The 72089-nt window shown below is 44.9% G+C and overlaps 1 long non-coding RNA gene across 1 annotated transcript; it reads right to left on the bottom strand.

Moving 5' to 3' along the window:
- Window positions 1-31714: 31714 nt before the first annotated feature.
- On the bottom strand, window positions 31715-33263 carry LOC111590177 (uncharacterized). Its single transcript, XR_002749280.2, has 2 exons — window positions 33127-33263; window positions 31715-31967 (listed from the first exon to the last, which is right to left on the bottom strand). It is a non-coding gene; the product is annotated as an uncharacterized lncRNA (long non-coding RNA).
- Between the last annotated feature and the right edge of the window lie 38826 nt (window positions 33264-72089).

The raw sequence follows: 72089 nt of genomic DNA, 5'->3' as shown, positions 1-72089 counted from the left end.
GCAGGGTAGCACTACGATGCATTTACAAAGTTCCACTAGCTACACAAAAACCTGCTACGGTTTCTGAGAAGGGCAATATAGGGATCCCTCGTTCGAAAAGCCATCATAGCATGATCGACCTGAGAACCTCCCTATACCACAACTCCTCTACCGTCCTTGCCCTTTTGGGTATGGTAGTCCACCACTAGCTTTCCTAATTAGTCATCAAGGGCGTCCCATACCACCCTTGTGGTAGCACTATTTTCATGGGTGGTTGCTCCATGTTCCATTTAACATAATGATCTTATCATGAACAATAATTAAAACAATAGCAAAATTGGAACATGATCATAATATAACATTAATTTCCCAAAACCAGGTAGAGCAATAACAAATCTACCTAATAGTTCTTTTGTTTGCAAGGTGTGGGATAAACAATACTAGGGAAACCTATTAGGTCCCATCAAATTAACTTGAGCATGTCATAGTGATTAACAGGAACATTATTAGGTAAAGAAGAGTGATTAAGGGCACAACTTGCCTTAGACTTGAGATCCTAGGTACATCACCAAATTAGCCTTCGGGTTTCTAGTGACCTCACTGCTACTTGTAGCAATACATACAAATAGACAAGGAGTACATAAAAATAACATTACACCAAACATGAGAACAAATAGCGTAAGAATATTATACGCGATGCTACAAGATCGTAGGTTCGAGAACCACTAAAATCGGAGCTATGGTTAAAAAGATATAGTTTTCCGAAGTTTTAGGCGATTGAATAGTAAAAATATACTCTATATAAATCATGTGAGAAAAATATTAGAGAAATAACTAATTCTATTTTAGTCTAAGTTATCAGTTGATTTGAGATCATACTTGTAGACAAATTAAAATAATAGCTTCACTTTGGTTTGCAAGTTTAAACATAAGTTAAACAGGTATTTATATATTTTTAGAGCATGTGATATGATAAAACAATGTTGTTTAATGCGTAGGCATTTTTATCACGAAGCTAACGCAATTTGAACGGGTCAAATTGGGGTCAAAATGAGAAAGTTATGAATTTTACAAATTTTTATATTTGTTTTTCTGCTAGAAATCATTTTCTAGATTTATTCTAGGAGTTACAAAAGTCCCTGGACGGTGGTTACCATTATTTAGAAAGCCAAGGTCTGATCCGCAATAAAAATGACCTAACGGTAGTGTTCTTTAAACAGAGGTGTACTATGAATTAATTATCCTATTCTCCGGAGTTTCTTTAGTAAAAGTGCTGCGGCTAACACCAGTGTTTGGCCAGGGTCGTGAGATCACTATCCAAGGGCTTCAGATTACTCGTCCAACCGGTATGAGATCGTCTAATCTCGACCGCCCATCGGCCGATCAAGGGTTAGGATTCAAAGTAACTGATGATATCATCTCGCGCATACGATTAGAGATCTATGACCACCATCGCACCTAGCCCAAGCATCACACTTCCATAATCTGGTCTGTTCATTATCGGATCGACAACTAGAGACTCGTCTACTCCCCCCACCAAAAGCACACGACGGTAGGGCATAATTCGCGGCAGCGCCATGGCTGCCGCATTGACCCGAGAACCCCGGTGACCCAAACTCCGAGCGAGCAACAGATAAACGTAGAGAAGAACGCAGCGAGGACATAAGGAGGGTATACTCACCTGTAAGGAGACCCGAGCGGCCTGACCACGGCGAAGAGCGGTGCCACCGCGAATGCACAGCTCCGATGAGCAAATGACGCTGCCATGCTAGCCGATTCCCCCTTCCACGGCCACGGGCGCACCTCCAGTGATGTAGTGAAGCTCCATGAGCCGACTCTAAGGCCTACACTGCAGCCGAGTTCGATCCCCATCACGGCGGCCCTCACATCTCCCAACGACCGGTGATGGGGAGGAGGCTCACGGTGGCAAACGACATGCAAGATACGAGGGCGAGCGCGGTATGGCTTGCTTATATAGCTGTGACAATGGATAGGATGGCAAGGGGGATCAAGTCCAGCCCGGGATCCACGGCGGCGGATACGGCTCCTGTTCGTTACGGAGGAGGTAGATCCGACAATCGGGCCCCACCTGTCACTGCTCATGTGCGGGGCAGAGGCCGACCAATGGGGCCAATGTGTCAGCGACTGGTTTGCTTAAGGCGTGAGTAGGGATGGCAGCGGGTCGGGTTGTGTTCGGGTCTGATAATACCCGACCCGATATCATACCCGACCCTTATACAAATATCCATACCCACCAAGTCAATCGGGTAAAAAAATGGACCCGTACCCATACCCACCGGGTATCCGTCGGGTATCGGGTATCCAGTGGATATGGTACTGTAAAATATAAATCTTCATGCAAATTGATCAAAACCGGTCACAGTCGTAGTCGCAGTCGCAGCTTGGGGACGGTCGCCGGTCGCAGTCGCGCAGGCGTAGCTCGACCGCTCGGGGCTCGGGGCTCGTCGCAGGCCGCAGGCGTAGCTCGCGCGGGGCTCGTCTCAGGCCGCAGGCGTAGCTCGCGCCGTCGTGCGGGGCTCCTCGTCGCAGGTCGCAGCCGCGCAGGCCGCCGCCTGGGAGTGCCTGCTGGGCGGGGATGTGGCCTGGCTGCCGCCGCCCGCCGGGGACTGGCTGCTGGGCGGGGGCGCGGGGATGTGGCGACTGGCGTGGGGCGCTGCTGCGCTGGGGACTGGGGTCCTGCCTCCTGGCCTCCTGGGACTGGGATGGGAGTGGCGGCTGGGATGAGCGCCTGGGCGGCCGGGAGGGGAGCTCGGGAAGGGAAGGCCGGAAGGGAGTTAGGGAATTTAGGGTTAGCTTAGCCGGTTGCTGATTTAGCCTTTGGGTAGTTGGGCTTGGGCTTCTTTTCTTTGCTTCATGGGCCACAAATCACAATTCGGGTATCCAGTGGATATCCATGGGTAAAACATATTATTCGTACCCTACCCGACGTATTTCGGGTACCCGACCCGATAGTATCCACGGGTAAGATTTCAAACCCGTATCCATGTCCACCGGGTACGAAACCCGTGGGTATCCATACCCACGGGTCCGATTGCCATCCCTAGGCGTGAGTGACATGAAGCGTGCGGTACAGAGCTGACACGAGTGGGCCCAATTTGTCAGTGTTGCACCAAGTAAACGTCGGCCGACGCGATGGTTGGCTGAGCGCGGGCGTGAGGGGAACGGGCCAGGGTTATGGGCCAAAAACGAGGAGATCGGCCCAGGAGTCACTCCCCATTGCCCTATCTTTTATTCTTTTTTCAAAAATTCCAGTTTTGTTTCAAATTCAATTTTGAATTTAACAATTCAAATGTAACCACCAATGAACCTCAACATGAATGCAAATTTTCTATTAAGTGTTATCTATTTAAGAAAATGTGTTTAGATATGTGATTAATATACACACAACACAATAATATTCAATTAAGAATAGGGTTTTCCTAGTAGATATCCTTTGTTAAGAGATTAAATACATGTTCCAACAAAAGTGTAAACCTAATGCATATTGGGATCTTTTATTTAGTCCTTATCTATTACTACTTATTAAGTATGTAAGAGTAGTCTGCCTCTCTCTGTTCTGCCGTTTTGCCATCTAGCTATCTCGATCGTCCGATATGCCGTGGAGCTCCTCCCCCGTCAGATGCGCGCTCCCTCCATCGACGCACAACCTCCCACGATCCCCACATCGCTCCCCCCTCGCCCACCAACCCTTCCCCGTCCTCGATGCGCTCTGCAACTTCCACCCTCCTCGCCGCGACGATCTCGGCCGGGCGAGCTCCGTGCCAACCTCCAGCTTGATCTCCTCGCCATGAGCCTTGCCAACCTCCAGTCCCGCTCTCGCGGTGGTCCTCGCCCCTCTCCACCATGCTCGCGAGGCCTCCGCCCGCCTCCCCCACCGCGACAGGTATCCCCCGCGGCCCTGCCTCCGTCCGACGCCCCTACCACACCGCCATCTCTGTGCCCCCGCGCTCCTCTCTGCAATCCGCCGCCATCCATGGCAACTCTGTCCACGCCCACAAATCGCACTGCAGATTCATGGCAGGCGCACTCCGCTCCCAAATTTCCTCCACGCTAGGGATCCGCCGTGAATCGCCCATGGCAGCCGCGCTCCATCCGCCCCCTGCCATCCATGGCAGCCGCTCCATCCGCGCCCTCTTTCTTCCCATCCCCCCTCAAAGATCTCGCGGCTGTCTTCCCCCCATTGCTCCCCCTCCTCTCTCCCTCCCTCCGCACACCAAATATGCCCCTTCCTCTCTCCAAGTGTTGTGCACTCCGCGTCCACAATCGTCGCAGGTGCTCTCTCCACGTGGCGCCAATGCGTGCTCTGGGTACATCACCGGTGTGCTGTGTCGGCGACGAAGAAGGAGCAACCGTGCGCAGCGCCGGTGTTCCACGGTAACCGCTCCTCTCCTCATCATCCTCTATCTCTCCGAACAACACAGTTGGTTTTCCCATCCATGCGCAGCTATCACACCCTGATCCACTCAGGTGCTCTGCACGCTTAGCTCGTCCTCCATGCTGCATCGCTTATTATGCGTCGGTTCTTGCGATAATACGATGGCAACACTACACTCAGATCGTGGTGCAACGACGCCTTTGTCCGCCTGTATGCAGTACTGCTTCGGTTCGTCGTCTGAACACTGAAGGCGAAACAGTCGTTCGTAGCATGGAACCACAGTAGAGACTTTGCGATACTTTTTTTAGGAATCTATTCGCCTCATGACCAATTTAGTTTGCTGTGAATTTGACGTGTGGGGTCCAATTTAATGGAAGGGGATTTTGTCACACTTTGTGATGATGGCCAAAATTACCTAACCTTGAGCGTGATAAATGGTCACAAGTAGATTTGCTTTGCACATTGTCCACTGCTAGCGTCCAAAGAAATTTCCTTCTTACTTGACAAGCTAGGGTTCATCCTTGTGTGGCGGGCAGAATTACAGTCATGGCTTGGACCTACATCTGCCACTGAGTTTACATGCTCCTTATCCAACATTTTACCATGCACTGGTTGGGCCTTGAGACTCTTAGCTTCTTTCCACTGTGACATATTCTGAACCATGTTTAGCACATGATGAACATACTGGCATCTATAACGGAGTTTCTTTGTCGTAATTAGAGGGCTTTCTGCCTCTACAGAAGTACCACTGCTCTTGGGTGCAGGGCTGACAACTTCTGCGTTTGTTGGTCTTTATTTTCAGATCAAAGAAACTCCGTGTGTTTGTTGGTTGTTGAAGGTTGTCCATGGAAGGAGAATCAGACGCCCCGGATCACCGCCCCAGCCTCCATGGAAGGGGAGTCCTCTCGATCCGTGTCCGTGCTGTCCATGGAAGAAACCTTGCTGTCAGCGCGTCTCCACTTGGTGAGTGATCTTTGAGTAGTCTTGCTATGAACAATAATTCGTTGTTGCTGTTGTACTTTTGGAGGGCTTGCGTTCACTAAAGTGTAGGTGGATGCATTTGTTTATTGTTGCCCCCATCAAGAATCCAGGTTTCAATTCAGCAAGAAATGCTATCCAGAATTCTAGATCACGGAGGAAGCAGTTTTGCCTGCACCAATCCATCTTAAGGTATATTCTTAAATTTGTTATAAGCCTGTTAATTGAATAGCAAGCTTTCTATAGCACGGTTCTATTTTTTGTGGCTGAATGCATTGTGAAACACCATTTTTTATTGTGGCCCAGGTTTGTATCGCTCACGGTCCTACATCTCCAAACCCCGTAAGTGTTGTGCTTGATACACAACTGAAGCCTAAAATGTAAAGTGTACGCGTTTTGACTAAAACTGAGGAGCTCTTAAGTAACAACTGCTTGGTATGCAGCAGTTTCAGGATATACCTCACAAGTTTCAGGATGCAAGAACACAAGATATACCTGCTGGTTCATTGTATTTTTGCTAACATTTTGACTAGCATCAGTATGTTACTTGGGTCACGAGAATTTCTATGGTGAGCTCATTTTCTTGATTAAGCGAATAAATCTCAGCGCAACCCAGCGTCAAGCAGAAGGTGTCGCACATCACTCCCTCTCCCCCCTTGCAACAACGGCATGCCCCTCTCTCCCCCCTTGGAACAGCGAAATCGAAGGTTCATGCAACAGCGGCATCGACGACCAGTTCCTGGGCCCTCCCCTGAACGTAACAAGCATTTAGGTACATCTTAGCATTTTATTCATGTTAGTAGGTTGGCGCATAGGTAATGACTTTTTTTACATGCCTCAACACAGCTGTACAAATCCATTATTTCTTGGTTTCGGTATCCACCCCAAAACGCCATTCGAACATGAAGTGTGAACCTTGAACCTTGCATAGAGGCTTTGCTTACAAGCTCTAAATTGCTTTACTCTAACATCACTGGAAAGTTATCCGTATGTACACAATGTGACCAAGCATACTACATTTGATACCTTTTAGTGGAATTTAGCTCACACTATAGAGCTCCCCAACAGATTTAGCTCACAGCCTAGATGTACCAAAAAATACTATAGTTAAATTTAAGCGGACCAGCAAGAATAATTTGGTACTTCATTTTTCCGGTTCTCAATTCACCCCAAATATTACTTGGTTATAGTTTTCGCACACAGTTCTCTATCTACACCCACTACTATTCTATATGAGCCTACTATGGACGTCCACAGTACTCACCATGCCCCCGCCCTTCCCACCGCACATCATATTCTGCCCCGTGCATCCGTAAGTGGCTTTGTTTTCTTTTTCTTACTGAACAATGTCATGTTTCCTATTCCCAGGTGATAATGAACTTTGTTTATCTTGCCATTGGAACAGAGCTTGCTTCAACACATCGTAAGTGGATTATTTCCTATCCAGAATTTGTTATAACCATTACGGTGTGTGGAGGTGGATGTTTCGAGGTCCTATGACGGTGTGCTCTTTGCTCTGCATGATAGGTAATTGAACTACCACTTTGCTGGTGTGGTATAATGTATCACAAACATGTTGCTTTTGTAACATGAACATGCATCTAAATAGAAAACATCAAGATCACTATCTATCATGTGTGACTGTTTACCCACTGCATTTGCTATTTAGCTGATCATTAGTTGGATGGCACAACCATTTTTTGCTACACCCATTTACATAATTTCGCTATTTACTAAAATACTATAATTTTTATTAAATTGGCAAGCTATTAAATTTGGTTTTATAATTATGAGAATTGAGAACACAATTTTATCTGCCAATTATTGTATTTGATACTGGCCTTCTTCATGAATGACGCACACTTCAGTTTTTGTAAGCAGCTGCAGGAAGCATGTCGTTACAGTTTTATTTGGTGTTCTTAATTTTTAAGGCTATAAGATGATTGAGAGGAGGCATGCACCCCCTCCTGCTAGCAGCGACCTAGCTCAGGCGACCTCAACAGCGACTCCCTCTCACCAAACCGCCCACCGTGCCGTCGAAGCAGCAGTCCACAAGCAGCAGCGGCCGCCACAGCTCGATAGGTGCACACTGCTCTAGAGTATTCTTTTACTTATTCATAATCTTCAAATCTCACAATATTTTATAGTGACTGATTTTCTCCCTATTTGTGTATCAGCAAATCTCACAGTAGTTTATAGTGACTGATTTTGATTTATTCATAATCTGCAAACCTTCATCATAAGTTAAACACATATTTTCTCCCGATTTCATGTTTGTGGTAACCTGATATAAACCGTTTGTGTTAACATGGTTAGACAGAACATGATTGTCTGGGTTTAAATTAATGCGTTAATCAAGGTTTAGTTTCGTTACTTCAGTGTCTTCTTCTGCACTTTTTAGTTTCGTTACTTCAGTGTCTTCTTCTCCACTTTTCTCTAGTGGCTTATTCTGGGGTTGTGGGCTGAGATTGTTTTTCATGACCTAGCTTGGCAAGAAAACTAAAGTTCTCTTTCAGTTTGTCATTATTTGGACAAAGTTACTTGACTTAGGTAATATCTTTTTGTTCATACTAATTTATTGTTTCAAGTGGATTCTCAGTCCACAAAATAGCCTCTGAACCTGTTGTATTGGCCGATGTGATGAATATTCATGGCAAAGAGCTAGAGACTTGCTTGTGCAAGTGGCTACACATGGAGAAAATACTGGCTACAAAGTTCCGTGCTTGATAGTTGCTGCGAAAGATGATCTTGACCAATCTTCACAATAGTGTTCCATATAGCACCGTTTGGAATGTAGGCTATTCTTAGTGTAATCCTTTTGTAACTATCCAAAAAGACATTGGTTCACAATAGTTTACTTGATCAAAGCTCAGCTCATTTGCTGCTCTAAACTTTTTCGGATATAACGTGCGTGCAATGATTCTTTTGCCAATCATACAAGATGTACTCAGGATGACTGTAGTTGTCGAGCGTGTCCGAGAGTTTTTTTGCATATAGTCATACACTTTTGTGGGCGATTCGTGGGCTATGTCTAAAACATCGTGGTCTTTATTTTTAGGCCAAATATTTTATTGCAGTTTCTGAAAAAAAATCTAGCTCTATTTTCGTGATCGTGTGCTTTTTCTCCCCATTTGCAGCTGTCTAGGGGATTCAGGTTTGCTGATCGGTGGAGGGTGATATTTTTTATTACCTGTTCAACCAAATAGTGCAAACTATTGGAGAAAGGTACCAATTGAACTTGATGCTCAATACTCATTTTATCCACTTCATATTTGAATTGCTTAAGCTTCAGTCCTTGTGTTGTTAGGCCATTATCAAACATCTAAAGCAACCTGTCCTAGCACAGATACACAAAAATGAAGATAATTACCAAGTCCCAAGTGGATCAGAAAATTGAACCAACTCGGATGAACTTGATCCCATCATCTGCCTGAATGTCGGTCGGTAGTTTGCTGTATGTTTTTACTTCTTATTTTTTGTCCTATCTTCAACATCGCATGAGCTTTTGGTCCATTAATTATCATGATAAAAACCATTTTCCTGCTTATAAACAATTTTGGATCATCTGCTTAGCATACTAATGATATTGGTTATTTAAGTTTTGTTAGTATGTACTATAGTCTCATCCTTGTTAGGTGCCTTTTGTGTCTACATCTGGGTTTTGTTATTGCGACACTGAACAATAAACCAAATGCATTCATTTGTTTCTTCTCTAATGTGTCTGCAATTCTACATCTATGGTTTTAGTCAACTCTCTGCTTTCAGTATCCCACAAGCTGATGAAGTGAACTGGTGGGGCACAAATTTGGATTTGTATCATGAGGGTTTCAGATAGCAAGCCCCCTCCCCTTCCCTCTGTATTATAGCTTATGTAATAAGTAGAAGAGCAAATTATTTTAGTAACTTCTAGAGTAAGCCCACACTATACATTTGACCTTTCATGTAACAAGCCCTTCCCCCTCCCTCAGTATTGTAGTTGTTGTAATAAGTTCAAGAGCAAATTATTTCAGTAACTTCCAGAGAAAGCCCACACTATGGAATGGATTATGATGTAGAGTAGGTGATGTTTTGGTATGCTTTATGTTATTGTTTCGAGTTTCTTAAGAGAAACAAGTCCTAAGTTCATGAAATTCTTCTTTATCATAGCCTATTTGTGTAGTCTTTAAACTCAGAGAGAAATATTATTGGCCAGTGGCATTAGTAACAGAACGAACTGTGGTTATGTATTGCTTATTCTTTGGTTCAACGGTGTGCAAGACCAACTTCTTTTGAGTTCTTATTTATGCAGTGATTTCTGTTGTTTAAAATAATAATTGGCAATACCATGTCCTCATGACCGTAGCTGGTGGACAGGTAACACATGTTTAGGAATCAGGGAATTTCATCACCTCGCTAGAGGTGAGCCAAATGTTTGGAGAGGTAAAACTGGTTCTCACTAATCAATTATGTTGTCAACACTATTTTGAAGAACATTGCACTGTGCTTTAATCACGATCCAATAATGAACTTTATGTTTCAAGTATAGCATTGGATCCATAAGATGTGCTCTCTCTTTTTCCAAACCAACAAGACATTAATGAGATTCATGAACCGATGGTGCTGCTATTGCATTTCTTTGGCACAAATAATAGGTGTATGGGCAATGTGCCTCTAGGAGCAAATGGGAAAGCCAACAAAGCTGAATCTAATTGAGCTTGGTCTAGGACGGGGAACACTCTTGATCTGATATCGGTTCAACACGACTACAATGCTCTACAACGTCCAAACCATTACTATAACTATCCATAAGTAGCAAATGATCCATCTGTTTAATGAGGAGTTGATCAAGGTCTAGGTCTTACTTACCAACCTCTTATTTTGTTTTTGGATCCAGGATCTTATGCTGGTCCTACAAGTAACATGAAAGCACTCCACTCCCCATTGGCATTAAAGCCCCCAACGTGGTTGTTGTGTTGTATTGTTGTTTGTACTAGGCGAGCATCACTTCTAGTTTGTTGTAGTTGCTTTTGCTTGTTGCTTCATGGGTCTTGGATCTTTGGTTGTTCAGTTATTTGCTTCAGCAATTGGGCTTCTGGATTTGTAGGCATTGCTGGTTGTCTTGAAGAAAGTAATGAGCTCTTCCCACCACTAGTTGCAGAGGAAGGGGAAGTCTGTGGTTGATAAGGGCCCCACCGCCGTGACTATGGTGGCAGAGAAGGTGGTGGTCATGGTGAGGGCAGCCACAAGACGCCCATCTTCTCGGCGCTCACGCATGTCGTGCAGCGCAGCGGAAGCTTCATACTTGTCATCATCCCATCAGGCCGTCACACAGCTTGGTATTGTTTCTGGTTTTTGGCTCATGTGTACGTTTGCTGGTACTACTATCATTTTCACTTTAGTTACAATGATCACCTAAATCAATGGTTTTTATTGCCTAGAGTTTTTAATGTTTCTCTGGTTTTGGAGTAGTTGCCTGAAAACTGAAAGTACCTACATGCTTCTCTATTATAGATAGAAAGTTCAGGGGCTTTCTGCTATTCGTTGGAGATTGTGCAAGTGGCCATAAGTCTATGTTGGATCAGAAAATGTGGTTTATCGGAGTTAGGAAAATTGTTGTGTTTCCTAGGTTGTTTTCCCGTATGTATATTCCATTTGGTTGAACACATGTTCCTTTCTCTAAATTTTCGCACTAATCTTTTTCTTCAGAACATGTGTCAGGCTAATGATACAGATGTTGAATTGAACAATGCTCTCTTTGTATATGAACAATGCCCTGTAAATATATGTTTGTGATAATTTTGTATGATATTTAAAAAATAGTAGCTATTGTGATTGTTTTATTTTTTCTTAGGTTGTTAGTTCTCGTGAATGTCCTGTTATCTCGAAATACAGAGCTGTTGTCCACACCTAATCGCCTAAAATGGAAATGATTGACCATTGTTTAAGTCGGGGGAAGCTGAAGATGATGGTCTGATCCGGTAAGAGATCTTAATCTGCATTTCATTTGTTAAGTTATGTATTAATGACATGATTTCTCCCATTATATCAAATTATTACTACAAACTATAATAACATAACGAAAATGCAATGATACTTTATCTAAACAGTAACAACAAATGTCTGCTTACAGATTTGGCTTGTCCTCAAATGGTTTCACCTAATATATTTTTCTACCCTTACTGGCCTTTAATCTCTCTCTACTAATTTGTTTCATGCATGTCGAATTGTCGATGCAGTGATTCCCTCACGGTTGTGTCCTTCACAAAGGAAGGATGTGGAGCCACACTATTATCAAGCAACAAAACCAGAGTTGTGTGACACAATTATAACAGAAGAATCATCGCCCATTAGCACACTAAAATTGGAGAAGAGGCTCGATGAGTGGAGGAGAGGCTCGATGAGCTCACCGACGTTTTTTGACCATTTGGTGAGAGAGTCGTGTCATCCAGAGAGATGAGCATACAACGATGTTTGACCATGAGCCTAATGACTCCACTGAAGTTTTGAGAGTCCCCAACAATGCTTTTGTAGCAGCGATTCGTTTCAGCATTTTTTGTTTTTCAAATACCATTTCGAGAGTGTAAATAACTTCAACAAAATTCAAAATTGATGTACTTAGGTAGGCCTGAGCCCTGTTTATCTTCGATGTATATGGTTTGCATGTCACCAACCGTTGTGAGCGATGATTGATTATTTATCGTCTTGTTTTATCTGTCTGTACTCCTTTAATGCAGCATCTTCGTGTGTCATGTGTCGTCTCCCTTGTAAGATGTTGATTAATATTTGTTATATCATTGTTTATTTTTTAGCAATGAAAAAGTACGTGTACAATCTTATATATTTTTAAGGTATGTAAACATATACTTTACAAATGACCGTTGAAACAATATAGAATAACAATTAGGGTTTTTACAAATCAACGTATTTTATCATATTGATTCCGTAGCAACGCACGGGCATATACCTAGTTAGTAACAATATATATATATATATATAAAAGGTATGTAACTAAAAAGGTAAGAAAATTCTTATTAGAGGACATTTTAATTCAAAATCTTTAGAGGATACCTTTATAAATCCTAAAATACAAATTTGGGCGCTACAAATTCTACTCCCTTAAAAATAATCTCGTCCTTGAGATTATTAAGGAAAAGTAAGAGATATATTCTGCAATTTTTTAGGGTTGAACATCAAAAGTTTTTTTTAATGATGACACTAATTAGTAGGTAGTAAGAAAAGCATTGGTATCTTCTATGTTTGGCTATTAGGTAAAAGTAGAGAAGGTTAGGGTAAGAAAGATCATGGTAAGAAAATCTTAAAGCGGAATGATGGATCTTGACTCCTTTGGAGATCTGGTGTGACTCCCATTCTTCCTTGTTGAGGTTGATCTATTTCTTCTTGGTCTTGGTGTCTCTCTCGAAGGTTATGGACTTGTAGTTAAGACATATTTATAGGTAAACAAATAGTTTGGTGGGTAGAGCAGATGGCTTAGTAGGTGGCTTAAATTAAATGAGAATATGTAGAATTAGTTTTTGTGACGGAACCTCCCAAGGTATTAGGCCCACCTACAGTTATCCTTGTCCTAAGGACCTTGGACAACCCTGTAGATGCACATAATCGCTTGACAAGTTCGGTAACTGTATCCTCATAATTTCGCCCAAGAGCGCTTCACCCGTCACGCAGATATTACATCACACCGGAGGATAGAATAAGCGGAAGCAGATTACAATAACTTAATTTACATTCATAAAATATAGAGAAAGAGTATTATTATTACAATACCAGGGTATTCTGGGTGCATAAAGTATTATTATTACAGACCAGGGAGGCAAAACACCCTCCCGCACACAAGTTATTGTTTTCAATGTGGGAGGCCAACATCCTCCCGCGACCAACTTCACTGCTGGGGCTCTTCCTTGGGTACCACCTTTGAACAGAAACAACAAAACTCTGTTGTTTCCTCACCTACAACAACATGGGTTCGAAAACCCTGAGTACGAAGTGTACTTTCGCAAGTCTTACCCGACAAAAGAAAAGACTCTCAAGGATATGCTGGCTTGAGGGAGTCAAGGTAAGGCTATTCAAGAATCAAAGACTCTATTTGCAGAAATGCTTACTAATAGTGGATCCTTAAAAATCCAGTTTTATTATCAAGTTAACTCATTACCTGTAGCTAGAGTTCTTTCTACCCTAGTTCAAGCACTTGGCCTGCACTAGCCGTCTTTTATCACCCTTTTTTCTTTACTGGATTGCTACGTGTAGGGCAGTGACCAAGTCTTCATATCTAAGAGGTAACGGTGATCCGAATCGATTAATACCCAGCTGGGGATCTCCAACCACACGACATATGTAGCACTTAACCCTTGCATATGTCAACTTGTCACTGGGTTTCTCAAGACTAGACCAGGTTCACGCCAACCGAGAGCACAGATACACCACCGGCCAGCCTCTTGCCACGGAGGGTACACGCTACTCTCGTCATCTCTCCACTCCCATTGCATGTTGGCCTTTCTGGTATTGGTCTGCTCGAGGCAAAGCTTACCCATGATGAGGCATGTGGCCAGCTAAAAGGTCCTCAATCAGCAAGCCTACATCGACACAGTCCTTAATCGACTCAGACGAAGACACTACACCGAGACTTCCTTCTCGTGCAAGTCACCCGCCCGGTCTCGTCTTTATCATTTTTAATCCCAAAAATTTGGTACCTGACAGAGGTACATCTTGTTCGATGTTGAACCCATCACGGCCATGATGGATCCATCATCAAGTTTTATTTTTGAAAACATTCCATTCCATCTAAAGCATCATCTTTTGTTTAAAACAAAACATTTTGTTTTTCTAAAGCAAGACTAAGCATTAGAAAACTTTTACAAAACAGGTAATCAAGGAAGGGTAAACAGTTCCAAGGAAGGAAATGCAGCAATTGGTTTAACACCCAACTCCTATCACCTAATGCATCATTCATGTGATAAAGAGTTTAAAATCATAATGAAAAGGTAAATGCACCAGGGCTTGCCTTGTGTTGTAGGGGATTCGGGATCTGTTCCACAGATATCAAAATAAAAACAATTCCCGGCAGGTGGAATTTCAGTTGGTGGTGCAATCTCTTCTTCTTAGACACTTATTTCTTCTTCGTTTTCTATACTGTTGGGGCGAAGGCGAAGACGCTACCCTTCGCTCCAGCCTTCGTCTATCTCGCTGCACCAACAGAAGCAGAACGACCGGCGAGGTCCACCCTTTGTCTTCTACACTACAAGACAAAGGCCTACGACGATGTCACCCCGTCCCATGTCCTCACTCGACCTAGAGGCCCACGTGGGATTCGACCCATTGTAACAGGCCCCGCATGGAGAAGTGTGTTACGGGCCCGATTTGTAATGGCTTTTCTGTAATGACAGTCTGTAACCCTCCTTTATAGGAATATTCTGGGGATAGTCCAGGTGCCTGAGGGTACATGCGTCCTTACATCGAGAAGTTGGGCACTCAGGCACCTATAAATACCCCCGTACAGTGCCCTTGAGAGGCTGGATGAACAGAGCAATTGCCATCTCGTGTTGAAATCTTGTTTACGTTGCTTTCACTCCCCCGTTGGATCAACTTGCCCAAGAGAGCAAGTTCCAACATTTGGCGCCCACCGTTCGTGCTACGAAAAAACCACCCGCGATGGCACCCAAGAGAGCTAGCTCGAAGGCAGCCCCATCCGTTGACGAAGCAGCAAAGGCAGCGCTGCTGGCCAAGAAAAAGGGCAAGGTCCTTGCAGACACCACCCACTAAGAAGCCTACGAAGACGACGCACTCAGCAAGAGACAGCGCAATGATCAACCAACTCCCGAAGGCACCCTTCGCACCTGCAGCTCCGGAGGACAACTGCAAGCACCCCCAGGCTTCGCTCCACTAGAGGGCAAGGACGCCACAGAGGATGGCAAAGTCATCGGCGTTTCAGCAGAGGAACAACTACATCTGCGGGCCTTGCGCATCAAGAACCATAACCTCCAGAAGCAGAAAGAGATCCTCGAGGCCAAGCGCCAACGTGTCTCTGCGCAGGCCAAGGTGCGCCAGATGATATGAGATGAGGAGCAGAGGGCTCAGGAGCTCAAGCAAGAGATTGCGCTCATGCAGCGCGAAGGCCAACATGATCTACAGCACGGTCCGCCCCTCTAACAACGCGCGCCAATCGGAGACCTATTCATTCCTCAGCACGGACCCGTCATCCCACACGCCGCAGCATTCCAAGGCGTCAACTACCTTGATGAGCGGAGTCCCCTAGCGCCGCAACTGCAAGTGTCACCATGGCCCGCCAACTTCAGGGCAGGGGCCTACCCCAAGTACAACGGTAGCACCGACCTAGCACAGTATATCATGAGCTATCAAGTCGCTGTCGCATCGTCCGGAGGGGATGACGCCACGATGGCCAAGTCCTTCATCATTGCTCTCGAAGGCCCGGCCCTAACCTAGAACACTAGGTTGCCCCTGTTGTCTATTGACTCCTGGAGAAGTCTTCGGGACAAATTTCTGCTCAACTTCCAAGGGTACCACCCAGACACCGATGCCTTGGCCGAACTGTCACTCCGCAAGCAACTGGAGAAAGAAACTCTGCGGGAGTACTACTGCAAGTTCCTGACTCTCAAGTCACAACTGCCTTCGGTTGACGACCAAATTGCCTTTCACTACGCCATCAGTGGACTTCGAGCTGGCGTCCTCTACAGCCACTGCATCAGGGACCCACCAAAGAACCTCCAGGAGCTCTATCAACTGTTTGAAAAATATGCCAGATCCGAAGCGCTCCACCAGCGCAAGGTCGAGTCCCAGAGGAAACCCAAGGACCCTCCACAGTCTAGCCAAATGTGGACAAGACCTTCGCAGTCAGACTCCAGCCGGGATAGCCGCAGTCAGCAGCAGGTGCATAACATTTCCAACCAGCACCCCGCTGGTGAGGCCCCTCACCGTCAAGATTACCCCCCCAGGGTCGTGGCAATGGCACTCGTGGTCGGGGCCGAGGACGGGCGTAGCAGCCGCACAGATTTTACTGCCTGTTTCACGGCGAAGACTGCGTGCGCCCAACGAGGGACTGCTCGGAGACGAATACCACCAGGGACAGGATGTCTCAGGCGCAACCAGCCGACAACCCAAGAGTTGTCGCGCACACATATCAACACCACCTCCCACAACCATACAACCACGGCCCCGCTCAGCATCCACCTAACCACGCATACCAACACCACCAGGAGGTACAAATCGTACCACCTCCACTCCCGCCTCCGCACCCGCATCAGCCAAACATCCACCACCCAAATCACCCCAAGCACCAAAGCAAGAAGACTTCGCTGATCAGCCGTATCGCGGAGTCATTCACATGATCACTGGGGGGTCCAGCGTCGACTTCGACACGAAGCGACAGAGGAGGGACCACTACCGAAGCATCAACCACGTCGCCGTCACTGACCCAGTCGTGCAAACGAAGTGGTCCCACGTGCCGCTGACCTTCGACGCCAGAGATGTCGACCTACGCATCGCACCCCACATGGATGCCATGGTAATCAACTGCAGCGTGGTAGGCTGGGACCTGCACAAAGTCTTAGTTGACAACGGCGGACAGGCGGACATCATTTTCCTCCACGCCTTTGACCGCATGGGCATCAGCCACAGCTTACTGAAGCCTTCGGACAACCCCCTATATGGCTTCGGCGGCAAGGGCACCTTTCCTGTGGGCAAGATAGAGTTACCCCTGTCCTTCGGTGTAGCACCCAATGCACGAAGTGAGTAGGTCACCTTCGACATCATCGACATGGTATACCCGTACAACGCCATAATGGGTCGAGGCTCCATCAACAAGTTTGAAGCAGCCATTCACGGACTTTACCTATGCATGAAAATCCCAGGTCCGCAAGGCATGATCACAGTCTATGGCAACCAGCAGACTGCACACAACATTGAAAGAGACTTCGTTCCAGGGCAACGGAACGTGCACTGCCTTACGACGTAGCGCGAAGTCACCAATGCTACCCGCCCAACCGCCAACGAGCATGAAAAGGCACAGCTGTAGAGCAATGATGGAACGAAGACAGTTCCCCTTGACCAAGCAACACCAAAGCAAAGGTCATCATAAGCGAAGACCTGACTTCGCAAGACGAGGAGAGACTCATCTCCTGTCTTTCCAGAAATAAGGACATCTTTGCCTGGTCTGCCCTCGACCTGGTCGGAGTCAGTCGCGCTATCATCGAGCACAGTCTGGGCATCGACCCTTCGGTGCGGCCGAAGAAGCAGAGGTTGCGCAAAATGTCTGATGAGAAAACAGAAGCCGCCAAAGCCGAGGTACACCGCCTGCTTGAGGCCAATTTCATCAAACCAGTCGCCTACCCTACGTGGCTCGCTAACGTAGTCATGGTGCAAAAGAAGAGTGGCAACTGACGGATGTGCAACGATTTCACTAGCCTCAACAAGGCCTGCCCAAAGGATAATTTCCCGCTGCCTCGGATCAACAAGATCGTCGATAGTGCGACCGGATGCGAAGTCATGTCACTCCTTGACTGCTTTTTTGGCTATCACCAAATATATATGAAGGAGGAAGACAAGGCCAGTATCAGTTTCATCACACCCTTCGGCACGTATTGCTTCGTCAGAATGCCGGAGGGACTAAAGAACGCTGGGTCCACCTTCTCTCGCCTCACAAAGACAGTGCTCGAGAGCCAAGTCGGCCGGAACATATTTACGTATGTGGACGACATCGTCGTCACCAGCAAAAACAAAGAGGACCATCTGGTCGACCTCGCAGAAACATTCACGAACATGTGGGACGTACGACTTCGCCTAAACCCCGAGAAGTGTGTCTTCGGCGTTCGCCAGGGGAAGATACTGGGCTACCTGGTGTTGCACCGCGGGATCGAAGCCAACCCGACCAAGATCCAGGCCATCATCAACATGACGCCTCTGCAGTCAGCCAGAGACGTCCAACGTCTGACAGGCAGATTGGCCGCCCTCAATAGATTCATTTCCAAGTCCGCAGAGCGAAGCCTACCTTTCCTCAAAACGCTACGCAAAAGACTTTGCATAGGGACCAGAGCAAGTGGCGGCCTTCGCATCACTAAAGCAGCACCTGTCAGAGTTGGCAACCCTTACAAGCCCCAACCCCTCGCTACCTCTGCTGCTCTACGTTGCAGCTTCGCCACACACAGTCAGCGCAGCGTTGGTCCAAGAGCAGGACAGAGAGGGCACAACTCGGTAGTGTCTAGTTTATTACATCTCCGAAGTCCTCACGACCTCCAAATGCAACATGACGGAGTTGGAAAAAATTGCCTACGCAGTCGTTATGGCATCGCACAAGTTGCGCCACTATTTCGAAGCGTTCAAGGTGTGGGTCACCTCGGACAGGGGACTCAGTGAATTATTCAGAAATCCGGAGGCGTCTGTTCGGATTGCCAAATGGGCAGCCGAGCTCTCCGGTTACCATATCACCTTCGAGCCCAGGACAGCCATCGAGTCACAAGTACTGGCAAATTTCATCGTTGACTGGACAGCGCCAATAACACAGCCGGGCGCGCCTGCAGAGAAGGTGTGGACCATCCACTGCGACGGCGCATGGTGCCATGTGGGGGCAGGCGCAGCTGCAGTCATCACATCACCCACAGGGGTCAAACACAGATACGCAGCATGCTTCAGCTTTGCTTTGGAGTCCGATAGATGCACCAACAATGTAGCAGAGTACGAAGCTGTCATCCTCGGCCTTCACAAGCTACAGGCACTTGGTGTCACTACCTGCATAATCAAAATAGACTCCAAAGTGGTTACCAGTCAGGTCGAAAAAGATTATGCAGCAAAAGACCCCGCACTCATACAATATCTCACGGCTGTCAGCAGTCTTGAGAGACAATTTAAGGGTTTTACCTTGCAGCACGTGGACCGAGCCAAAAATGACGAGGCCGACGCATTGGCCAAAGCAGCCGCCAGAGGCGAGGCCTTGCCCTCCGACGTGTTCTACCATGTCATCGGCACGCCAGCCATCCGCAGCCCAGAGGGCCTACAAATAACCAATGACACCGAAGGCCACCGCATAGTCAACCTCATCATGACCGAAGACTGGCGTGCACCAATCACCCTGTTCCTGTAGGGATATTACCATCCAAGCGACATCAACGAGGACAAGCGCCTGAAGCACCGAAGCCGGGACTTCACACTCGTTGAGGGCCAGCTTTACAAGAAGGGGGTCAACCAACCCATGTTTAAATGCGTCACCGAGACCGAAGGCGTCCAAATCCTGCGCGAAGTCCACAGCGGAACTTGCGGCTCTCACGCGGGGCCTAGGGCCCTCACTGCCAAAGTGATCCGTCAAGGCTTCTACTGGCCCGCTATGATCTGCGCCGCGAACCGAGTCATGAGGTCGTGCGAAGCCTGCCAGAAGTTTTCCCCCCGTTCGGGCAACCCTTCGGAATTCACAAAGCTGATCGCCCACACGTGGCCCCTTCAGCGCTGGGGCCTGGACATTGTCGGGCCACTACCCACGACCCAAGGGAACCTCAAGTTCACCTTCGTTGCCGTCGAGTATTTTACCAAGTGGATCGAGGCAAGGGCAGTATCCGCAATAACATCGAAGACTGCCCAGAAATTCTTCTGGCAAAACATTGTTTGCCGATTCGGAGTCCCGTCCGAGCTCACAGTCGACAACGACAAACAGTTTGATAGCTAGGACTTCAGGGACTTCGGCTTCTCCATTGGCACCAAGCTTGCCTTTGCCTCAGTATATCACCTACAATCCAACGGCGTCGTGGAGCGTGCCAACGGCAAAATTTTCACAGCCATCAAGAAAATGCTTCTTGACGACAAGAAGGGTAAATGGGCCGACCTGCTACCTGAAGCAGTCTGCGCGCTGAACACGACCGAGTGCCGGGCGACTGGATTCACTCCCTTCCGCCTGTTATATGGATTGGAGGCCATGACCCCACAGGAAATAAAACATGGGTCACCACAGACAAGCACTTCAGCCGTCCCCGACGTAGACGAACCAACTTCCAAGGACCGTGTCTTCGCCCTACAGGCCCTCAACAAATACCAAGCTCAAACAAAGGCATGGCGCGACCACACAGTCGTCCCAAGAGAATTCAACGAAGGGGACCTCGTACTCGTCTGGACAACTCGGACAGAGTCACGGGGCAAGCTGGAGCCAAAGTGGGAGGGCCCCTTCATCGTCAAGACGAAGGCGTCCCCCAGCGCGTACAGGCTAACAACGCCATCCGGCGAGGACCTAGAGCATTCCAAGAATATCGATAATCTCCGTAAATTTTTTTGTTTGAATCCTCAGGGCTAATGCGCCCTTGTAATTCACCAAACAGTATCATTCTGGCACACACTCTTTTCCTCCGGGGGGGTGAGGTTTTTAATGAGGCGGAGCCATGTAATATACCCGCCAAAAATCCCCCGCAAAAACTAAGACACAACATGTCGAAAAAGACCGCATCGACGGTCTTCGGCATTCGACCACACCGAAGTCACCGCGAGGGGCAGCGCTGGCCACCCTCACGTGCAACACTCTGCGCAAAAGTCGCCTAAGGGTGCAGCTGGATTAAGCACAATAAGTGCGCAAAATCAAAGTCTTTTCCAAAAAGACTCTCCGTGCAAAAGTCGCCTAAGGGTGCAGCCAAACTAAGCATAATAAGTGCGCAAAATCGAAGTCTTTTCCAAAAAGACTCTCCGTGCAAAAGTCGCCTAAGGGTGCAGCCGGACTAAGCACAATAAGTGCGCAAAATCGAAGTCTTTTCCAAAAACGACTCTCCGTGCAAAAGTCGCCTAAGGGTGCAGCCGGACTAAGCACAATAAGTGCACAAAATCAAAGTCTTTCCCAAAAGACTCTCCGTGCAAAAGTCGCCTAAGGGTGCAGCCGGAATAATAGGCGCGCAAAATCGAAGCCTTTTCTAAAAGACTCTCCGTGCAGAAGTCGCCCATGGGCGCGGCCAGATCAACAAAGGCACGCAACCTTATCATACAAATAGCGGTTACATACACACAGTGAGGGCATCATATATTACATTGGCTCAACCTTCAGGATGATACTCATCTCCCTGTAGTTGAACAACATTATCCTCAATTCCTCACCCTCAAACAGATTTCGCAGCTCCCCCTCACCTACACTCACCCCAATCAGCGAGGACAACAATTCTCGCTTACTAGTCCCGTCCACGCGAAGATCACCTCTCTCCACCTCGCTACGATAACGCCTACCACTTCGCGACAATTCACTCACTCTCCGCTTCGCCACCGCCCTTCGCCGCCTATACCCAGTACTCGCGCCCGGGAGTTCCTCGGAACCCTCCGCTCGCGGCGAAGGCTCCGCTGCAGCCACATCCAACGCTGCAAAATAATCCAAGTCCTCATCTGAAGACTCATCCATCCACGCAATCGAACTCCCAGAATCATCAAACTCAAAACACTTAGACACAGAGCCAAACGAATCATCATCAGCAGCCACGGTCAAAGCTGCCACAAAAATATCATTGTCAGTAGCGGTTGCGTGCGCAGGCCCAGACCCAAGAACCTGCGTAGCAATCGAGGTTCAGTATCACACAGACAAAATTTACAAACTCCTCAACACTTATTCAGCCACCTGCGAAGGCTCGGCCTCGGCTGTAGGGTCTTCGGCCGCCGGCTCGGCCACCACCTTCGGGGTGGCTTCACCTGTCGGCGCAGGGGCTGGTGCGGGGTCTTCGCCGGCCACAGCGGGCGTAGGGATCGCCGAGGTGCCTTCACCGACATCCGACGGCGGCACCGGACCGATCTCTGTGGCCTCGGGCAGCGCGCCGTCCAGACCAACAAGGTCCTCGACGTCTTCGGCATGAGCCATCTGCAGCAACAACACACTCATTTAGCGAAACCACACATACCCACACATACAACCACACAAAAAACAGCCTTTGCCTGCTCTATCACCCGGTCGGACTGATCCCTGACCGCCTCTCGGCCATGTGGACCCCACATCCTATCAAAAAGTGCCCCTGCCGACTGCTTCACCACAGGGTCTTCGACCTTGAAGATTTTACGTTCAAAGTTTTCGTCCGCTTGGTCGAAGACCTCGTAATGCCTGCACCCCTCGCGGGACAAAGCATTCATGGCCCCCCTCACAGGTGATGAGGGAGGCGAAGGACTTGAAACCTGTCACAATGGTCGGGAGCACCAGCAGCTCCTCCTACAGCCATTCAAGGAAGCGAAGGCCCGCTTCTTGGCCAGGCACTTCGAAGTCAGCAGTCCGCGCACCCAGCTCGCAGTACGCGTCTACAAACTGCACGTGCGTCCGCTCGACCTCTACGCGCGTCGAGGACTCGGCCTTGTCCACGCGGCTGTGCAGGGCGTTGAACCTCGCCTCCAGCTCCTCAGCGCATTGGTGGGCGAGACTGCCCTCCGCCCGCGCCACTTTGGCTTCAGCCTGTGCAGCATGCGCATCAGCGATGGCTTTGTTCGCCTCCCTCCTCTCCTCCACCAGTTGGCGCCGGAGATCCGTCTTCTCGGCCTCCATGGCGGCCACCTTCTCTGACAGCCTGTGGTTCTTGCTTTCCACAGCCGACTTCTCCCGCACAGCATCTGCATGCTGTGCCCGGAGACGCTCGACCTCAGCAGCAACGTCCGCAGTCAAGGCACCCGACGTGACAAGATCGGCGAAGTCGGCCGCCTGACAAATAAACCCATGAGACCCAAACCCTCATAAAAACAACAAATATCGAAGTCCAACACAACTTACTTGCTTCAGCTACTGTGACAGCTGCTGCGACGCTTCCCTCAGTCGCTGAGACATGGAGCCCACCACGTCCTTAGCGGCAGCGGCCGACAGAATATCGCCGCTCGCGCAGAAAGTGGCCCACGGGTCCCGCACGACACCCTTCACCCCCACCACCGCAGTTGGCGAAGTAGTCACCACTGGAGGCGAGACAATAGTCAGTTGCCCCTCACCCGAACCTGCACCATGATACGAGTTAAAGACTTCGTTAAAAAAAGGTTTTAACTTACCGACAAGATAATCCTCGACACTGCTGTCCGTGCCGAAGTCGGCAATACGTCGTGCCGGCGAAAGCGGCCTTTGTCCTTTCCCGAGCCCGCCCAGGGGTGGCTTGCTCTCGCCAGGGGCGGCAGCCTTCGCACTCGCCGCCGACTTGCTATGCTCGGGGGCGGCCAGTTTCGCAGCCGCCACCGGTTTGCTACCGCCAAAGGCAGCAACCTTCGCGCTTCCCCGCGCCCTTTTCGCCTCGCGCATAGGATCCGTGATCCTGACAACCGCCTGGCGTTTCTGCGCAGCGTCTTGACGGTCCCTCTCCATCACTGCCGACACAACAGCAGCAATATTCTGCCCGTAAGGAAAAACCTTGAAGTCGCGAGCCATGCGAGACGTAGAAAAGTCTTCGCCAGCCGCGTGGGGGATCGGAACATTCTTGGGCCATTGACCTCTGGTAACCTCCAGCATTCACGTCAAAGACTCCCGGAGCTTGGGCAAAGACATCCTTCCCCCAAGGGCTGCGCACGTCCCCATCAAATCCACAGCAAAACTTTGAGAGACCCCCACTCCCACTGCAATACCTAATTTTCTCTTCTTAGTGGCCGGGGCAGCCTCCTGCGAAGGCCCTTCCTCGGTCACGTCCACCGGTTTCTTCCCGCGGCGGTCGACAGTGTCCTCCCCGGGATAACCACCGTATGGCAAGCAGTTCAATTCGAAGACCCGATTCACTCTAACATTGGACCCACGGATATCCCAGCTCCACAAACCCTCTGTCCTCGGCACATAGCGCCCCACAATCCTCGCCGCACCGTCTTCCACTTCACGCACGAATGCGGCGGGATCCCGGCCGTGCAGATCCAATGCGAAGGCTGGACTTCGCACCCACTGCCCGCCCAGGGAGGGCATCTCGCGAGGGCATACTTCGCCCAATGCCCAGCCATGTGCCAAGGGCCATACCCCATACCCGATAAATTCCTCAACTAAATCGCGCCCGCTACTCATGCGGGCCGCGCACCGAAGGGCTCTTTCGTCTTCATCATCCTCTACCACCTCAAATTGCGGGTACGCCACATAATAATGGGAGCACATCACGACCACGAGGAGCCTTGGGTGGTCTTCGACTTCACCTTCGGAAACATAAAACCAAAAATCCCACCAGTTGCCCCACTTATTGTGGGCACAGGGAACTAACTCCACGACTTCGATCGAAGTCTTTTCGGTCCTCGGAGTAAAGATGCACGATCCGAACTGTGCAATCTTATGTCCAATTTTCCTTTTCTGCCAATGCAGACAGTAATGTTTGGCGAAGACCTCCACAGAAGGCTGACCACCATACGAGGTCGCCACCCAGACATACTTCGCCAAGGCCACCATGACATTCGGAGTCAGCTGGTGGACCTGGACCTCAAATCTCTGCAGGACCTCCGCCACAAAGCGATGTGCAGGAAGACGAAGGCCAGCGGTGAAAAACGCTTCAAACATGACCAACTTGCCCTCGGGCTCGGGAACCTCCTCTGCCCCTGGGACACGCCCTACTCCGCTGCCAAAATATCCAAGCTGCTGCATGTCCTGAACGCGAACCAAGGAAATCCGCGAAACGCCGAACTCCACCGTGTCACCCGGATGTAGCTCCTTCGCCGCCACGTTGCTCAAGGTATCCTCGAACGTTGCGTCGGCCGGCGGCGTATTTGCAGCAGACGAGGAAGAAGACGACATGGCTACGTACCGTCGGCGACGGCGAGCGATCTGCTTGACGCGGGCCAGATCTCCGACGAGCAGGAGCAAGGAGGGCAGGCGAGCCGACGAACGGTTTCAAAAGGAGGCTAGGGTTTTGTGGCGCAGAAAGAGAACCTGACCACGCCACCCCACCCCCCTTTTATACATAGGACGCGACGCTTCGAGAAACCCGTAGTCCAACAGTACCGCGTCTGTCAACGGTCACATCAAAAACCCCCGCGGAACCACTTCAAGCGAGGGCAGCGTCTCCACCATCTAGCGACGTCTTCGGCACCAGATGACTTAGTCGAACTGGTCCCTTGGAGGGCAAATGTTGGGGCGAAGGCGAAGACGCTACCCTTCGCTCCAGCCTTCGTGTATCTCGCTGCACTAACGGAAGCAGAACGACCGGCGAGGTCCACCCTTCGTCTTCTACACTACAAGACGAAGGCCTACGATGACGTCGCCCCGTCCCACGTCCTCACCCGACCTAGAAGCCCACGTGGGATTCAGCCCATTGTAACAGGCCCCGCACGGAGAAGTGTGTTATGGGCCCGATTTGTAATGGCTTTTCTGTAATGACAGTCTGTAACCCTCCTTTATAGGAATATTCTGGGGATAGTCCAGGTGCCTGAGGGTACATGCGTCCTTACATCGAGATGTTGGGCACTCAGGCACCTATAAATACCCCCGTATAGTGCCCTTGAGAGGCTGGATGAACAGAGCAATTGCCATCTCGTGTTGGAACCTTGTTTACGTTGCTTTCACTCCCCCGTTGGATCAACTTGCCCAGGAGAGCAAGTTCCAACATATACATAACCATACATATACATGAATGCTCATGTGATGCTATGAATATGTAGTTATAATAGAGATACATCAAGTTGTATCTTGAATACAACTTTCCTTCACGGTACACTAGGGAAACTAGGGTTTTCTGAGTCAGTACTCCACTAGAATAAGGCAAATATTACCTAGAAAGCTAGGGTGTGGGTTTGGGGTTCAAACAATGTCCAAAACATGTAAAACTTCACCCAAGGACTCTAATTATCAGATTAAGCTTACCTAAAAAGTTTCATGATTTTTGGAACTATCAAATAGTTTCTAAAATTCTAAAAGACTATATTTAAGCACCTTTAATTGGTAAATAATTTCTGGTTGGGACTTAAAATCTTGGAACTATTTTTATTAAATACTAGAAGAATTTAGGAGTATATTAAAATTGGTCTCATATTTTTATTCTTTTTCTAGAGTTTTATATAAATTTCCTAAGCCTGGCAGAAAAAGAAAAAGAAAAGGAATGAATAGTAACGGGCTCTATCTAGCCCGAGTCGGCCCACGTCCAGGCGAAACGCGCCCGCGATGTTGTCTTTGCATATAGGACCCCGACTATTTGAATAACTGGTTAAGAACCCTTTTCACTATTTACTTGTGTCTCTGACATTTACAGTTAGGCCCTTAGAGTTCTATTTCTTCGCAACGTCAGGTCCCCGATGGTGATCGCCGGTGAGCACGCCTTCCGGCGTACCAGTACCGGCCGAGACACTCAATTACTAGCACCCTATCTTGGCCGACACCTAATTCCACCCTTAGAGACACTAGTCCCTCAACTAATTGCACTAATTTGGTCCGGAGTTTGTCTGTCCACGGCGGCGATGAATATCGGAGACAAATCGTGGTGTTCTATGCGATTTAATGTGGTCTAGTTCAATCAAACAGGCCTGCGAGCAACATGAGACTTGAGGGAGGCTAGAACATCACACAGAAGGGCATGAACTAACCCGTAGACGACTGGCCACGGCGAGATGTCTCACGGCGGCGTTCCGACCAATTTGGGGGAAATACGAAATTGGGAGGCTCTGGTGAACGATCAGAGGCGAGAGCTAGTGCTTTGGATGCGTAATAACCTAGTGGAGCACACTGGGGTATCAATTTATAGGCATCAGCGATGGCGCCCAATTTTGAGAAGATGTGCTGGCAGCCGGAGAGAGGGGAGGTTCACTGGCGCGAGTTACTGTGGCATTCACTGGCGCGTCGACTCAGAGGACAGGCAGGCTACCTATTGTGACCAACGACGATGTGGTAACAAGGCAATAGTGTGGCAGGCTCGGGTTAACGGCGATCATCACCGCGACGGCCGCACGACCATGTCGCGGCGCAAGTGGATGGGACGACAGAGCGACCACAGTGCTCCGACTTCATCCACGGCGAGATCTTTTCAACAGGGGTCGTTATCCGCGCTTACTAGGCACGAATCACAGCGCCAGCGCGAATCCGAGCGCGAGGTCACCGGCGGCGAGATACACTAAACCCGCGATCTTATTCAGGTTACTGTACCATCGTAAACACTCTTCAGTGCGCCTGACAGAGAGAATTACAGGGCTTTGTTCTCCAATTTCTATGTAGTAACTCACCAATCCATCTATAGTAAAGTTGTTGTACAATGTACCAGCTACAACTTTGTTACAAAGGTCTTGCACAAACATCCACTAAATTCCCCTCAATTCGATCTCCAAGATCATCTGATGCCACTGTTGGCCAAGGTTCAGGCTTCACGAATGATTGACAGCCCAACATTGGACCCAATTATCTCCCATTTTCATACAACATCAGTGTTTAGTCTTTTAATCAAAATTGTACCCCTAACATAGATCTACAAATTTTCTATATTGACCTAGGGCAAAATCCCCATGAATTAAGAGATGTAAGGCTCCAAAGTTGGCTAATACACTGAATTTCAGACTTAACCACATAGTGTTCATGGGGTACTTTTGCAAATGAGTCCAAATTCCTCCACATTACTTGAGAATCATTCAATATGAAAGTTACTTGGTTTGTGATGTTTTATCACTTTGATATTTGCACTTTGGTCCAAAAGTGCATAGAATTTGCATTTACCCCCTAGGGTTCCAATTAGGGTTTTCTAGGGTTTGTCTTTAGGGTTTGGGCACATTAGGGCTTTTGTGCCACAAAAGTTCATCACATTTGATATCTTGTGAACATTCCTAATGGCTTTTGAGATTTTTACTCCTTTTGGTTTCACTTTAACCCATATGTCCTAATTCCAGGGTCAAGTACCCTATCCTAGGCCAATCACACATCAAGTCACCTCATCACAACTTGTTTTGAAGTTTTACCTAGTGAATGCATTCTAGGTGTGACAAACAACATGAAATGTCAATGCACATGATGTTATGCTCAAGTTTTAGTGCCAGTAACACCAGGAGTGTTACAGTTTTAGCCGTTTTCCTTCTAGGTTGGTCCAGATGAATTAGGCAACCAGTTATGCAGATTAATTTGTTGTTTGTGGCCGAGTTGGTATAAGGCACCAATTTAGGTTAAGACATGTTTGTAGGAGTGGGGTCTAGTTTATTTCACTAGTGTTAACTTGCTAAGTGACTCGCATTAGATTAGATCGCATGAGATTAGATGGGATCTAGATTACATGGAATCTTGATTAGATTGGTATGACTAGATTAGACTAGAAAAGATTTAATTAATTTGATTAGAGTTTGGCTATTACACTAGGATGGGATAATTATACCTATTAGGACAAGATGAATCTATAAGGTTGAGATAGAATCTTTAAAGATAGGATGTATCTATTAGGATAAGTTAGAATCCTTTTAGACAAGAATGGATCTTTTAAGCTAGATATATTTTAATGGGGGATAATCTAGGTTGTCTAATTATCTCATAAAGATTTTTTTGTCTATATTTATACGCAGATGCAAATGTGGATATTACTCTGCAATTCATCACACTCAATCAAAGAACCAAATCAAATAGATATCATAATAACAAGCATTCAAACGTATAGATACCCACAAAAATAGATTTGTTTTTGTTCCTAAGATTAGTTCTCCTATTCCTAAAGGTCACTTTAGGTACAAGATTTCAAAGTGTGAAATCCACTTTTGTCTTTAGAAGAGAAAAGATAAGGATAATTAGAGTAATTCAGCAATATATGAGAAAAGATTAAGGCAAGTTTAGAAAGAATCAGAGTAGCCAAGGTAAGTAGTTAAGGGTTGTCCAATTCTATCTAGGTTACATCCTACAGTCAACATTCCTCTGATACCACTTGTGTCACACCGGGATTTAAGGGCAAATCCAGGCGCGAATCAAATGTGTGCTAGAATCAAGTCTCACACATATGATGACTCATGGCACATAAATGAATGTCACATCATTACTATATAATAAGAGTTCTGTACAAAATAGCTATAAAATTACATCATATGAAGACGACGATCCAACAACAATAATTGACTAGGAGACGATGGCCTAGACCTCTCATGAATCTCATCGCGACATCCTTCATGCTTCTTATCCTATGGTACCTGTTCTTGACCTAGGAGGGATGTGTGTACAACAACGGTGTGCTCATATACGTTCATCGCTCAACAAGTTGTGGGGAATAATGTGCATGAGCTCACTTACCATGGGGCTCATGTGAAGTGTAAGGCTTACCAAAGGAGATGGTTAAAGCTGAGCATTGCTTTTAAAGTGGGTCAAAGTTTTATTAGCAGTTACTAGGTATAAGTAGATACCATACCAAATAAATAAGAGATCAAAATTAATAATAAATCCCACAATACAATGCATATGACAAATAAAGTTTAGTTCCGTAAATTACTCATATGAGGGTCCGAGCCGCTCATGACCGTTAGCATGGCTGATATACTAGTTTTACACTCTGCAGAGGTTGCACATCTTTACCCACAAGTCGTGTTACCCATTTACTAAGGGATCCCGACTTCCTATTCATCTCTGTTGAGGAGATGAGGCAGGGTAGCACTACGAGGCCTTTACAAAGTTCCACTAGCTTCAGAAAACCCTCTACGGTTTCTAAGAAGGGAAATATAGGGATCCCTAGTCCGAAAAGCCATCGTAGGATGATCGACCCAAGAACCTCCCTATACCACAACTTCTCTACCGCCCTTGGCCCTTTCGGGTATGGTAGTCCTCCACTACCTTTCCTAATTAGTCAGCCAATGGTGTCCCATACAACCCTTGTGGTAGCACTGTTTTCCCGGGTGGTCGCTCCATGTTCTAATTAACATAATGATCTTATCATGAACAATAATTAAAACAATAGCAAATTTGGAACATGATCATAATATAACATTAATTTCCCAAAACCAGGTAGAGCAATAGCAAATCTACCCAATAGTTCTTTTTGTTTGTAAGGTGTGGGATAAACAATACTAGGGAAACCTATTAGGTCCCATCAAATTAACCTGAGCATGTCAAAGTGATTAATAGAAACATTATTAGGTAAAGAAGAGTGATCTAGTGCACAACTTGCCTTAGACTTGAGATCCTAGGTACATCACCAAGTTAGCTTTCAGGTTTCTCGTGACCTCACTGCTACTCATAGCAGTACATACAAATATACAAGGAGTACATAAAAATAATATTATACCTAACATGAGAACAAACAACGTAAGAATATTCTACGCGATGCTACAAGATCATAGGTTTGAGAACCACTAAAATCGGAGTTATGGTTAAAAATATATAGTTTTCCGAAGTTTTAGGTGATTAAATAGTAAAAATGTACTCTATATAAATCATGCGAGACAAATATTAGAGAAACAACTAATTCTATTTTAGTCTAAGTTATCAGTTGATTTGAGATCATACTTGTAGACAAATTAAAATAATAGCTTAACTTTGATTAGCAAGTTTAAACATAAGTTAAACAGGTATTTATATATTTTTAGAGCATGCGATCTGATAAAACAATGTTGTTTAATGTGTAGGCATTTTTATCAGGAAGCTAACAAAATTTGAACGGGTTAAATTGGTGTCAAAATGAGAAAGTGATGAATTTTACGAGTTTTTATATTTGTTTTTCTACTAGAAATCATTTTCTAGATTTATTCTAGGAGTTACTAATGTCCCTGGACGATGGCTACTATTATTTGAAAAGCCAAGGTCTGATCCACAATAAAAACGACCAAACAGTAGTGTTCTTTAAACAGAGGTGTACTACGAATTAATTATCCTATTCTTCGGGGTTTCTTTAGTAAAAGTGCTGCGGCTAACACCTGTGTTTGGCTAGGGCCGTGAGATCACTATCCAAGGGCTTCAGATTACTCGTCCAACCGGTATGAGATCGTCTAATCTCGATCACCCATCGGCCGATCAATGGTCAGGATTCAAAGTAACTGATGATATCATCTCACGCATACGATTACAGATCTACGGCCACCATCACACCTATCCCAAGCGTCACAATCCGATAATCTGGTTCGTTCATTACCGGATCGATGACAAGAGACTCGTCTTCTCCCCCCACCGAAGGCACACGGCGGCAGGACATAATCCGAGGTGGCTCCATGGCTGTCGCATTCACCCGAGAACCCCGTTGACCCAAACTCCGAGGGAGCAACAGATAAACGTAGAGAAGAACGCAACGAAGACACAAGGAGGGTATACTCACCGGTAAGGCTATGTTCGGTTGTTGGGGTTTTAATCCCCAGGCTGATTTTTTCCACTCGGGGTTCAAGTGGATCCCGGACTGCACACTCTATCCTCTCGGTGGATAATTTCCATATCAACTTAATTCCCTGCCTCATATGATGCATTCGGTTAGACAGGGATCAACTCAAGTTCACACAATTTTCAAGCTTCCATTGTATATACACAATATATATATATATATATATATATATATATATATACACACAATATATGGTTGGAAATTGCAAGACACTTCCAACAAGAGTTGATACATACTCATCACATACAATCTTTAACTTTAATAAACTAATAAAGCAATGTGCAAATACTCTATGTTCTCATAGGACTTCATAAATAAAACGGATAGTAATTAGAGTCAAATCCTCTCTTAGTCTATGATCATGGACTTATACCGCGCCTTAGAAACTCTTCTAGGATAAAAGAGAGTTTACAACTCCACATACAACTCCAGAGGGGCCACTCCTGCAGAGCATTATGGAAGTGAAAGATCCTAATCAGTATTGTTTTCAGAAATGATGTGAATTCACAGTATGCTGTGGATAGTTTCAGCTACAAATTTCTACAATCTTGAAAACACTGTAACTAAAATACAGTTGGCCTTGAAATAGTAACTAAATACAGTGGGAAAAAATGGTACTGTAAATTATTCGATTGAACCTCATTTGGGTGCCAACAATGCTATAGTCAGAACATAAAAGAGTTCAGGCCAAAGCTAATCTGTAAATTATTCTCTTAATACAACAAAATGCATATATAATAGCACACCTAGCTAAAATTGTTTTCATGTGGTAGAAAGCCCTAGAGCCTTTATATGTTAAATGAGAGGACAATGGTCTGAATAAAAATGCAACACAAATTCTACTTCTACATAGTGTCCGTGGAACAAGTACACATGGTATTCTTGGATGGGGTAGAAAATCAAGTGAGAAGAGACCTTAAATCACTGTAAAGTTAGATTTACTATTAAAAAGAAAGAATACTACTACACCATATACAGATTTGTGATTAATGAAAGGAAGAAAAAGAGAAGGGCTATGCTTTCAGACGTTTTTATAAATTGATAGGTAGATGGCATTGATTCAGGTCGTTTAAGGCAGAAAACCAAATGCTAAATATATAACACAGGGAGCAACTAGTGCAACTTTGGATGGATGTTATGGCGGTATTCAGATATGCCTATTAATCTAATCAATATCATATTCAAAATTTCAGATACGGTGACCTCATGAATTTTAGTAGCAGTCCTCAATCTTGCTCGTCATTAATGCTTTTTGCTGCTTGACGACATGCACATGGAAGGGCTTCTCGCGGCGGCGGCGACGATAAAGCAGACAGAGCGCAGAGGCAGATATAAACATGGTGAGAAGAGGACAAAGATTTCGCCATCTAGCCATCTCGCCCAGGCAGCCAGGAGAGGAGAGGCAATCAGATCACACGACAATGAATAGGACGGAGTGACCTCACCTGCTGCTCTGCAAGGGAATAGAAAGCTCCCTCGTTGGAGGCCAACAGAGCGACCTCATCGGACGGAGCTAACAGTGCGAACGGAAAGCTCCAACTGTGCTGCAAGGACCACCCAGCGTATTGCGAGATTCAATAGCCTAGGGAGGAAGAAGCAGACCTATAAGAACACGGACGCAGGGTAGAGCAACGCCGGAGAGCCGTCGCCGCCACCGCCGCCTCGTGCCCTTCATTTGTGATGCCTCAGCTCCTTCGCGTGGGATATTTTCCACCCCGCAGGGACCGGGCGTGGTTCCCAGTCTGGAACGAAGAGGAAATACCGGGATACGGTCCATACGGGGGTTAACCGAATGCACGTTTTTTCATGGGCTGGGCTTCTTTCCAGACAAGGGAGGTCCACGGGGTTTGGTCCCTGTTCCCGGCCGGGAAGTGCTTAAACGAACATGGCCTAAGGAGACCCGAGCGGCCCGGCCACGACGAAGAGCGGTGCCACCGCGGATGCATAGCTCCAGTGAGCTATTGAGGCCGCCACTTTAGTCGATTCTCCCTTCCACGACCACGGGCGCACCTCCAGTGATGTAGTGATGCTCCCCAAGACGACCCTAAGGCTTATGCTGCAGCCGAGTTTGATCTCCATCGCGGCGGCCCTCACATCTCCCAATGACCGGTGATGGTGAGGACCGAGGACGAGGCTCACAGTGGCAAACGACATGCAAGATACAAGGGGCAAGCGCGGTATGGCTTGCTTATATAGACGCGACAGTGGATAGGATGGCAAGGGGGCTCAAGTCGAGCCCGGGATCCACGGCGATGGATACAGCTCCTTTTCGTTACGGGCGGAGGAGGTAGATCCGATAGTCGGGCCCCAATTTGTCACTGCTCATGCGCGGGGCAGAGGCTGACCAATGGGGCCAATGTGTCAGCGACTGGTTTGCTTCAGGTGTGAGTTACAGGAAGCATGCGGTATAGAGCTGATGGGTGGGCCCAATTTGTCTGTGTTGCATCAAGTAAAGGTGGGCTGGCGTGAAGGTTGGCTGAGCGCGGGCGTGAGGGGAACGGGCCGGGGTTATGGGCCAAAAACGAGGAGTTCGGCCCAGGAGTCACTCCCCATTGCCCTATCTTTTATTCTATTTTTAAATTCCAGTTTTGTTTCAAATTCAATTTTGAATTTAACAATTCAAATGTAACCACCAATGAACCTCAACATGAATGCAAATTTTCTATTAATTGTTATCTTTTTAAGAAAATGCTTTTAGGTATGTGATTAATAAACACACAACACAATAATATTCAATTAAGAATAGGGTTTTCCTAGTAGATATCCTTTGTTAAGAGATTAAATACATGTTCCAACAAAAGTGTAAACCTAATGCATATTGGGATCTTTTATTTAGTCCTTATTAGTAACAATATATGTATTTTTTATAAGGTATGTAACTAAAAAGGTAAGAAAATCTTATTAGAGGACATTTTAATTCAAAATCTTTAGAGGATACCTTTATAAATCCTAAAATAGAAATTTGGGCGCTACATGAGGGTTGCTCTAGTGAATAAGATGATGATTTGTCCTCTCTCTTTACACACCTTATTGTTGGGGACTTGTTCTCAAATGCTATGAGTTAAGAACAAGGCAACACAAATGTTAATGGTTAAAGACCTTCGTCTTTCGAAGCATTATCTCCCTTGGGATATAATGATCTTCAGGCGAAGGTTATGAAGGACATACCTTCATTATTTCAGTATGTAATAATGATAGCAGAGACATATAAAACATAGAAAAGAGCATGAATAATCACATTAAATCACCAGATTATCTGTGTTCTTATTATATAATCATGAACAAGCATTAATGATATTAATTACATTTGTACCTTCGGCTTGACAAAAGATGAGAATCCAAGAGCGATGTGCAAGTGATTACAAGTCAGCGTGAACAGTACGGTGTTATTATTCATCTATTTATAGGCACAGGACGTAGCCTGGGTAAAATTACATTCATGTCCTTGACACTTACTACTGACTAAAGAGTAATCAATTGAGGACTTGACAGTATATTCCCCTTTAGGTCGGTTCCATTCTCCATCACCGCCCTTGCGCTAAGCCGAAGCTTCTTCATCCGTAGCTTCGGAATTGATTCATCCTTCTCCCAGATCACGCCTTTCATGTCGCGCACACCTTCATCTCAAAGCCGAAGGTTCCTGTGACAGTATATTATACTTGGAAAGCATGTTAGTCGTGTCTTTGAGGACCTTCGGAAGACGAAGGCCCCCAACACTTACTGTTGAACAAAAATAGAAAAATCAATGAATTGATAAAATCCATTAACGAGAAGGATGAAGTCTTGGAATGCCAAGAAGATCTAATCGTTAAGGAGAACAAAAAATTTGTTAAGCTAGAATATGCTTTTGCTCTTGAAGTAGAAAATTGCAAAAACTTGACTAACGAGCTAAAAGAAGCAATGATTTAATTTGTTGTCTTAAAACCGAGAATGATAACTTAATTTCTAAAATTTAACAATTGAATGATTGCCATGTTCCTACATCTACCGTTGAGCATGTTACTATTTGCACTAGATGTAGAGATGTTGATGTTAATGCTATAAATGATTACCTTGCTTTAATTAAAGAACAAAACGATCATATATCAAAGTGAGATGCTAAAATTTCTAAGAATGAACTTGAAAATGATAAATTTAAATTTGCTCGTAGCATGTTATATAGTGGGAGACGCCCTAACATTTAGGATGGTATTGGCTTCCAACCTAGGAGCCAAGACAACATTAAACTTAATACCCATGGAAACAAAATTCCGCAATTTGTGAAGGGCAAGGCTGCTATGGTGCAAGATAGAGAAGGGTACATTTTATATCATGAGAACTACCCTGCTCACAAGGTTCCTAGAAGATCACATGCTAGAAATGCTCATGTTCATCATCATACTTATATTTATGCAAATGAAGCATCTTGTTCTAGGCATTCTACTTCTCATGCTAATCTGCTAAAATGCCTAAGAAGAAAATTGTTGATGCATATCATGAGCCTAAGTTGTCTTTTAAGACCTTTGATGCATCTTATGTGCTTACTAGCAAATCTGGTAGAGTTGTTGCCAAATATGTTGGGGGCAGACACAAGAGTCGAAAGATTTATGTCTAGGTACCCAAGGTGCTTGTTTCTAATATAAAAGGACCCAAGACCATTTGGGTACCTAAGGACAAGGCCTAAATCTATGTTGTAGGTTTATTCATCCAGAGGAACAAGTTGGATAATCGATAATGGGTGCACAAACCTGTCAAACAATATGACAGGGGAGAAGAAGATGTTCTCCTCATATGAGAAAAAATAATGATCCCCAAAAGGCAATCACATTCGTGGATGGAAATCATAGTATGGTCAAAGGTCTGGGTAAAATTGCTATATTTCCTAGCCCTTCTATTTCTAATGTTTTCCTTGTAGAATCTTTTGGTTACAATCTGCTTTTTGTATACCAATTACACAAAATGGGTACAAGTGTTTATTTATTGATGTTGATGTTACCGTTTTTAGAAGAAGTGATCATTCACTAGCTTTTAGGGGAGTGTTAGAGGGACATATATATTTAGTTGATTTCATTGATGACAAAGCCAAATTGGACACTTGCCTGATTACTAAGACAAATATGGGTTGGCTCTGTCATTGCCGACTTGCCCATGTTGGGATGAAGAATCTTCAGAAGCTTCAAAAGGGAGAACACATTTTAGGACTAACCAATGTTCATTTTGGGAAAGACAACATTTTTAGCGCATGCTAAGCAGGGAAGCAAGTTGGAGTTCATCATCCACACAAGAACATGACGACCGAGAGGCTACTCGAGCTACTCCACATGGATCTATTTGGCCCGATTGCTTACATAAGCATCGGCGGAAGTAAGTATTGTCTTGTTATTGTGGATGACTATTCTCGCTTCACTTGGGTGTTCTTTTTGCAAGAAAAATCACACACCCAAGATACTTTGAATAAATTCTTGAGACAAGCTTAAAATGAATTCAGATTATGAATCAAGAAGATTAGAAGCGATAAAGGAATGGAGTTCAAGAACTCTCAAATTGAAGGATTTATTAAGGAGGGCATCAAGTATGAGTTCTCTTCTCCCTACACAACTCAGCAAAATGGTGTTGTAGAGAGGAAGAATACAACTCTAATGGATATGACAAGAACCATGCTTGAGGAATACAATACATTGAATCGGTTTTTGGTGGAGGCAATTAACACCGCCTGCTACTCCATCAATTGGCTCTACCTTCATCGAATCCTTAAGAAAACATCATATGGACTCCTCATCGGTAAGATGCCCAATGTTTCTTATTTTCGTGTATTTGGGAGAAAATGCTTTATTTTAGTAAAAAGAGGCAGAAATTCCAAATTTGCTCCTAAATTAGTAGAAGACTTTTTACTTGGTTATGACTCAAACACAAGGGCGTATAGAGTCTCCAACAAGTCCACTGGATTAATTGAAGTGTCTTGTGACGTTGTGTTTGATGAGACTAATGGCTCCCAAGTAGAGCAAGTTGATCTTGGTGAGTTAGATGAGGATGAGGATTTGTGCATTGTGCTAAGGAACATGTCCATTGGAGATGTGTTCTAACAAGTACTCGAGGAGCCTACACCAACACAAGATCAACCTTCATCCTCCATTCAAGCATATCTACCAACATAAGATGAGGAACAAGCTTAGGAAGAAGAAGGTCAAGTTCAAGACAACAAACCATCTCAAGATGATGGCACTGATCAAGGGGGAGATGAAGTTGAGTAAGAATAGGAGGATGAACAAGAGATTTGGGATCAAATACCACCTCACCCAAGAGTCTATCAAGCAATTCAACGAGATCACCCCATCGACTCCATTCTTGTTGATATACAAAAGGGGGTAACTACTCGCTCTCGAGTTGCTCATTTTTGTGAACATTACTCTTTTGCGTATTCTGTTGAGCCTTACAGGATTGAATACACACTTAGAGATCCGGACTAGGTGATGGCAATGCAAGAGGAGCTCAACAATTTCACAAGAAATGAGGTTTGGAATTTAGTTCCATGTCCTAACCAAAATGTTGTAGGTACCAAGTGGGTATTCCACAACAAACATGATGAGCATGGTGTGGTGACAATGAACAAAGCTCGACTCATGGCCAAGGGGTATTCATAAGTCGATGGTATGGGTTTCGATGAAGCCTATGCACCTGTACCTAGGCTTGAGTCAATTTGCATATTACTTGCCTATGCTACTTATGATGGCTTCAAGCTGTATTAAATGGATGTGAAAAGTGCCTTCCTCAATGGTCCTATCAAGGAAGAGGTATATGTTGAGCAACCTCCTGGCTTTGAAGACTGTGAGTATCATACAGATATTTATAAGCTCTCAAAGACACTTTATAGGTTCAAGCAAGCCCCAAGAGGATGGTATGAATGCTTGAGAGACTTTCTTATTGCAAATGGTTTCAAAGTCGGAAAAGTGGATCCTACACTCTTTACTAAAACTATTGACAAAGTCTTGTTTATATGCCAAATCTAAGTTGATGATATTATATTTGGATCTACTATCAAGTCATCTCGTGAAGAGTTTAGTAGGATCATGGTACAGAAATTTGAGATGTCCATGATTGGGGAGTTGAAGTATTTCTTAGTGTTGGTCACTTGTCCTCAAATGCTATAGGTCAAGAACAAAGCAACACAATTGTCAATGATTAAAGACCTTCGTCCTTCGAAGCATTATTTCCTTTCAGATATAATGATCTTCGGACGAAGGTTATGAAGGACGTACCTTCATCATCTCAGCATACGGGCATAAATATAAATATAAATAAGGATGTGAAAGAACATTAAAGGAATGTAAGATAATGACCAGATCCTCACAATTTATTCATATTTATATCCACATATAAGAATTAACATTAATGATATTTATAATACAAAAGGTACCTTCGGTTCACGAGAAGGTGGGAATGTAAAGATGACGCGAGAGAGATTACAATTCGGCGTGAACAGTACGGTGCTACTGTTCATCTATTTATAGTCACGGGACATAGCCCAGATAAGATTACATCCATGCCCCTGCCATTTACTCTTAATAATAATGCGAGTTATCAAGGACGAAGTAGTCTTTTCCCCCTTAGGTCGGTTCCATCCTTCATCCTTGCTATCATACCAAGCCGAAGCTCCTTTTGCCATAGCTTCGACGTTCATCCATGTCACCTTCGGGTTGTATCTTCATATTACACACGCCTTTGTCATGAGAGAACCTTCATCCCAAAGCCGAAGCCTCCTATAATAGTCTATGTCGTACTGAAAACATATGGATAGTCACATTTTTGAGGACCTTCGAAAGAGGAAGGCCCCCAACAGTAGCCCCTCGCAGTATTAATTTGTTTCTGTGTAACAAATTTAGACTGCGACGTGAACGAAGACCTTTAGCCGAAGGTCCAAAAAAACACCTTCCCTTCGCTAGAATAGCGAAAGACACTGACATGTAGGACCCACCATATTGCGAGACGCTAGGCATATAAATAGGGACTCACATTGATAGCATTTGCTGCACCATTTTAGTTGCGTACACTATGTTCATCGTACTAAATTTTCTTGCTCTTCCGAGTTTTGATTGAATTGTGAGCTTCGACATTTCAACAATACTTGATGGCTGGCGAGAAGAAGACTGACGACCCAACTCTTTCTGGGATTTTCAAAGCTATGGAAGAGACCAATGCAGAAAAGATTGCTCGTAAGATACTTGCGGGAATATCTGAAAGTTCCAGCGACGATGAAGATTTGGACAGAGAGAGTGGTAACGAAGTTGCCGAAGATCGGCCCTGGCGACCAAGTCATACTATCTTCGAGAAACCAACCATCAAATAAAGTCAAATTGATGCAATGAAGGGAAGGTACTTCCATGATATTTCTATTGTGAGGGCTGGAGGAGATAGTAGTGCCCCTTTGCCCGAAGCTGACGAAGTAGTCGTTTACAGAAGCTTCATGAAAGCGGGACTTCGGATCCCTTTAGATAAATTGTTAGTTGAAGTTTTAAAGACTTTTGAAATATTCCTTCATCAACTCACCCCGAGGCTATCATCAGAATGGGGATTTTTATTTGGGCCATGAGGAGCCATGGGTTAGAACAAAATGCAAGATGCTTTTGCAATATTCACGAACTGTCATACGAGACGAAGGACACTGATAAAGAAAAATATCACCATAATTTAGGTTGCTACAACTTTGTGCCTCGCTCTAGTGTGTGCTATCCAGTTCCAACGTTTCAGAAGAGGTGGCCAGGGTCCTGGATGCAAGAGTGGTTTTGTGTGAAAATGACCTAGTCGAAAGAGAAGACATTAAGAGTATCATTCAACGCCCTATCTGGTCTCGCTTCGGCATCAGGAGGCCATCTCTTGGCCTTGGGAATGATGTAGAAGCATGCAAAGCTGTGTATAACACAGTTTGCACATATATTGGCACCAGGAACTTAGTCCAAGAGAATATTGCTTATAGAGTGTGGCCTCTCGCAAGCAGCTGGGAGATGCCGAACAAAGCTGCTTCTGGATCCAGCCAGGATGGTTTAGTTTACCTGAAGTACACCTTCAGATACAGAAATCATTTCGATGAGCCGAATGATGACTGGCTAGATTGCATTGAGGCAACTAGCGACAAGTTGCTTGGGGCCTACACGAGGGTCGAGGATGATGCCATGACAGTGGCCTTCGGAGGGCGAGGCAAGAAAAGATTAAACAAAGTTTTTGATGTAATTGGTTTTGTATACCCAGACTATTGTTATCCTCCCTCGCGAAAGCAGGGGAAGAAAAGAAAGGCTGCTGCTTCGGCTATCTCTACCATGCCGAAGGGAAAAAAGGTTAAAGTTTTGACGAACCGGCCCAAGTATATTGAAATGGCCAAAGTGCCGAAGCTTGCTGAAGGGCCTTCTTCTGCTATTGAGCCAGACTACCCCGCTCTTGCTGAAGCCAAGGGAGAATCGGTTGAAGTGCCGAAACCGATGGTAATAGCGGAATAGGAGAAAACCGAGATGGCCGAAGTGCCGAAGCGTTCTGCCGAAGCTAAGGAGAAAACAGCTGAAGATCCAGAATTAAGGAGGTCGGCAGAGCAACCGAAAACCCTGCGCCTGCCACAAGAGCCGGAGCTGCCGAAGGTGTCCATAATTCCTGCAATAACTCCAAAAAGGAGGAGAATGGCCAGCATACTAGACGCTATTATGGAATCTTCAAAAGTACAAACCCTTGCTTCATCTCCTGATAGAAAGTATGAAATCCCAAAGAAATCTAGCGAAGCTGATATGACACTAGATATTGTCGAAGCTGGGACATCAGCTCCTATCGAGGCATATGCTTCAGAATCTATTCCTTTGACCTTGGAAGAAGAAAATGTGCCCAAGAAAGTTCCTGCTCCCGAAGTACCTGTTGAAGAGGTGGACTTTATCGTGCGACATGCTTCGGGGAAGCAGCTGTCGAAAGAGCAGATTGCCGAAGGTAAACAATACACCAGGGATCTAAAGTACCCAGAGAGATCCTTGGTATTCAATGGTAATGATGAAGACAATTTTTTATTGCCTTCCGGATAATAAGGAGATATATGTCTGTCGGGAGATGGCAGACAGTATTGGATATTCGAAGCTTGAGCTCGGCCTGTCTATAATGTCGAAGTATCAGCTTGCAGACAACCTTGCTTATAACAGTCTAAAGGTGAGGATGTTTTAGCTTATAAACATATTATTTTTTGTATCTTTTCTTATTATTGTGTGCTGATCCTCTTTTTTTATTTTCTATAGGGCTTAATCCTAAGTAAGGCTTTAAGGGCACAAAAGAATGTGGAAGACGAAAGCTGTCAAATAGCCCTTGGGAACCTTTGGTCAGAAGTTATTACGCTAAGGAATGAAGCGCTTAAAAAAGATAAAATACTACTTTCCTTAGTGGATAAGCTGAAGAGCAACGAAGAGATACTTAATGCACAATCCGAAGCTCACAAAGCCGAAGTCGAAGACCTAAGGAAAAAGCTTGCCAAAATGAATGAAAATTTTGAAGTTGCAAAAGCAAGGCAAGAAATAAGTGAATGGACAAGTTCAAGATTGCAAAAGAATGTGGAGGAGCTTTGTGAATCCAAGGAAAGATGCTATGAGAAATCCTTGGATTGCGCAAACAAACTAAAATACAGTTTTGCAAAGGTGGGTGCATACTCATCGGAGCAAAAATTTATTAGAGGCGATCCCGAAGGAGTTATTCAATGGATCGACAAAGAAGTTAAAGCTTTTGAAGAAATACTTAGTGACCGTGGGGATTTTTGTGCCTTCACCGGTGCCCGAGGGGTTGCAGCAGTTTTGGAGAAAACTGGTTGTGAACATGTTAAAGCTGCAGCCCAGGCATAAGTCATCTTCTCCATAGACGATACAAAGGAGCCTTCAGCCGAAGCTACCCTGATGGGTGGGAAATTTTATTCCGATGTTTGGATGAAGGGCGGCCGCGAGATAGCCGACGAAGCAATAAAGAAAAATGAAAAAGAATCCCATGATGCCCGAGTAGAGGCAAAGGAAGCTGAAGAAGCCGCCAAACGTGCATTGATTATAGGTACTTCTATTTCATGCCCTTTTACTTTATTATTCGTTTTTGGCTTCGAACTCAAATTATCATACTTTTCTACAGCCGGCCTTTCACCACCTCCGGAGCCATACAATCCTGATGCCGACCCCGTCATAAAAGAGGCTTTGGATGTGATGAAGGTCGCCAATACAATCGTTGACGAAGTTGTTGACAGGCTACTGAATGAAGCCGCCGAAAGAATACTAAAAGAAGACTAGATTCTTGTTAACTAGGAAATGTAACATTTATTTATGGGTCAAACATCAAATATTTGTATATATGTGAATGTATTGAGTTTCTTTGCGATGTATGAAATTTGTGTACATACCACTTTTGAGCTTTCGACGAAAAAACACCTTCCCTTCTTTTCATGCTTCGCAAAGAATTAAAACTTCTTCTATGCCACAGCTGTTGTTCAATATCACTGTTGACAAAGATTTCCTTGGTGTGTGACTGTTGTGTAAATTTATGTCTGCCAAAAGTATACTTCGTTCTTCAACACATTGTTTCGTAATCCACATATCTTCGTAGGATCATTTGCCCTTTCCACAATTTTCTTGATGATGCAATATGATGTATGATGTAATGCTATGTAAAATGATGTTATGGTATGATGCAGCATGATGTTTATGCCGATAGCACACACCCACACAAGAACACACCCAGTGATGAGGACATCACTTCTATACATACAATGAATGGACCGATAACCCGATCGCGTGCACGACAACTAATTCTCCAGGTACGTTCTACCCTAGTCAATTGTGTTTTAGAGCTTACACTTGGGGCCATGGATGTTTTGATGATTAGGAACCTTGGAGAGGACCAGCAAGGACTTGGGAAAGGCCTAGGTGTTGAGGAGGAGGAGCAAGGGCACCCACAACAGGAAGGCGATCAAGTCTGACTCGGCTGCGACTCCATCTCGAGTTCCAGGACCAGTCTGCACTAAAATGGACGCCCAAGATGCATCCGGACTCCGATTGCGACGGACTTGATATGGTTGGAAAGATAAATGATTATCTAACCAGCCCAACTAGTTCCACCCTAAAATTCATCCAGAGTCAACGGGAATCGTCGAAACAATTTAGCGTTCAGATTCTGTTTTGGTGCTGCGACACCGTCTGTTGGGCCGTTGGGCCGTGTATCGCATCGGAGCCCATTAGGGGCGAGTCCAGGGGTCACGAACGCCCTAATACTCTATTTATTCAGCAGCCGCCTCCACATTAGGGTTGGGTTTTTCTTAGATCAATTCTGTCATCGAACAGTGTCGCCGTCATCGGTTTGTGAGACCCCATCCCGTAATCAATACAATTTTGGTTGCGTTTCTTTCCTGTTCTTGCTTGTGTTCTTGATTGCGCTTGCAGGGATAAGCCTTCATGGCGTGGTCATTCGTGTGTTATGGGTGATAACCAACGGAGGTGTAGTGATTGCGAGGAATTGTTCGCTCGGAGCCTTGGATCATCAACGTCGAGATCTCCACTCAATCAAATTATCGTATCTCACGGAAGATCGGGCCGCGTCTACTATCAATTGGTATCAGATTTCCAGGTTGCCCGTGAGGTATAATCCTACCTTTAGGTTAGTTTTGTTTCATCCCATAGTCCACAAAAAGCCAAAAAATATAATTACGATTAGTTTATTCCGACCTAAAGCCATCGCCTTAGCCTTTGCACAATTCAATTTTAGAGTCCGTAGTTCTGAGTTCGTGTTCTAGTTTGAGTTTGGTTGCTGGTTTAGATTTGTTTTGGTTTAGTTTGATTCTGTCCATCCGCTTCCATCCTACAAAACCGACCCTATCTATAAAACAGATCCTATCTCTAAAACTGACCCTATCCACAAAACATATCCTATCTCTAAAACCAACCCTATCCACAAAACATATCCTATCTCTAAAACTGACCATATCCACAAAACAGATCCTATCTCTAAAAACGACCATATCCACAAAACAAATCCTATCTCTAAAACCGAGCATATCCACAAAATAGATCCTATCTCTACAACCGACCCTATCCACAAAATAGATCCTATCTCTAAAACCGACCCTATCCACAAAACCAAACCCCCACCCTTCCAACACCTCGCTAGAAACCCTGATTCGGAGTCCAAACTTAAAACAGTCGTAACTTTCACCTCGGAACTCAAATTGGGCCCATTTTTTTCAAACAACACAAAATTAAATTTCGTATCCGATTCTTTCCGGCATTGCCGGATTCGCTGTTTTTAAAATTCCCAAATTCGGCTTGGAAATAGGACTTCTCATTTTCCAAACATTTATTCCGATGTTAGGGCAAACTTGTAGAAATTCCAGAGGACGCGTCATTGCACAAAAAAATCTAAAACTTGGTGTGTTTTCTTCTTATGTGCTGCTGCAAAGAGAAAAATATAAAAAAATATTTGAAAAAATCGCAAAAAAAGAAAAAAAGAGTAGCACATAAACAGAAATGCCAGTGTTCTATGCACCTCTGTGATTATTTTGCCCCAAGCCTGTTTCTTGCTGCACCTAGATACTTGTACCTCCTTTCTTGTGCCTTGGTCCAACTGTTCTATTACATTTTCTAGGCCAACAACTAGAACGAGTACTTGGAACACTTATTCAGCATTGCTATCTGTTACTGACTTGTGTGCCACATATATATATTTAGTCAGCCTTCCCATAGCTCCAGCTTTCTCTCGAGCAGAACATGTACTCCTTTGCAATCACACCCATGCTCGTTGGACAGTCACAACGGTCACCGTTTGCCACCTGCAGTACTGGTAAGAACCTTGTAAGAGCGGGGTAAGACGCTTCATAATTTGTATTCCACCACCTCCACCACCACCCTGAGAGATAGTTGTAGGGTTCACATTGTTTGTTGCCTTTTTGTCTCTGTTTTGTGCTAACAATGACAGGACCAAAGAATCAAATGGACAAGGACAAGGGGCCTAAGCTTAACGACGATGAGTGTGTCTCTTAGATGGAATTGAAGGAGATAATGCGCGCGATGACTGAAGCTTTTAAAAAATACCAGGACTCTGCGGCGACATCCTATGAGCAGCTTGATCGACGAGTTGCTGAACTTGTTACACGCATGGACGTACTGGAGGCTCGTCCCCCACCACCAACTCCAGCCCCAGCTCACTCTCCTGTGGACGACGACGACGATGACGATGATGTTTATGCACCGCTGCGACAATGCCTCGCACGTAATCGACAAGGTATGGGAGGTAATGGTAGACATCGTCATAATCCTGAACTAGACCATGATCCATTTGCTAAGATTAAGTTCTCTATTCCACCGTTCATGGGTTCTTATGATGCTGAAGCTTACTTAGACTGGGAGATGACGGTAGAACAAAAATTTAATTCTCATCTTGTTCCTGAGCAGCATAGGGTTAGACAAGCCACTAGTGAATTTCGAGATTTTGCTATCATTTGGTGGAATGAACTTGTTAACACACGTGCTGCACCACAAACATGGAATGCGTTAAAAGAGGAGATGCGAGCTCGCTTTGTTCCCCCTTATTATACACGTGATCTTCGAAAAAAAATTGCAACACTTAGACCAGGGAGACATGTCAGTATAGGAATACTACCAAGAGCTTCAGAAAGGTATGCTACGATGTGGGGTAGTTGAGGATCCGGAGGATCAAATGGTTAGGTTTTATGGGGGATTGAGGTGGGAGATTCAGGATATTATTGATTATAAAGAATATCATTCTATACAACGCTTGTTCCATCTTTCTATGTTGGCAGAAAAAGAATTACAGGGTCGTCAACAGCGGAGGAGCAGCACTTTCGCGCCACGCCAGCCACCGGCGCCAGCCAAGGCGTCATCATCTTCGGGCGTACGGACGTCCACATCTTATGCTGTCCCTTCGGGTGTTATTCAGCGAAAACCTGCTATGACCACCTCTTCCACAAGCCGCTCCTCCGACATCAAGTGCCACCGCTGCCAGGGACTTGGCCATATTCAGCGAGCATGCCCCAGCAAACGGGCATACATTGCTACTGGTGATGGTGGGTATGTTAGTGCTTCTGATGTTGAAGATGAAGATACTATTGGAGCTAACATTGCAAAGACTTATGATGGTGATGAAGTGAGAGCACCTAGAGGGGGGGGGGGGTGAATAGGTGATCCTGTAAAACTTCAAAATCTTAAGCCACAAAACTTGATTAAGCGTTAGCACAGTTAATGCCAAGTGGCTAGAGAGAAGATCTTGCACAATGCGATAACCACAAGAAGTTCAACACAGAGAAGACACAATGGTTTATCCCGTGGTTCGGCTAAGTACAAAACTTGCCTACTCCACGTTGTGGCGTCCCAACGGACGAGAGTTGCACTCAACTCCTCTCAAGTGATCCAACGATCAACTTGAATACCACAGTGTTATGCTTTTCTTTTCTTATCGCGTTCGCGAGGAATCTCCACAACTTGGAGTCTCTCGCCCTTACACTTGAAGTTCACAAAGAAGCACGGAGTAAGGGAGAGAAGCAACACACACAAATCCACAGCAAAATGCGCACACACACGGCCAAGAATCGAGCTCTAAAGACTATCTCAAAGTTCTCACTAGAACGGAGCTCGAATCACTGAAAATGACAAACGAATGCGCAAAGACTGAGTGTGGATGATCAAGAATGCTCTAAGGTTGCTTGGTGTTCTCCTCCATGCGCCTAGGGGTCCCTTTTATAGCCCCAAGGCAGCTAGGAGCCGTTGAGAGCAAATCTGGAAGGCCAATCTTGCCTTCTGTCGTCGGGTGCACCGGACAGTCCGGTGCACACCGGACACTGTCCGGTGCCCGATTTCCTTCCTTAAACAGCGCAGTCGACCGTTGCAGATGCGGGAGCCGTTGGTGCACTGGACATGTCCGGTGCACACCGGACAGTCCGGTGCCCCCTTCCGACCGTTGGCTCGGCCACGTGTCCCGCGCAGATCGCACGGCCGACCGTTGGCCCGGCCGACCGTTGGCTCACCGGACAGTCCGGTGCACACCGGACAGTCCGGTGAATTTTAGCCGTACGTCGCCTGTCAATTCCCGAGAGCGGCCAGTTCGCGCCGAGTCAGCCTGGCGCACCGGACACTGTCCGGTGCACCACCGGACAGTCCGGTGTGCCAGACAGAGCTGAGTTTTGGCTGTACACAGCCAAGCCTTTTTCACCTCTTTTCTTTTCTTCTTCTTTCTGTTTCTAACACTTAGACAGGTATATTAGTACACAAAACCAATGTACTAAGGCTTAGAAACATACCTTTACTCTTGATTTGCACTTTGTTCATCCATGGACATAGATTCACATTTAAGCACTTGTGTTGGCACTAAATCACCAAAACACTTAGAAATGGCCCAAGGGCACATTTCCCTTTCAATCTCCCCCTTTTTGGTGATTTATGCCAACACAAGATAAAGCAACTAGAACAAGTGCAATATCACTTCAAATAAAAACTCAAATTTATTTTGATTCAATTTGGCATATATGGATCATCCTTTGCCACCACTTGGTTTGTTTTTGCAAATCAACCTCAAAATCCTATCTCTAAGTCAAATCCACTTGTAGAGACATAAAGAGAGGTTTTCCAAAGAAAATTGATTCAAGATTCCAAAAACTCCCCCTTTTTTTCATAATCAACACTTCTCCCCACAAGAGGCCAACTTTTGACAAAAGAGACAATGCAAGAGTTTTGACAAACCAAAAGCTCTATCCTACTGTTTTCAAAGTTTCTCAAGTGGTAGCTGATCCATTTATTGCTTTGGCCTTTATTTTCTCCCCCTTTGGCATCAAGCACCAAAACGGGATCAATCTTGGCCCTTTAACCCCATTGCCTCACCAAAATCTTCAATTAAGAGCAAATAGGCAATAAGAGTTTAAAGATGAACTTGGAATAAGTTACCCTCTCATCGGAGTGCAGTGGAAGTCTTTCACGGTCCAAGTCCACCTCTTTCCCTTTCAATTCTCCTTGGAGACTAAAACAACCAAACTCAAGTACATGGTTAGTCTCAAAGGGTCAAGTTGTAGCACAGCTCCCCCTAAATATGTGCATCACTTGCAAACAGGACTTGTGAGGTCCAGGGAGTGTTTGTACAACTTGAGCACCATAATAAGCAACAAAATGCAGAATGAACATGATCAAAAGCATAAACACATGTATGCTACATTTCAATCCAAGTTTCGCGAATCTAAGATATTGAGCTCACTACGCAGCCTGCAAAAGGTCTTCTCATCTAGAGGCTTGGTAAAGATATCGGCTAGCTGGTTCTCGGTGCTAACATGAAACACTTCGATATCTCCCTTTTGCTGGTGGTCTCTCAAAAAGTGATGCCGGATGTCTATGTGCTTTGTGCGGCTGTGTTCAACAGGATTTTCCGCCATGCGGATAGCACTCTCATTATCACATAGGAGTGGGACTTTGCTCAGATTGTAGCCAAAGTCCCGGAGGGTTTGCCTCATCCAAAGCAGTTGCGCGCAACACTGTCCTGCGGCAACGTACTCGGCCTCAGCGGTGGATAGGGCAACGGAGGTTTGTTTCTTAGAGTTCCATGACACCAGGGACCTTCCTAAGAATTGGCACGTCCCCGATGTACTCTTCCTATCGACCTTACATCCAGCATAGTCGGAGTCTGAGTATCCAACTAAGTCAAAGGTAGACCCCTTTGGATACCAGAGCCCGAAGCAAGGCGTAGCAACCAAATATCTAAGAATTCGCTTCACCGCCACTAAGTGACACTCCTTAGGATCGGATTGAAATCTAGCACACATGCATACGCTAAGCATAATATCCGGTCTACTAGCACATAAGTAAAGCAAAGAACCTATCATTGACCGGTATGCTTTTTGATCAACGGACTTACCTCCTTTGTTGAGGTCGGTGTGTCCGTCGGTCCCCATCGGAGTCTTTGCGGGCTTGGCGTCCTTCATCCCAAACCGCTTCAGCAAGTCTTGCGTGTACTTTGTTTGGGAGATGAAGGTGCCGTCCTTGAGTTGCTTCACTTGAAACCCAAGGAAGTAGTTCAACTCGCCCATCATCGACATCTCGAATTTCTGTGTCATCACCCTGCTAAACTCTTCACACGACTTTTGGTTAGTAGAACCAAATATTATGTCATCGACATAAATTTGGCACACAAACAAATCACCATCACATGTCTTAGTAAAAAGAGTTGGATCGGCTTTCCCAACCTTGAAAGCATTAACAATTAGAAAGTCTCTAAGGCATTCATACCATGCTCTTGGGGCTTGCTTAAGTCCATAGAGCGCCTTAGAGAGCTTACACACGTGGTCGGGGTGCCGTTCATCCTCGAAGCCAGGGGGTTGCTCCACGTACACCTCCTCCTTGATCGGCCCATTGAGGAAAGCGCTCTTCACATCCATTTGGTACAACCTGAAAGAATGGTGAGCGGCATATGCTAGCAAGATACGAATTGATTCTAGCCTAGCCACAGGAGCAAACGTCTCCTCAAAGTCCAAACCTGCGACTTGGGCATAACCTTTTGCCACAAGTCGAGCCTTGTTCCTCGTCACCACCCCGTGCTCGTCTTGTTTGTTGCGGAACACCCACTTGGTTCCCACAACATTTTGCTTGGGACGAGGCACCAGTGTCCAAACTTCATTGCGCTTGAAGTTGTTGAGTTCCTCCTGCATGGCCAATACCCAATCCGGATCTAGCAAGGCCTCCTCTACCCTGAAAGGCTCAATAGAAGAGACAAAGGAGTAATGCTCACAAAAATTAACTAATCGAGATCGAGTAGTTACTCCCTTGCTAATGTCACCCAGAATTTGGTCGACGGGATGATCCCTTTGAATCATCGCTCGAACTTGGGTTGGAGGTGCCGGTTGCGCTTCTTCCTCCATCACGTGAACATCTTGTGCTCCCCCTTGATCACACGCCTCCTCTTGATGAACCTGTTCATCATCTTGAGGTGGGGGATGCACCGTTGTTGAGGAAGAAGGTTGATCTCGTTCATCTTGTTCCTGTGGCCGCACTTCTCCAATCGCCATGGTTCGTATAGCGGCTGTCGGAACATCTTCTTCATCTACATCATCACGATCAACAACTTGCTCTCTTGGAGAGCCATTAGTCTCATCAAATACAACGTCGCTTGAGACTTCAACCAATCCCGATGATTTGTTGAAGACCCTGTACGCCTTTGTATTTGAATCATAACCTAACAAAAACCCTTGTACAGCTTTGGGAGCAAATTTAGAGTTTCTACCCTTCTTCACTAAGATGTAGCATTTACTCCCAAATACACGAAAGTACGATACATTGGGTTTGTTACCGGTTAGTAGCTCATATGACGTCTTCTTGAGGAGGCGGTGAAGGTAGACCCTGTTGATGGCGTGGCAAGCCGTGTTCACGGCTTCCGACCAAAATCGCTCGGGGGTCTTGAACTCTCCAAGCATAGTCCTTGCCATATCGATTAGCGTCCTGTTCTTCCTCTCTACCACACCATTTTGCTGTGGTGTGTAGGGAGCGGAGAACTCGTGCTTGATCCCTTCCTCCTCAAGGAACTCTTCCACTTGAAAGTTCTTGAACTCGGACCCGTTATCGCTCCTTATCTTCTTTACCTTGAGCTCAAACTCATTTTGAGCTCTCCTGAGGAAGCGCTTGAGGGTCCCTTGGGTTTCAGACTTATCCTGCAAAAAGAACACCCAAGTGAAGCGGGAAAAGTCATCAACAATAACTAAACCATACTTACTTCCTCCTATGCTTAGATAGGCGACGGGTCCGAAAAGGTCCATATGTAGCAGCTCCAGGGGTCTTGAAGTGGTCATCACATTCTTGCTGTGATGCGCTCCTCCCACTTGTTTACCTGCTTGACAAGCTGCACAAGGTCTATCTTTTTCGAATTGCACGTTAGTCAAACCTATCACGTGTTCTCCCTTTAGAAGCTTGTGAAGGTTCTTCATCCCCACATGTGCTAAGCGGCGATGCCACAGCCAGCCCATGCTAGTTTTAGCTATTAAGCATGCATCTAGACCGGCCTCTTCTTTTGCAAAATCAACTAAATAAAGTTTGCCGTCTAATACACCCTTAAAAGCTAGTGAACCATCACTTCTTCTAAAGACAGACACATCTACATTTGTAAATAGACAGTTATATCCCATATTGCATAATTGACTAACCGATAGCAAATTATATCCAAGAGACTCTAAAAAACACATTAGAGATAGAGTGCTCATTAGAAATTGCAATTTTACCTAACCCTTTTACCTTGCCTTGATTCCCATCACCGAATATAATTGAATCTTGGGAGTCCTTATTCTTGACGTAGGAGGTGAACATCTTCTTCTCCCCCGTCATATGGTTTGTGCATCCGCTGTCGATAATCCAGCTTGAACCCCCGGATGCATAAACCTGCAAGGCAAATTTAGGCTTGGGTCTTAGGTACCCAACTCATGTTGGGTCCTACAAGGTTAGTGCAAATATCCTTAGGGACCCAAATGCAAGTTTTGTCTCCCTTGCATTTTGCCCCTAACTTCCTAGCAACTATTTTCCTATCCTTTCTACAAATAGCAAAGGAAGCATTTAACGTACAATAAATTGTATAAGGTTCATTCACTACTTTCCTAGGAGTATGAATAAAATTCTTTCTAGGCACATGATGAATAGCATTTCTCCTAGACATATTTCTACCATGCATATAGGAAGAACTAGAAGCAAACATGGCATGAGAGTTAAAATCATCATAAGCATTATAATTCCTATAAGCATTTCTAGTTTGTCTCTTATCATGGTACATAAACGCATGGTTCTTTTGCACACTACTAGTCATAGGGGCCTTCCCTTTCTCTTTGGCGGAGATGGGAGCCGTATGGCTTGTTAAGTTCTTGGCTTCCCTCTTGAAGCCAAGTCCATCCTTAATTGAGGGGTGTCTACCAATCGTGTAGGCATCCCTTGCAAATTTTAGCTTATCGAAATCATTCTTGCTAGTCGTAAGTTGAGCATTAAGACTGGCCAACTCATCATTAAGCTTGGAAATTGAAACTAGGTGTTCACTACAAGCATCAATGTCAAAATCTTTACACCTAGTACAAATTACAACATGTTCTACACAAGAATTAGATTTATTTGCTACTTCTAATTTAGCGTTTAAATCATTGTTGACACCTTTTAAAGTAGAAATGGTTTCATGACAAGTAGATAGTTCAAAAGAAAGCATTTCATTTCTCTTAATCTCTAATGCCAGTGATTTTTGTGCTTCTACAAATTTGTCATGTTCTTCATACAACAAATCCTCTTGCTTTTCTAAAAGCCTATTCTTATCATTCAAGGCATCAATCAATTCATTAATTTTATCTATCTTAGATCTATCTAAACCCTTGAATAAGCATGAATAATCTATGTCATCATCATCACTAGACTCATTATCACTAGAAGAAGCATAAGTGGAGTCTTGAGTACTCACCTTCTTCTCCCTTGCCATAAGGCATGTGTGACGCTCGTTGGGGAAGAGGGATGACTTGTTGAAGGCGGTGGCGGCGAGTCCTTCATTGTCGGAGTCGGACGAGGAGCAGTCCGAGTCCCACTCCTTGCCTAGATGCGCCTCGCCCTTTGCCTTCTTATAGTTCTTCTTCTTCTCCCTCTTGTTCCCTTGATCCTGATCACTATCATTGTCGGGACAGTTAGCAATAAAATGACCAAGCTTACCACATTTGAAGCATGAGCGTTTCCCCTTTGTCTTGGTCTTGCTTGGTTGCCCCTTGCGGCCTTTTAGTGCCGTCTTGAATCTCTTGATGATGAGAGCCATCTCTTCATCATTAAGTCCGGCCGCCTCAATTTGTGCCACCTTGCTAGGTAGCGTTTCCTTGCTTCTTGTTGCTTTGAGAGTAAGAGGTTGAGGCTCATTGATTGGACCGTTTAGAGCGTCGTCGACGTATCTCGCCTCCTTGATCATCATCCGCCCGCTTACGAATTTTCCGAGTACCTCCTCGGGCGTCATCATCGTGTACCTGGGATTCTCACGAATATTGTTTACAAGATGAGGATCAAGAACGGTAAAGGACCTTAGCATTAGGCGGACGACGTCGTGGTCCGTCCATCGAGTGCTTCCGTAGCTCCTTATTTTGTTAATAAGGGTCTTGAGCCGGTTGTAAGTTTGGGTTGGCTCCTCTCCCCTTATCATTGCGAATCGTCCAAGCTCGCCCTCCACCAACTCCATTTTAGTGAGCATGGTGATGTCGTTCCCTTCGTGAGAGATTTTGAGGGTGTCCCATATCTGCTTGGCGTTGTCCAAGCCGCTCACCTTATTGTACTCTTCCCTGCACAAAGATGCTAATAGAACAGTAGTAGCTTGTGCATTTCTATGGATTTGTTCATTTATAAGCATAGGGCTATCTGAGCTATCAAATTTCATTCCATTCTCTACAATCTCCCATATGCTTGGATGGAGAGAGAATAAGTGACTACGCATTTTGTGACTCCAAAATCCGTAGTCTTCCCCATCGAAGTGTGGAGGTTTGCCGAGAGGAATGGAAAGCAAATGTGAATTCGAACTATGTGGAATACGAGAATAATCAAATGAAAAGTTCGAATTGACCGTCTTCCTGTAGTTGTTGTCGTCGTCCTTTTGGGAAGAAGTAGACTCATCGCTATCGTCGTAGTAGACGATCTCCTTGATGCGCCTTGTCTTCTTCTTCTTCCCATCTTTGCGCTTGTGGCCCGAGCCCGAGTCAGTAGGCTTGTCATCCTTCGGCTCGTTGACGAAGGACTCCTTCTCCTTGTCGTTGATCACGATTCCCTTCCCCTTAGGATCCATCTCTTCGGGCGATTAGTCCCTTTTTTGAAGAGAACGGCTCCGATACCAATTGAGAGCACCTAGAGGGGGGGGGGGGGTGAATAGGTGATCCTGTAAAACTTCAAAATCTTAAGCCACAAAACTTGATTAAGCGTTAGCACAGTTAATGCCAAGTGGCTAGAGAGAAGATCTTGCACAATGCGATAACCACAAGAAGTTCAACACAGAGAAGACACAGTGGTTTATCCCGTGGTTCGGCTAAGTACAAAACTTGCCTACTCCACGTTGTGGCGTCCCAACGGACGAGAGTTGCACTCAACTCCTCTCAAGTGATCCAACGATCAACTTGAATACCACAGTGTTATGCTTTTCTTTTCTTATCGCGTTCGCGAGGAATCTCCACAACTTGGAGTCTCTCGCCCTTACACTTGAAGTTCACAAAGAAGCACGGAGTAAGGGAGAGAAGCAACACACACAAATCCACAGCAAAATGCGCACACACACGGCCAAGAATCGAGCTCTAAAGACTATCTCAAAGTTCTCACTAGAACGGAGCTCGAATCACTGAAAATGACAAACGAATGCGCAAAGACTGAGTGTGGATGATCAAGAATGCTCTAAGGTTGCTTGGTGTTCTCCTCCATGCGCCTAGGGGTCCCTTTTATAGCCCCAAGGCAGCTAGGAGCCGTTGAGAGCAAATCTGGAAGGCCAATCTTGCCTTCTGTCGTCGGGTGCACCGGACAGTCCGGTGCACACCGGACACTGTCCGGTGCCCGATTTCCTTCCTTAAACAGCGCAGTCGACCGTTGCAGATGCGGGAGCCGTTGGCGCACCGGACATGTCCGGTGCACACCGGACAGTCCGGTGCCCCCTTCTGACCGTTGGCTCGGCCACGTGTCCCGCGCAGATCGCGCGGCCGACCGTTGGCTCACCGGACAGTCCGGTGCACACCGGACAGTCCGGTGAATTTTAGCCATACGTCGCCTGTCAATTCCCGAGAGCGGCCAGTTCGCGCCGAGTCAGCCTGGCGCACCGGACACTGTCCGGTGCACCACCGGACAGTCCGGTGTGCCAGACAGAGCTGAGTTTTGGCTGTACACAGCCAAGCCTTTTTCACCTCTTTTCTTTTCTTCTTCTTTTTGTTTCTAACACTTAGACAGGTATATTAGTACACAAAACCAATTTACTAAGGCTTAGAAACATACCTTTACTCTTGATTTGCACTTTGTTCATCCATGGACATAGATTCACATTTAAGCACTTGTGTTGGCACTAAATCACCAAAACACTTAGAAATGGCCCAAGGGCACATTTCCCTTTCATGAAGAGGTCCTTGGTACAACAGCGACCGAGACCTATAAGGCCTTGATTGTGCAATGAGCTTTGAGTGCCACGGCTAGTGACGACGACAACAGACAGCGCCACAACCTCTTCAACATGTTCCTCATCGTCAAGGACTGCCGTGTACATACCATCATTGACGGTGGTAGCTACAACAACTCGGTGAACGTTGAGGTGGTCAAGAAGCTTGGCTTGACCACACGAGAGCATCCCCACCCTTATCACATTCAATGGTTTAACAACAGCGGTAAATTCAAGGTAACAAAAACAACAAGGGTGCATTTTTCTATTGGCTCTTACCATGACTTTGCTGATTTCGATGTGATGAGTATGGATGCTTGCTCTATTTTACTGGGACATCCTTGGGAGTTTGATACTGATGCTATTCACCATGGTAGATCTAATAAATATACTTTCATGCATAAGGGAAAGAAAATTGTGTTGCTTCCTATGACTCCCACTAAAATTGTCCACTTTGAACATGAGAAAAAGACTAATGCTAAGCAAAAAGGTGTTTTGAACTTTTAAAATCAGCAACCTATTAAGTTAAAAACTCCTACTTTGCTAGCCACTAAATCTGGTCTTGATGAGTTACATGCCTCTGTTGGACTTTGCTATGCCTTAGTGTGCAAAAATGCTTTCTATTCCATTGATGATACGTCTATTGCTTTGCCAACGGCTATTGCTAACCTTTTGCAAGAGTATATGGATGTGTTTCCCTCTGAGATACCCCATGGATTACCACCTGAGTTGCCTCCAGATTTTTGGGTTAGTCCCACCTTTAACATTTCAGATTTGAAGCCATATATGGGTGACGAAGATGAGATCAAGTCGAGGATGACTCCAATTCAAGAGGAGGAGGATGATAAGGACATCACTTCTTGTCACACCCGGCTTTAAGGAACAAAGCCATGTGCATCTCATACATGTGCCAAGAAGACAACATATATAATAACAGAGTGTATAGAGATAAATGTCACAAAACATCAGAGTACTTATTACATAGCGGAAGACTTATTACAAAATAAAAGGATAAATATAAAACGAACTAAGGATCATCGGCGCCAATGTCAACTAAGAAACGCCACCTAGATCAGATCATACTCCTCGCCTTGTGGCTCCTCCTGAACCACCTGCTCTTCTCCTGTGGGGGGTGTGAGACAGCAAGGGTGAGCTCACACATGATCATCGCTCAACAAGTTGTGGGGAATAATGTGACATGAACTCACCAAAGGTGGGAGCTCATGGAGTGTAAGGCTTATCAAAGAGAATGGTTAAAGCTGAGCATTGCTTTTAATTAGTTGGTCAAAATTTTATTAGCAGTTACTAAGTGTAAGTAAATACCAAACCTTAATAAATAATAGAACAAAATTAATAATAAACCCATGCATATGCAAATGACAAAATTGAATTTAAGTTCCATAATTTAATCATCAGAGAGTCCTGAGCTGCTCATGACCGTGAGCTCGGCTAGTATACCAGTTTTACACTCTGCAGAGGTTGTACCATTTACCCACAAGTCATGTTACCCATCTGCCAAAGGGTCGCGACTCCCATACACCTCTACCTAGGAAGCGCGGCAGGGCAACACTACGAGGCCTTTACAAAGTTCCACTAGCTTCCGAAAACCCGCTACAGTTTATAGGAAGCTCCAGTGCAGGGTTCTTGCCTGACCGCCATCGCAGCAAAATCAACCAAGGACCTCCCTACACTGACCACTCCCCTACTGCCCTTGCCCCTTTCGGGTAAGGTAGTCTTCCACTAGCTTTCCTAATTAGTCAGCCAAGGGCGTCCCATTAAACCCTTGTGGTGGCACGTGTTTCTCAAGTTAAGCTCTATGTTCCAATTAACATTAATGATCTTAACATGAACATAAATAGAATAACAAAAGAATTGGAACATAGATATAATAAATGATTATCCCAAAACCAGGTAAAGCAATAGCAAACTACCCAAGTGATTCAGGGGTATACAAGGTAATGTGATAAACAATCTAGGGTGACCTATCGGGTCCCATCAAAATTAACCTATGCATGAATAAATGATATTAAAGAACATTATTGGGTAAAAAGTGGTCAAGGGCACAACTTGCCTTCAATGAGCTCCTGCTCAGCTACTTCAATCTGCTGCTCACCAGGATCCTCGGTCACGGGCTCTTCTACTCGCCACAATACAAACAAGCACAGTGCATATAGAGAAATTAACATCACACCAAATATATAAACAAAATACACAGTAATAATCTACTCATTAAAATAAAATTCTAGGAACAGGAATCATAATTTTTGGAGTTATAGATTTTAATATATGAATTTTCAAAGATTTTATGTGTTTAAAATAGGATTAAGTGGGAAATAAATTTCTTACTGTTTTCATGACAAAACAGAGGCTCTAGGTGATAGAGAATAAAACTACAAAATTTTAGCAACTGGAATGAAGTAATTTGGAGTTCATATGCATTTTCTATGAATTATTGAAGTTCTAGCAATTATTTTCCTATTAAAAACCCATTTATAAATTATTTTCTCTGGTTTTACACTGCTCTGGACTGGGCCTCAATTCCCAGAGAAGGCAGGGGCTTCGGGGTAATAATCCGCAGACTCACGGCATAGTGCCAGAGGATGGCGGGTTGATACTATGAAACTTCAGGGGCTCTTTAATAAAACTGACCCGTGAAGGGGTATGGACTAACGTGGGCCGTCCGATTAGAATTCTAGGGCGCAGATTAGATCTAACTTAACTGAAGCGGTACACGATTCTAGCCGCCGGATCCGAGATCCACGACCACGGTTTAATGAGACCCGATCTAATCTGAGCCGTCCAGAGAGCGATCAACGACACAGGCTGTTCCCCTTCAATCCTACACTGGCGCCATCACTCTGAACCGTTGGATGCGGTTTCAACGGCCAGCATCTTTCCCCCAACACCCCGAGCTCCAGCGCGGCGGCGCGCTCCCACCGCGGTGGCGCAGGCACCGACGAACCCAATTCTTCCCCTCCGGTGCACCGCCCCTACTTCCGATACCCGCAAAACGAAATTGGCACGACGGCGGACTTGGGATGGAGGTGCATACCGACAGTTGAAGGGCGAATCTTCCTGTCCACGGCGCGGCGGAGATGGCACCCGACGGTGAGAAATCCCGGGGTCTCCGTCGACCAAACGTGCACGTCGAGGCCACCTACACCTTCCTTGCGGTCCGTGGAAACTCCCAGACACGACGTTAAGGCAGTGGCAACGAGGAGCTCGAGGTTTGCCTACCGGCTCTCACTCCCAACCCGCGGCGGCACTCTCCCTCGCTCGAATTCCCTTTCTCTGTGTGATTCATGGCGGTGCAAACGGATGAGGAGGGAAGGAGGGAGCAGGGGAGTTCGCCTACTTATCCTCCGTGGACTCGGCTCGGGCTGGAAGGAGGTCGTCCACGATTCACGGCAACGGCGGCGAGTATCTCGCGCGGGTCTGTTAAGGCGGAGAGGAACGGGCTGACACGGGGGCCCAGCCAGTCAGCGACCATAATGAGTCCGTGCGGTAATGGATGGCTGGCCAGTGGGACCCGCGGAACAGCGGCTCAAGTTGCGGACGCGCGCGCGAGTGAGCCACTGGCCGAGCGGGCCCACGTGTAAGTGGCGGATATCACGTTTTGCGCGCGGGTGGCTAGTGGTGGCTTCGTGGGCCGCGCAGGGGGTTTCCTCTGATGGGCCAAAATTGCAGTCGTGGCCCAGGTAAGTGATCTTTCCTTTTTCTTTTATTTTCTACTTTTCTTTTCTCTCTTTTCAACTTCCATTTGAATTCAAATTTAATTCAAACTTTTGGGGCTCATCATTACAAATTATTTATGAGATTAAATATACCAATCTTTAAGAATTTAATTTATTATCTATATTTTTATATCATTTCTCTTCTTCCATTTTCAAAACCCTAATTTCAATCTAGGGTATAATTTAACTTCTAGTATTTATTAACTTATTATCCTTATTATTATTGTTATTATTTCATTTGATGCACAAACATATAAACTCCACATGATGCATTTTCTTTTATTTTGGTATTCATTGGTTTTAATTAATCACTCTCATTTATCTGTGTGTTTTTTTCTTTTATGATGCAAATAAGGCACATAACATAAGGAAATCACCACATAAGGCTTTTATACACTTTTGAGTATTACACTTCTATACATACAATGAATGGACCGATAACACGATCGCGTGCACGATAGCTAATTCTCCAGGTACGTTCTACCCTAGTCAATTGTGTTTCAGAGCTTACGCTTGGGGCCATGGATGTTTTGATGATTAGGAACCTTGGAGAGGACCAGCAAGGACTTGGGAAAGGCCAAGGTGTTGAGGAGGAGGAGCAAGGGCGCCCACAACAGGAAGGCGATCAAGTCCGACTCGGCTGCGACTCCATCTCGGTTTCCAGGACCAGTCTGCACTAAAATAGTCGCCTAAGATGCATCCGGACTCTGATTGCGACAGACTTGATATGGTTGGAAAGATAAAGGATTATCTAACCAACCCAACTGGTTCCACCCTAAAATTCATCCAGAGTCAACGGGAATCGTCGAAACAATTCAATGTTCAGATTCTGTTTTGGTGCTGCGACACCGTCTATTGGGCCGTTGGGCCGTGTACCGCGTCGGAGCCCATTAGAGGTGAGTCCAGGAGTCACACATGCCCTAATACTCTATTTATTCAGCAGCCGGCTTTTGCTTAGATCAATTCTGTCATTGAACAGTGTCGCCGCCATTGGTTTGTGAGACCCCATCCCGTAATCAATACAATTTTGGTTGCGTTTCTTTCCTGTTCTTGCTTGTGTTCTTGATTGCGCTTGTAGGGATAAGCCTTCATGGCGAGGTCATTCGTGTGTCACGGGTAGGGGTGGTAATGGATCGTGATCCAAATAGTTCTTCACAAAATGTCAAGGCCCTAAATAAATTATAGTTCAAAAATGACTAGAAATAAAGCCCGATCCTAACCCGCTTCGATCCTTAAATCTTATAGTGCAAAAATTATAGCCCATTGTCAGCCCTAGTCACGGGTGATAACCAACAGAGCCGTGGTGTAGTGATTGCGAGGAACCGTTCGCTCGGAGCCTTGGATCATCAACGTCGAGATCTCCACTCAATCAAATTATCGCATCTCACGGAAGATCGGGCCGCGTCTACTATCACCCAAACTCTGCATTCCCTTAGGAACGACTTTGGAGTCTCTTCACCCTTTACTTAGGTGGTGTTTGAACTCTGCATCCCCTTAGGAACAGCTTTGGAGCTAAGCTCTACATCCCCGTAGGAACGACTTTGGAGCTTCTTCACCTCTAATTTAGGTGGTATTTTAGCTCTGCATTCCCTTAAGAACGACTTTGGAGCTTCTTCACCTTTTATTTAGGTGGTAACTTAGCTCTGCATTGCCTTAGGAATGACTTTGGAGCTTCGGAACTTACTCCGCGCTCCCTTAGGAACGACTTTGTAGCTTCGAAACTTACTCTGCGCTCCCTTAGGAACGACTTTGTGGCTTCGGAATTTACTCTGCGCTCCATTAGGAACGACCTCCACAGTCAATGATGTAACCAAAGTATTATTATTACATCAAATTGGATATTAATTCTTCCTGAATTGTCTTTCTTGCAAGAAAATATAAAGACAGAAAAATTTAAGATACATCAGATTAGGATATTCTTTAGTCGCACCACTGTAGCCTCTTTAGTAAATGTGCTTTGATTCAGGCACAATGTTATTGACTGTGCGAGCTTCGGACTCCTCCCAAAGGTTGCATTGTTGCTGAGCGTGGCGTTGCCCTTCTGGCTGCTGATTGTGACCCAAGACAGGTGCTAGCGGTGGTGGTGGTGGCAACTGAGCCCAGGAAGCTTGTGAATGGCTTGCCAAAGCAACATAGGTCGTAGGCTCTTGGTTGCCTACATACTCCGGGACATAAGGAGAATAGCACGAAGCAGTATGGAGGACTTGCTTCGGCTGACTCTGCCGCGCTTCAGCTTCAACAAATTCCTTCTGCTTCTGAATGGTAACATGGCATGTCCTTGTTGTGTGGCCCTTGTCCTCGCCACAAAAAAGGCAGTACAACTTTCGGGGTTGATTGCCAAACCTTCCACCACTAAAACTTCTTCCTCCTCTACCTCTTGGAGCTAGTGATCTAAAAGAAGTCTGCTGCATGCTTGAAGTCTGAGAACTATGATGGCTATGTTGAGCATTGCTGGCCCTATCATCGTTGGTATTGGAGTTGTGGACTGATCGAACATGCCTGGGGTGAAGTCTTCCTCCGAAGCCCCTGGTCATCTTAGAAAACCTGTAGGCCTCCTCCCTTCTTTGGCGAAAATCATTGTCAGCCTGGATGTACTCATCCATCTTTTGAAGAAGCTTCTCTAGAGTTTGAGGAGGCTTCCTGGCAAAATATTGAGCTGTAGGTCTGGGCCAAAGCCCCATGATCATGGCCTCAATGACAATTTCATTGGGCATTGTGGGCGCTTGTGCTCTTAAGCGCAAAAACCTTCGAACATACGTCTAAAGGTATTCCTCATGGTCCTGTGTACATTGAAACAAGGCTTGAGATGTGACTGGCTTCGTCTGAAAGCCTTGGAAACTGGTGACCAGCATGTCCTTGAGCTTCTGCCACGACGTAATTGTCCCTGGCCGGAGAGAAGAGTACCAATTTTGGGCTACATTTCAGACTGCCATGACGAAGGACTTTGCCATGGTGGCAGTATTACCCCCATACGAAGATATTGTTGCTTCGTAACTCATCAAGAATTGCTTTGGATCCGAGTGCCCATCATACATGGGCAGCTGAGGTGGCTTGTAGGATTGTGGCCATGGGATAGCTTGTAATTCTGCTGCCAGAGGAGAAGCATCATCAAAGGTAAAGCTACCATGATGAAAGTCATCATACCATTCTTCTTCGTTGAATGAACTCTCCTGACGATGCTCCATGTGTTGAGGCCTTTGGTCATGGTCATCTTGGGTAAGATGGTACATTTCTTTAGCGGCTTCGTCGATCTTCTTCTGGAGGTCGGCCAGCCGGGCCATCTTCTCCTTTTTTCTTTGCACCTGCTGATGAATGACTTCTAGGTTCCTAATTTCCTGGTCCAGCTCCTCCTCCTAAAGTGTTGGGCTGGTAGCCTTTCTCTTCTGGCTTCTGGCTTCTCAGAGAGAGAGAGATCTCCTGATTTGTGTCCAGTGCCTGCAATGCAGCCCCTGGCGCTGCTATTTTCTTCGGTGGCATGACGAAGGTTGATGCTTTGACGAAGGTTGTGGAAGTGAGTACACCGGAGGTGGGCGCCAATGTTGGTCACTTGTCCTCAAATGCTATAGGTCAAGAACAAGGCAACACAATTGTCAATGAGTAAAGACCTTCGTCCTTCAAAGCATTATTTCCTTTTGGATATAATGATCTTCGGATGAAGGTTATGAAGAACGTACCTTCATCATCTCAGCATACATGCATAAATATAAATATAAATAAGGATGTGAAAGAACATTAAAGGAATGTAAGATAATGATCAGATCCTCACAATTTATTCATATTTATATCCACATATAAGAATTAACATTAATGATATTTATAATACAAAAGGTACCTTCGGTTCACCGGAAGGTGGGAATGTAAAGATGACGCGAGAGAGAGAGAGAGAGAGAGAGAGAGAGAGAGATTACAATTCAGCGTGAACAGTACAGTGCTACTGTTCATCTATTTATAGGCATGGGACGCAGCCCGGATAAGATTACATCCATGCCCATGACATTTACTCTTAATAATAATGCGAGTTATCAAGGACGAAGTCGTCTTTTTCCCCTTAGGTTGGTTCCGTCCTTCATCCTTGCTATCATACCAAGCTGAAGCTCCTTTAGCCATAGCTTCAACGTTCATCCATGTCACCTTCGGGTTGTATCTTCATATTACACACGCCTTTGTCATGAGAGAACCTTCATCCCAAAGTTGAAGCCTCTTGTAATAGTCTATGTCATACTGAAAACATATGGTTAGTCACGTTTTGAGGACCTTCGAAAGAGGAAGGCCCCCAACACTTAGGATTTCAAATCAAGCAACTCTAAGAGGGAAATTTCATCAGCCAAACGAAGTACACTTAACACATACTCAAGAAGTTTGGGATGTAGGATTTTGAGCCCATCTCGACCTCGAAACAGGAGGTAATTCAATAGATCAAAAGGTATACCGGTCTATGATATGTTCATTGCTTTACTTATGTGCTTCTAGAATGGACATTATGCTTTCTGTATGCATGTGTGCAAGATTTCAAGCTGACCCTAAGGAATGCTACCTAAGGGTCGTGAGAGGATCTTGAGATATTTAGTTCATACTCCTAACTTTGGGCTTTAGTACCCAAGGGTTCTACCTCTGATCTTGTTGGGTATTCAGATGCTGATTATGCCGGATGTAAGGTTGATAGGATGAGCACATCAGGGACTTGTCAGTTTCTGGGGAGATCCCTGGTGTCTTGGACTTCAAGGAAACAAAACTTAGTAGCTCTATCCATCGCCGAGGCTGAGTATATTGTTGTAGGGCATTGTTGTGCATAACTACTCTGGATGAGGCAAACCCTTAGGGACTATGGCTACAAATTGAGCAAAGTCCCTGTCCTATGTGACAATGAGAGAGCTACCGCATGGTGAGGGATCCCGTTGAACACAGACGCACTAAGCACATAGACATATGGTACCACTTTCTGAGAGACCACTAACAAAGGGGAGATATAGTTATTTACCATGTTAGCACCCACAAACAATTAGCCGATATCTTCACCAAACCCTTAGATGAAAAGAGATTCTATGAGCTTAAGAATTAACTAAATGTCTTAGATTCTCAGAACATTGATTGAAATATTGCACACAATGCTCATTTCATAACTTTGATCATGGCACATTTCTTTTATTTGGTACAAATGGACATTTCTTATTCTTCTTGTGCCAAGGCTAAGACTAATGTGCTTCCAAGTATATTTTCATACTTAGTCTTAGATTGAAAGGGAAATGGAGTTGAAGGCAAAGGTAAAGCTTACATTGCATCTTCATTGGTATCAAATATCCTTTGCTCAACTCATGTACTTAAATTCATATATTTTCTATTATAGGCCTCAGATTTCTTTATTTTTGGTTCTTACTGCCAAAGGGGGAGAAATTAAAAGGCTAAAGAAAAAGAACCATGACACCACCCTATTTTTGTAAACTTTTTATCTTCCAAATCGGTACTATGGCATTTGTGAAAACCTTCTTGACAGCTAAGAGGAGAAAAACTAGTTATGCCAAAGGAGAGAACTTATTCAGGGGGAGTTTTTATTTGAAAAGCATTTGAAAAAGGGGGAAATCTTTCAAACTTAGAAAATGCTTTTGAAAATCATATTCTTACACCTTAGGCCAATTACAAATGAATTCAAAAAGATTTTACCAAAAGATTTGCAAAAACAAGCTAAGTGGTGAAAATGTGGTCCAAATTTTTATCTATGTCAAAAACATACATATGTATAAATCACAAACTAGTTACAATTCTGCATTTTATATTTGCTTTGGTCTGTGTTGGCATCAATCACGAAAAAGTGGGAGATTGAAAGGGAAATAGGCCTAAAAACCATTTCCACACTTGTTTTAGTAATTGATGACCATCACAACCAATTGAGCTAACTAGTTTATGAAAGGAAAATGTGCCATTGAGCCATTTCAATATTGTTTTGGTCATTAGATGCACAACACGCTATGTGAGAACTACCATGATGTTGAGCAAAGGTGTCTAAAGCAAATCTAGATGGATCAAGTATGAAGGTAAATTTTAGACACTTAGTCATTTGTTTTATGTGCTAAACATGCTTGTCTAAGTGCCAGGAACTCAATTAAGACAAGGCCAAAAAGGAGCAAAGGAAGTTCAGCTGGAACAACCACACTTCACCAGCTTGTGGGTGCACCGGACACTGTCCGGTGCCGAGGCTGGCACGTCGACAAACCCGCTGCTCTCGAGAATTGTTGGGGATGCTGCGGTTAAAATTCACTGGACTATCTGGTGTGCAACGAACTGTCCAGTGAGCCAGTAGTGCTCACGCCAACGGTCGACAGCAAAATCAGCGCACAATCAACGGGCGACGCGTGGCTAGAGCCAACAGTCACCAGGACGCACCGGACTGTCCTGTATGCCACTGGACTGTTCGGTGTGCCAAGGGGACCTCAGATACAATGGTTGGCTTCGCCAAATAAGGAAGGAGATCGTGCACTGTTCATGTCCGGTGGTGCACTAGACTGTCCGGTGCGCCCACAGATAGAAGGCAAGAATTGCCTACCAAATGGAGCTCCAACGGCTCCTAGCTGCCTTGGGGCTATAAAAGGGACCCCTAGGCGCATGGACCAGTACACCAACCCTCCATTGAACATCCTAAGATGCCTAAACTCTGCAAGCGCGCATTCGATTCGTTGTGTTTGAGATTTGAGCACTTGTTGAGCTATGAACTCGCTGCGTTGTGTTTGTGTGCTTGTTTCTTGACTTGTGTGTTGTCATTGCTGCGACTCTAGCTCTTGCGTGTGTTTCTATTCCCTCCCTTACTCTTGTGGTTTTATTGTAATCAATATTGTAAGGGTGAGAGTCTCTAACTTACGGAGATTCCTCACAAAGGGAAACATCTGCTATAAGGAAGAAAATCGTGGTATTCAAGTTGATCTTTGGATCACTTGAAAGGGGTTGAGTGCAACCCTCATCCATTGGGATGCCACAACGTGGAAGTAGGCAAGTATTCTACTTGGCTGAACCATGGAATAAAATTGCAGTGTCACTTGTGCTATTTTCTACTGCGATTGCTTTCTTCCTTAGAGTTCTCATTTAATCACTTGCGCTATTGTTCCCAAGTTTAATACACATTCTAAAGGAACAATCAAGTGAAGAGTTCGCTATTTATCTATTCATAGCACCTTAGTTTTGACTTCACTAACATTTTATAAAAAAAGTTTGTGTTGTTTAGTCTTGATTTTCACAGGATCACCTATTCACCCCCCTCTAGATGCTCTCAATTGGTATCGGAGCCATACTCTTCAATCAGGGACTAACTGCCCGAAGAGATGGATCCTAAAGGCAAGGGGATGGTGATCAACGACAAGGAAAAGGAGACCCTCTATGTCGATGAGTCAAAAGGAGATAAGCCCACTGACTCAGGCTTGAGTCACAAGAAGAGGGATGGGAAGAAGAAGATGCACATAAAGAAGATCATCTACTACGACGCCTCCTCCTCTTCACCAAGGGATGACGATGACGAAGACTCCTCGTCGAAAAGAAAATGGTTAATCAAAACTATTCTTTTGATTATTCTCGCATCCCTTATAATTCGAATGCCCATTTATTATCTATTCCACTCAGAAAACCCCCACACTTTGATGGAGAAGACTATTCGTTTTGGAGCCACAAAATGTGTAGTCACTTATTTTCTCTGCATCCTAGTATTTGGGAAATTGTTGAAAATGGAATGCATTTCGATACCACTGATAATCCTGTATTTATTAATGATCAAATACATAAAATGCCCAAACTACTACTATTTTGTTAGCATCTCTATGCATGGATGAATACAATAAAGTCAGTGGCTTGGACAACGCCAAGCAAATATGGGATACCCTCAAGATCTCTCACGAGGATAATGACGCCACATGATTACCAAGATGGAACTAGTGGAAGGCGAGATGGGGAGGTTCGCCATGATAAGAGGAGAGGAGCCAACTCAAACGTAGAACAGGCTCAAGACCCTGGTGAACAAAATTCGAAGCTATGGAAGTACAAGATGGACGGATCACGACGTTGTCCGACTAATGCTAAGGTCATTTACCGTCATTGATCCTCATCTTGTAAATCTTATCCGTGAGAAGCCCAAGTACACCAAGATGATGCTCGAGGAAATTCTCGAAAAATTTGTGAGCGGGCGCATGATGGTGAAGGAAGTGAGATATGTGGATGATGTTGCCAACGGACCGCTTCCTCTCTACGAGCCGTAGCCTGTTGCACTCAAAGCAACAAGTAGCAAGGAGGCGCTACCTAGCAAGGTAGCACAAGTGGAGGCTGCCGGGCTCAACGAGGACGAAATGACACTTATAATCAAGCGCTTCAAGACCGCCTTGAAGGGACGCAAGGAGTATCCCAACAAGAACAAATCAAGGGGAAAGCACTCCTGCTTCAAGTGCGGTAAGTCTAGTCATTTTATAGCCCAATGTCCCGATAATGACAATGACCAGGCACAGGAAAAGAAAGGGAAGAAGGAAAGAAATAAGAACTACAGGAAGGCAAAGGGCGATGCACACATTGGAAAAGAATGTAACTCTGACTGTTCTTCATCCGACTCCGACGATGAAGGACTAGCTGCTTCGACCTTTGACAAGTCCTCCCTCTTCCCCAACGAATGCCACACATGCCTCATGGCTAAGGAGAAGAAGGTACCTACATGAGATACACCTAAGTACACTTCTTCTAGTGATGATGAATCTTCTGATGATGAAGTAGATTATAGTGATCTATTTAAAGGATTAGATAGATCTAAAGTAGATAAAATAAATGAATTGATTGATGCTCTTAATGAAAAATATAGGCTACTAGAAAAGCAAGAAGATATTATTTATGAGGAACATGATAAATTTATGAATGTTCAAAAATCTCTTGCTCTAGAAATTAAGAAAAATGAACTATTGTCTTCTGAGCTGTCTACTTGCCATGATTCTATTTCTAGTCTTAAGAATTTGAATGCTGATTTAAATACTAAGCTAGAAAAGTTAATATGGCTAGTTCATGTGTAGAGCATGATGTTATCTGCAATAGGTGTAAAGATTTTGATATTGATGCTTGTAATAAACATGCCTCTACCGTTCTTAATTTGAATAATGATGTTGTAAGTCTTAATGCTCAACTTAAGACTTGCAAGGATAATTATGAGAAACTAAAATTTGCCAGAGATGCCTACACCATTGGTAGACATCCCTTAATTAAGGATGGACTTGGTTTCCAAAAGGGAACCAAGAACTTAACAAGCCAAAATACCTCCACTCTCAACAAGGAGAAAGGGAAGGCTCCTTTGGCTAGTAGCTCTCAAAAGAACCATGCTTATCTTTATACTCATGATAAGAAAGTTTCTAGTATTGCTCATCATGATAGGTGTAATAATGAAGTTGCTTTACCTATATGTCATGATGTTGCTTTTAATTTTCATGCTCAAGCTGGATCATTGATAGCGGATGCACAAATCACATGATGGGGGTGAAATAAATGTTCACCTCCTACATTAAGAACAGGGATTCCCAAGACACTATCATCTTTGGAGATGGGAACTAAGGCAAGGTCAAGGGTTTGGGCAAAATAGCCATCACTGCCGAGCATTTGATTTCAAATGTGTTTCTAGTAGAATCGCTCAGGTACAATTTGTCGTCTGTAATCCAACTATGTCATATAGGTTATAATTGCTTATTTACAAATATTGATTTATCTATCTTTAGAGGAAGTGATGGTTCATTAGCTTTTAAGGGTGTATTAGACGACAAGCTCTACTTAGTTGATTTCTCAAAAGAGAATGACGATCTAGATGCATGCTTAATCGCTAAGACTAATATGGGCTGGCTCTAGCACCACCGTCTAGCACATGTTGGGATGAAGAACCTTCATAAGCTTCTAAAGGGAGAACATGTGTTAGAACTAACCTATGTCTGTTTTGAGAAAGACAGACCTTGTGCAGCGTGCCAGGTAGGGAAGCAGGTGGAAAGTACTCATCAAAGCAAGAACGTGATGTCGACATCAAGACCACTGGAACTCCTACATATGGATCTCTTCGGGCCCGTTGCTTATCTTAGCATCAGGGGAAGTAAGTATGGTCTTGTTATTGTTGATGATTTTTCCCGCTTCACTTGGGTGTTCTTTTTGCTGGATAAATCTAAAACCCAAGGAACACTAAAGCACTTCCTAAGGAGAGCTCAAAATGAGTTTGAGCTAAAAGTGAAAAAGATAAGGAGCGATAATGGATCTGAGTTCAAGAACCTTCAAGTCGAAGACTATCTTGAGGAGGAAGGCATCAAGCATGAGTTCTCCGCTCCCTACACACCACAGCAAAATGGTGTAGTAGAGAGGAAGAAAAGGATGGTAATTGACATGGCGAGGACAATGCTTGGAGAGTACAAGACGCCTGAGCGGTTTTGGTCGGAAGCTGTGAATACAACTTGACATGCCATAAACCGGCTCTATCTACATCGCCTCCTCAAGAAGACATCATATGAACTCCTAATCGGTAACAAAACCAATATTTCCTATTTTTGTATATTTGGGAGCAAATGCTACATCTTGGTAAAGAAAGGTAGACATTCGAAATTTGCTCCCAAAGCTGTAGAAGGGTTTTTACTAAGTTATGATTCAAATACAAAGGCGTATAGGGTCTTCAACAAATCATCAGGATTAGTTGAAGTCTCTAGCGATGTTGTATTTGATGAGACTAATGGCTCTCTAAGAGAGCAAGTTGATCTTGATGATGTAGATGAGGATGAGGTTCCGACGGCTGCAATACGAACGATGGCGATAGGTGATGTGCGACCACAAGAACAACAAGAGCAAGATCGACCTTCTTCCTCTACATTAGTGCATCCCCAACTCAAGATAAGGAACATGTACCTCATTATGAAGGGATGGATCAAGGGGAGCACATGAAGAACAAGATAAGGAGGAAGAAGCATCACAAGCTCCTCCAACTCAAGTCCGGGCAACAATTCAAAGAATCATCTAGTAGATCAGATTCTAGGTGATATCAGCAAGGGAGTAACCACTCGCTCACGTTTAGCTAATTTTTGTGAGCATTACTCGTTTGTTTCTTCTATTGAGCCTTTCAGGGTAGAAGAAGCCTTGCAGGATCCGGACTGGGTGTTGGCCATGCAGGAAGAGCTCAACAACTTCAAGAGAAATGAAGTTTGGAGCCTGGTGCCACGTTCGAAGCAAAATGTTGTGGGAACCAAGTGGGTGCTTCGCAACAAGCAAGATGAACACGGTGTGGTGACAAGAAACAAGGCTCGACTTGTGGCAAAAGGTTATGCCCAAGTTGCAGGTTTGGATTTTGAGGAGACTTTTGCTCCTGTAGCTAGGCTAGAATCAATTCACATATTATTGGCCTATGTTGCTCAACATTCCTTTAAGTTGTTTAAAATGGACATTAAGAGTGCCTTCCTTAATGGACCAATCAATGAAGAAGTGTATGTGGAACAACCCCTGGCTTCGAGGATGACACGTATCCCGACCACGTCTACAAGCTCTCTAAGGCACTCTATGGACTTAAGCAAGCACCAAGAGCATGGTATGAATGCCTTAGAGATTTCCTTATTTCTAATGCTTTCAAGGTTGGGAAAGCTAATCCTACTCTCTTTACTAAGACTTGTAATGGTGATCTTTTTGTATGCCAAATATATCTCGATGACATAATATTTGGTTCTACTAATCAAAAGTCTTGTGAAGAGTTTAGCAGGGTGATTATGTAGAAATTCGAGATGTCTATGATGGGTGAGTTGAAATACTTCCTTGGATTTCAAGTGAAGAAACTCATGGAAGGGACCTTCATCTCCCAAACAAAGTATACTCAAGATTTGCTCAAGAGGTTTGGGATGAAGGATGCAAAGCCCGCAAAGACACCAGAACGGACGAGCACTTGGACCTCAACAAAGGAGGTAAGTCCATTGATCAAAAGGCTACAGGTCTATGATAGGGTCTGTACTTTATCTTTGTGCTTGTAGATCGGATATTATGCTAAGCGTATGCATGTGTGCAAGATTTCAATCTGACCCTAAGGAATGTCACCTTGTGGCCGTTAAGCGAATTCTTAGATATCTGGTTTCTACGCCTTGCTTCAGGATCTGGTATCCAAAGGGGTCTACCTTTTACTTAATCGGATACTCAGATTTCGACTATGTCGGGTGCAAGGTTGATAGGAAGAGCACATCATGGACTTGTCAGTTTCTAGGAAGGTCCCTAGTATCTTGGAGCTCTAATAAACAAACTTCCGTTGCCCTATCCGCCGCTGAGGCCGAGTATATTGTCGTAGAACAGTGTTGCGCGCAACTACTTTGGATGAGGCAAACCCTCCGGGACTTTGGCTACAATCTGAGCAAAGTACCACTCCTATGTGATAATGAGAGTGCAATCCGTTTGGTGGATAATTCTGTTGAACATAGCCACACTAAGCACATAGATATCCGACATCACTTTTTGAGAGACCATCAGCAAAGGGGAGATATCGATATTTACCATATTAGCACTGAGAACCAGCTAGCCGATATCATCACTAAGCCTTTAAATGAGAAAAGGTTTTGCAGGTTGCGTAGTGATCTAGATGTCTTAGATTCACATAACTTGGATTGATCTATAGCACACATGTGTTTTATGCCTGTGATCATATTACTTTAAGCATTAATGTCCTTAATTGCTTATTTTTGGTGCTCAAGTTGTACAAGTCATCCCCGGACC

Source organism: Zea mays, chromosome 9 (genome assembly GCF_902167145.1).
Source record: "Zea mays cultivar B73 chromosome 9, Zm-B73-REFERENCE-NAM-5.0, whole genome shotgun sequence".
NCBI lineage: Eukaryota > Viridiplantae > Streptophyta > Magnoliopsida > Poales > Poaceae > Zea > Zea mays.
The sequence above is the reverse complement of the archived record's forward strand: the minus strand, read 5'-3'. Positions and strand labels throughout refer to the sequence as shown.